This window comes from Cryptomeria japonica, chromosome 5, assembly GCF_030272615.1.
Source record: "Cryptomeria japonica chromosome 5, Sugi_1.0, whole genome shotgun sequence".
Taxonomy (NCBI): domain Eukaryota; kingdom Viridiplantae; phylum Streptophyta; class Pinopsida; order Cupressales; family Cupressaceae; genus Cryptomeria; species Cryptomeria japonica.
Window position 1 is genome coordinate 557,711,365 of NC_081409.1, and position 72,089 is coordinate 557,783,453.

Genomic DNA, 72,089 nt, shown 5'->3' on the forward strand with positions numbered 1-72,089 from the left:
AGCAAGAAGACATGGCAATTCCATCCCTGTTTTGGTTAATGATAGAGGTGAGCAGTGTTTATCCTTGCAGGAGATTTCTAGGGAGTCTATGCAATATTTCCTATGATACTAAAAATATGGTAAATAGGAAAGGCATACACATATAATGAGACAATAAAACATAATGGAAAGCTTAATTGAAAACTAAATTAAAGATGCAGACCATAAGCCTCCCCTGAAATGTCTCATTTTCCTCTATTCTTGAGGACCTTGAAGGTGTTGGATTGTTTGGCTCTCAATGGAGCAAGGACCTACAAAGTGGCAACTCAAGAGTTGAGGAGCTACTTGATAATGATTGATTATGCAAATGATATGAAATGCATGATCTGAGAAACTAGATTAACATGCTATGATTAATCCAAAATACTAATTACTAGATAATTGAAATGCAAATTGCCTATAGTAATGTTGCTAAAACTATGACTGCAAGGGATCCTTATTGCTCCAAAATGAGGGGTATTTATCAGAATTCCAAGGCCAAAGTTGAGATGGCAGGAATTGACGATCTAGATTTGATCTGAAGATATCAAGGGTAAAGATTGAGGAAGTTGGAGAAGAGGTTGGAAGAAGGGACATGTGTCATCTTTGTGGTGACAAGTGTCAAGGAGCCTTGCTCATGAGAGGGCAAGTATCCAGGGGAGGAGACATCTCAAAAAAGTGCCATGTGTCTCAACAGGGAATATCCAACCCATAAGAGGTTAGGATATAAGAGGTTAGGATGTGCAAAGGGATAGGGTTAGTTAGACCCTAGGATTAGATAGAATGGGTTAGGTTAGGTGGTTAAAAGTTAGGAGTCATGTGCTCATTTGAATTTAGAAATTCACATATTTGAAAAATGGTAATTAATCTCAACAAACTTGAGTTTGTTAATTTTAATTAGGGATTAAAAGAATTAATTTTAAATGGGGGAAGGATTAATTAATTTGGATTAATTAATCAAAAGGGGATATGAAATGAACTATGTAAATAAATCATGTGGATTTATTTACTAGTAGATAAATAGGGAAACTAATCAAATTGCTTATGAATTCAACTAATTGGGAAGGGGATTAATTAAATTACTGCATATTTAATTAATTATCTTTAGACCATTTTCAGGTGTATACATTTCCAATCCCTTTTTAGCAAGGATACTCAAGGGGAATCAGAAGAGGAAAATCAAGTTCTTACTTGTATTCCTTCTCTAGTTAGTAGGGAGATGAATGAGAAACTTATGGGACCTATTTTGTTGGACAAGCTTGAGAGAATTGTTTTTCACATGAAGAAGGGGAACGCTCCTAGACCGGATGGGTTATCGATCAATTTTTATCAAGAATTCTAGGATATTATCAAAATGGACTTATTGGAGGTGGTTCAAGAGTCCCAGAAGAGTAAGCACATGTTGGCATTCTACACTCTTATGAGAATAGTTGATGTTGTCATTGATGGAAACCAACTGGCAACTCACCGGCAATTGGTTTCTACATGCTCGACATCACAAACTTCATACACTTGCAGACACCGACACCGACAGGCACTTCGCCAACATTTAGATTACATCGACAACAAAGCATACCGACACTCCAGCCGACATGGGATAAAGTTTTTTTTATATGAATTGTTTTGTAATATAATTATCTTTTGTAAGTCGACATGGTATATTGTAAAAGACTAATATATGTATGAGATCCTATAAGACATTTTGGGAGGTGTGTGATGAGACAATTTTGTATAAGGTGATATAGTTGATAGCAAAGGTTTTTTTTATTGACTGAGCTTAAACCAGTACTAAACCTGGCATGAGAGATGTTGTTTTGAGCAATACATTGTATTGGATTTGATAATCCATTTTGTAGTCAATGTGACTCTTTATTGAGCAGTGAGCTCTAGGCTGTTGGCCTCCTTGCATGTGCAGGCCCCTCATTGTAAGTAGTATTTATTCATTGGCCAATGAGTAAATATTGTGGGTCACAAATCCAACTGAGGTTTTTCCCACACCGGGTTTTCTCATTAAATATCTTGTGTTATGGTGTGTTTCTATGCTATCTCTATTATTTTTGTTTATTGGAATAATTCTTATTTACCGGTACACTATTTTGGGATGCAAAGTGATTAATAGACACCAATTCACCCCCCCTCTTAGTGTCTTTGGGAATGTCATTGAATCTAACAATTGGTATCAGAGCCTAGTCCTCTATTTTCAAAATCTTAATAGCTTGAGGAAGATTCTGACACCGGTACAGATGGAGAACTTAAGAAAACAATTTGAAGGAGCTCTTGAAGATTTTGTTGCAAAAAAATTGAAGAATATCAAACTTGAAGATGATTTGATGATTGCACAAGAATTCATTAAAGGACTTCAGGCAAACTTTGTTATAGCACAAAATAAAAGAAAAGAACTTCGTGAGAAGATGCAGAATGATGATGATGATGATGAAAAAGAAACTCTTAGAGACATTGTAAACAAGTTGAGACAAGAGAATAGTAACATGAAGAATGAAATGCAAGATATGACTATGAGGTTATGTAAAAATATTGAAGACAGGAAGAAGAATGAAGAAGACTTGACTAGGAGACTTAATGATGCTGGAAATGAAAATCTAAGACTTGGTCATGAAAATGATATGCTAAAGACATATTTGATTCACATGCAACATGATAAAGATGAGCTTGTGAGACAAGTTGGAATTCTAGAAAAATGAGTTGGCTACTGCAAATAATCATAAAGAAAAATTCAAGAAAAGTTTAGAAGAACTTGATGACATGCTTAAAAGACAGAAACCTAATGGAGATACTAATGGAATTAGATTTGAACATGGGGAAAGTTTTGGTACTGCAAACAATCAAGATCATAACAAACCGATAAGACAACCTAGTTCTTATAAATCTAATGGCAAATGTTTTAATTGCAAGAAATATGGTCACAGAGAAAGTGTAGATTTAGAAATAATCAGAATATGAACTCACCCACCTGTCAATGTTCCAAATGCAACAAATTTGGTCATAATTCAAAAAATTGCAGAATGAATGTGAAATGCTATGTTTGTGGAAGATTTGGGAATTTATCTAATCAATGTAGATCACAAACCGATCAAGGATATGGAAAGGCTATTCAGAGAAATAATGTAACTTGTTATTCATGTAACAAGATTGGACATATTGCTAAATTTTGTAGAAGTAAGAATGCACCGACAAACAACAAAGGATCTAGTTTGAAGGGAAAAGAAAAGGTAGATGAAGTTAAGCAATAATTTTCAAAACAATGGATTAAGAAGAGTGATCAGAGAACTGATGAAACTATCTCTGCACCGGTAGAACAGAGTAATCCTCTACCGACAGGAGATTCTTCATCTAACTAAGGAATAATCCTTAGGGGGTATTGCAGCAAGTTGAAAATCATGCATTCTACCCTCGGTTGATGGTAAGAAGATACATTTCTTCTTTACCGATGGATGTGTTAAGTTTTCACTTAACCGGTGAGAATTTAATGTAGTTTAAAGAACCTTCTTTGGCTATAAAGCACTGGGAAACCCTCATTTCAAACTCACTGAGCATTCAAACGATCAAAGAGCATGAAATTGAGCAAAGACATTCTAAGGTGAAGCTACGAAGTGATTTTCAAGCATTCAAAATTTCGGTTTAGAGGTATTTTTCTTTGAAATGGCTTCCTCATCTTCTGTTCCAGAGTTTATTTTGAACCCTATCATTGTGGAAAATGTTAAACGCCCTAGACCCGTATTCAAGATTATCCTCGAGATTGCGAAACAAGATGAATTTGTAGGAGCTTTTTCAAAAAATACCAAAGGGTGTACCATTTGCAGAAGACCCTAGAATTTACATGCATTGCAGCATAGAAAACCTAGGGACTGAGGAGTTGAAGAAAATGTTTAACGAGGTCATTACTGATGAACATGGTGTGATCAAACCCGAACATAAGCTTGTGGAAAATTTAGGTTTTGTAGAGATTCTGAACATTGCCAAATTTCCAAAGGAAGTTGTCAGACTTGTATTAAGCAAAGTCCATGGAGAATTCATGTGGTTAGAGTCAGTTTGCAAGATAACTAGAGATGCAATGAAGGCAATTACTATTTTACATTCAACCAGTAGTAGGCCTGATAAAACCAAGAAGATACCTAATAGGGGAGTTATTGATTTAACCGGAGTAACATTTTATAACAAGTCACTTAGAGTGAATGATGTTAAGGATATCAATGTGAGATATGTGAGTATGGTACTAGGTTACAAAGCTAATAATGCAAATAGATTAAATTTTGTTTCTAGCCTATGTATTCACAGTGCATATGAGATGGTAAACAATAATGTTAAGATTGATGTGTGTGAATGGCTTAAGGATGAATTAATTGATAATTTGAAAAAGATTAAGGGAGACAAGAAAGGTACTTTCCCTTTTGGACACCTTCTAGTATGACTAATGTTGTACTTTATCAAGGAAATACCCGATATAGGTCACAAGGATTTTGGTTATGACATTCCAGTAGGAAGACAGATACAAGATGCTTTCACCGGTATGGGCACTGACAGCATTAAGAACATTACAGACTATTTCAAGACATTCCAATCTAAGATGAGAGCAAGGGAGAGACTACCGCATAGCATAGTTGATAAGTATGACAAGGAAATTTGTTTTGTGATTAAGAGAGATGAAACTTGGATGGAAGAAACAAGTCCTAGAACTATTTGGGTTATGGAGATGGGATATGAGGCAGACCTATCTATTTTGGAAACTCATGCTAAAGCTTTACTTGATGCACCAAGAGAGACCTTTGAGAAATTCTTTGGAAATGCAGAAACCATATAGAGAAATATATCTATGCAAAAAAGGACTAAGAGAAGAGAAAATTTCATTAGAGATGCCTCCAAGAAGGTAAAGGAAATAAAAGAAAATGTCATCAACATCAGTTGTATATCAGCCAGTGATCTTAAAGGACTAAAACCCGAAGCACATGTTTCACCAGTTGTAACATCCTCGGATATTGACAGTGGTAGGCTATTGAGTTTAAAAGAGTATTAAGGAAGAGAAAACCCTCACCGGTATCCTCTCCTTCACCTAAGAAAACTAGGATGCTAAGAAATAAACAATAGGCAGTTAGGGAACCAAAGAAGAAACTTACACCTAAGAAGAAACAGACATCGGTTACCCCCACATTGAATTATTTATTGAATGAGATAACAGAGGAAGGTAATCTATCTAATGTGAATAAATGGTATATTTCTTCTAATGATTCTGACAAAAGAACAATTGAATAAATTATTATTTTGCACTTAGACATTTACAAGAAAGTGTTGATAGAAGTGATTGATGAGATTCCAAATGATCTATACATGAGACTAGAAGCAAAAAGACTATCTGTAATGGAATTGGATAAGAAATTGAAAGTTGAAGCACTCCTAGTTGTTCACCTGGTAAACTCCAAAGAAAAAATAGATGAACTTATTTGTGAAGCTAACCGATCAGTATTTGGTAGTGGACATCGACAAGTGAGCCTGATGGTTGGAAGGGTAAAAGAGATTGCAGATGAAACTGCAGACAAATGGGATATTCTTTGTAGAGAAGGAAAAACAAGAGGAAAAGAGCAGACCTAAAAAGACATTCAAAGTATATCAGAAAGACAAGGACAAGGGTAAAGACAAAGTTGGTGGTATTCCAAACATAAAGGTTATAGATAATCTTCCACCGCCTCCTTTGGATACACCATCGGTACACATAGAAGATCCACCGTTTATTGATATTGAAGGTATAATACATGATGATACTAAACCTGAGTCGGAGATACTCTTTACAATGAATGTGGATACTCAAGAGGTAAAAATTGTTTTGGATAAATATACTTTAGATGTTAAGGTAGATAATGTTGATAATAGCAATATTTCAGAGAAACTGGCACAAATAGTTGACTCTCAGGAAACTGAGATACCAACCCAAACAAAGCAACCGATAGAGATTGAAAAACCTACATAAGACAAAGGTACTAGCACAGGGCCACCGGAGACCGAGAAACCGGCAGTAGAACTTTCAGAGAAACAAACAGAGGCAGAGGTTCATTTTGAGATTGAGAACCCAACAGTTACAGAGACACTGAAACAATCTGAGAAATCATTAAAGGTTGAGATGCAAACATAGATAGATCCACCGGAGGAAAATAAAAGCAAAATGGATACATCTGATGGAAGTAAAGAGGATATAGTTAAGGTGATTGGTCAAACACCTGTTGAGAAGAAACCTACAACAAAACCAAGTACATATATAGGTAAATTCAGACCTACCAATATCACAGAGGTACTTTTGGATTCTATTAAGAGGATAACTGAATGCAATGCATTGGCTTTTAAGGAAATTGACAACACTTTACCTATTCTAAAAATGATTGCACCTACATGTCAGATAGATCACATTAAGGATTCTTTAGGTAAATAGGACACATTGTCCAAATTCATTTCTGATAATGTTATAACTATAGACAAGGTGAATGAGGATATCATAAAGGAGAGAGTTGAAAAAGAGAAAAACACATTATTTGAAAACACCATAAAGAAATGTACCGATCATGTGGATACACTTTTACCGGTACTCAATTCTACAATTTTGGAGTATAAGGAGCTATATAGGGAAGCATGTAAACCTCATTGTTTGACTGAGGATATTGATGAGGAGATCAAGAAGATGCAGAAGGAAATTGTTGACATTGTGGATAATATTATAGGTTCATTCGGACTTATATCAGTTTTTGAGCAGGAAATGGCAGTTTTTGAGGAAAAGTTAGAAAAACTTGAGAAAGAGAAGGCAAGAATAAGGTCTAATGCCCGAGAACTAAAAGATAAACTTGGTCAGAGGCTGGATAATTTGATTACTCAGAGAGCTGAATTATCTAAGGCAATGGTACAAGGAGAACGATCACCGAAGCAGCAAATGCACTATCTCACAAATATGATCCAACAGTCTAAGGCAACTTTAGATGATAACAACAAATTTATGCAGAGTCTGAATATGATTTTGGCGGACATCTTTTAGATTGTAACCAACTGGTTACAAACCTTGAGGTAGCATTTTTGTACTCTTTTGATTATTTATAACATCCTTTGTCATTGATGTCAAAGGGGGAGAAGTAGAGAAAAAAATGCATGTACAAAGGAGATCACTTTCTCAGGGGAGCACATCTTTTTGGATTTCAGTTTTTAGATAACAGTTTTGGATTTTTCTCATGAGTGTTGCCATCAATGCCAAAGGGGGAGATTGTTGGCATTCTACACTCTTATGAGAATAGTTGATGTTGTCATTGATGGCAACCAACTGGCAACTCGCCGACAATTGGTTTCTACATGCCCGACATCACAAACTTCATACACTAGCAGACACTGACACCAACATGCACTTCACCAACATTCAGGTTACATCAGCAACAAAGCATACCGACACTCCAACCGACATGAGATAAAAAATTTATTTATATAAATTGTTTTGTAATATAATTATCTTTGTAAGCTGACATGGTATATTGTAAAAGACTCATATATGTATGAGATCTTATAAGACATTTTGGGAGGTGTGTGATGAGACAATTTTGTATAAGGTGATATAGTTGACAATGAAGGGTTTTGTTATTGACTGAGCTTAAACTAGTACTAAACTTGGCATGAGTGATGTTGTTTTGAGAAGTACATTGTATTGGATTTGATAATCCATTTTGTAGTCAGTGTGACTCTTTATTGAGCAGTGAGCTCTAGGCTGTTGGCCTCCCTACATGTGCATGCCCCTTATTGTAAGTAGTATTTATTCATTGGCCAATGAGTAAATATTGTGGGTCACAAATCCCATCGAGGTTTTTCCCACACCGGGTTTCCTCATTAAATATCTTGTGTTATGGTGTGTTTCTATGCTGTCTCTATTATTTTTGTTTATTGCAATAATTCTTATTTATCGATACACTATTCTGGGATGCAAAGTTATTAATAAGTTTAAATATTCTGCTAACCGGTTAGACACTGATTCACCCCTCCTCCCCTCTCAGTGTCTTTGGGACTATCATTGAATCTAACAGTACATGCTTCAGGATTTTAATGCGACTTTCATTGCGCTCATCCCCAAGTGTGTTAGGACTGACCGGTTAGGCCAGTTTCATCCTATTTCTCTTTGTAATGTGATTTATAAGATTATTTCTAAGCTGATAATAGAAAGGTTGAATAATTAGCTTGGGGGGGTCATATCTGAAGAGCAAAGTGGGTTTGTGGAGGACCGTCAAATCTTGGATGGAGTGGTCATCCCTGCTGAGACCATTCATTCTATGGCAGCTTTCGAGGAAAAAGCTATGTTTATCAAGCTGGACATGACAAAGGCTTATGATAGAGTCAGATGGTCCTTTCTCTAGAAGACTCTTAGGGCCTTTGGTTTTGTTGATGAATGGATCCAATGGGTTATGAGTTGTGTTTCGTCTACCTCATTCTCTATGCTAATTAATGGAGATCATACTGAGTTGTTTGGTGCATCTAGCGGTCTTCGTCAGGGGGACCCTCTTTCCCCATACTTATTCATTCTTTTGGCTGAGGGTTTGGGGAGATTGATTAAGTATAATGTGGGACTAGGTTTTATTCATGGTTGGAGTTGTGGTAATGACATACCTCCTCAGTCCCATTTGCAGTTTGTGGATGATACGGCCCTGATGGGATTGGCTAGGATTAGAGAAGCTATAAATCTATGTAAAATATTGGATGTCTATCTTGTTGCTTCTGGCCAATTGATCAATGAGGATAAATCTTCTATTCTCTTCTTCAACACACCTAGAACTATTCAGTTGAGGATTGCTCATATCTTGAGATTCCAGGTTGGTTCTCCCTTGACTTACCTGGGTATTCCTATCTTTGTTGGTGATCCTCCTAGGGACTTTTGGCAGGGTACTCTGGACAAATTCCGCATGAGGGTTGAACATTGGACTCATAGATGGTTATCCTTTGCTGGGCAGGTTCAACTAATCCAGTTGGTGGTTCAAGCTCTTTTGATTTATAGGTGTATGCTCCAAGTAGCCCCAAAGTGGTTTGTGAAGGAATTGGATTCTTTGGCAAGGCAATTCTTATGGGCAGGCAACCTGTCCTCCTATAAATGGAGTCTTGATAAATGGGACTTGGTGTGCAACCTAAAATAGTTGGGTGGGCTTGGCATAAGGCAGTCTTCTTTATTTGGGGAGGCTTTGGCAGCTAAATTGTACTGGAGGTGGTGTGTTGAACATGATTGAGGTTGGGCTAGGATTTTGTCTTTCAGGTATATGCAGAGGATCCCGAAGGAGGAAATCCTAAGATATCTGCTTGCAGGAAGAGGCTCTACGATTTGGATTACTCTCAAGAAAGGAATTGCACTGATAAAAGAACTTTTCTGGATCTATAAGAGGGGGGAAGAGGTTCTTTTTTGGTTTGATTCTTGGGATGGCTATCCCCCCATTATTGATCAGTTTCCTAATTTAGTGAATCTTTGCTAGAGGTTCCTAGAGGCAGGGTGTTCTAGAGTGAGTGACTTTAAGTCTGTTTATAGGTGTGGGCAACTGGAGATGGTGCGATGGAAGGTTCCTAATGAATGGTTGGTTGTTGATATGGAGGAAGACTGCGTTGAGCTTTATGGAATTTTAGCTAGTAGACATTGTAGTTCCCTTAAGGATAGGGATAGACTTGCTTGGTCCCCAAATCCTAAGGGTGTTTTTACTATTGCCAGTGGGTACCAAGAGTTGTTGTTTCGTCGCTTGGAGGGTAGGGAGGTGCACTAGTGGAAATATGTTTGGAACAATTTCTCTTGGCCAAAGTGTAACTATTTTGCTTAGACTTTGGATTTGAATAGATGTTTAACCTAGGACAATATTCGCAAGCGTGGGTTCCACGGGCCTTCCATTTGTGTTTTATGTGGTAATGGAGAGGAGGATTCCTCACATGTGTTCTTTAGATGCCATTTTCTCATTATTGCTCTGGCATTACTAGTGGGGGGTGTGGAAGAACCTCTGTGTTCACGCGGATTCTTTGGTGGAGTTTTGGAGCAGTTTGGGCAGACCTCCTATTTTGTCCTCTTTTCTCCATACTGTCTAGAACATTGGGCCCATTTTCATACTTTGGTAGATCTGGCTAGAGAGGAATATGAGGATCTTTAGGGAAATCAAACTGTTAGTAGGTTGGGTTTGTAGGAGATGTCTCCTGTCTCAGCTTGTGTTAGGAGAGGTAGACATGCTAAGAAGAAGGTTCAAAGGATGGGAAGATGGTTGCCCCCTCAGGATGATTCCATTAAGATTAACACCGATGGCTCCTCTCAGGGTAATCTAGGTCCTCCTAGGATTGGGGATGTTGGTAGGGATTGTATGGGGGATGTGATTTTATTCTTTTCAGTTTATAAAGGGCAACGATCTAATAACTTTATGGAGGGACTAGCAATTTTCTATGTCCTGGAGCGTGCATATGAGTTGGGGTAGCGTAAGGTTATCTGCAAATTAGATTCGCAGATTATTGTTAATCTATTGATTGAGTAGAAGGTGAGTGGGATTAATTGGTAGCTGGCAACGATTGTGCATTCGATTTTGCAAATTAGTGCTATGATGGATAGGGTGTCTTTCATCCACATTCCTCGTGAATGGAATAAAGTTTTGGATTGTTTGGCTATGTGGGCTTCAGAACATTGTGATGATTAGAAAGTTGAGGGTTGGGAGCATCTTTCCCCTGATTACTGTCAGGACTTGTATAAGTTCTTTGCTGAGGATATGGATAGTTATGAAGCTGAATGATTTCTAGTTGGGTTTGTTGTTCTCTTCTGGAGCCTTGTGGCTCTAGTTTTCTTGTGTAATGCTGGTTTCTAATTATTAATAAAGTTTTTACCCCTTTATTCAAAAAATATAAATAATTTAATTTAGGCAAAAGGGATGCAACTTGCATTTGTAGGATTTTGCAAGTGAGGGGACTATTCACAAATACATAATGATTTATTTGTTTGCGAAGGGGCTTTTTAATTAAATGTGAAATTAATCAAAAGGGGGAAAAGGGATTTTAATCAAATAAATAATATTTATTTAATCAAATGGCTAAGGGTACTTAATCAAACCTTAGTTTAATCAATAGGTTAGGCTTGAAGAAGGAGATTTAATCAAATCTTTAATTTGATTAAAAGGTCAATTAGAACAATAAAGATATTAATTAAATCATAATTTAATTAATTGGAAGAATTAGGGATAATTAAATGAATAAGATCCACTTAATTCATTGTGCAACTTTTAGGTGTCTACATTTTGCCCCTCTTTGAAGTGATGTGTGACCACATGTTGATTCAAAGAAAAACACTCAATTTGTCATCAAAATTTTTCGATATGATGTTGTTGCCAAAATTGTCGATATGATTCCTTGGATATGAAAAATTGATTTTGATATGATACGCTAATGTGATTTGATTGGTCGATATGAAGCTGGTATGAGACTGATATGGAGATTTGATATTGATATGCCCCCTCGAGCAATAAATTGAGAGGGTGTTTTTTGAGGGAACAACGCGAAACATGTTGATTTGCAAATTTTTAGATTTTTAAAATTTTCGATTCTTGTGAAATTTTAAAAAAATTGAATTTTTTTTGGATTTTTAAGATTTTGGATTTTTTGGATTTTTAAAATTTATTGCCTGATAGATTTTATTAAAAAATGATATGTAAAAATGGGGTTAGGACTATATGGGGATAGCGCATGCATGCCCCACACATCCACTGACGCATCGTAGCTACCCACGTCAGCATGGGCTATATAAGCCACCAAGGGTCCATTTCCACCTTATTTGTGCATTTGTTAGTTGAGAATTGGAGCTCTGGAGTGGAGAGGAGAAATGACACCCCCTTACCATCATCATTGATTTGAGAGGCCAACGAAGTATGGCCCACCGGTAAGTTCGATTTTCTAACCCTTCTTGTGAATTTTAGTCGATTTTGGTAGATTTCGCAAGATCTTTGAATTTTTCTAAGGCTTTTTCCACGTTTTTATTTTTATGAATTTTTTAGCGCATATGATTTTTCCTTTCGCTCATTCGAATTTTATTTTTGCGCATTTTATTTTTGTCATAGCGCATATGAATTTTTCCTTACCTCATTTGATGTATATTTTAGCGCATTTGATTAGGATATTAGTGCATATGAAGTTTATTGTAGCGCATATGCTAAAAAAATTAGCGCATATGATTGGAATTTTAGCACATTTGATAAATGTTTTAGCACATATGAAATTGTGCATATGATGATTGTTTTAGCGCATTTGACACAGTGCAATATTTTTATTATTTTTGGAAAAAAATTTGACATGTGCAATTTAATTTTTCCGCACCTAGTTTGTGTCATTTTTGTTGATTTGTCGATGTTTGTTGATTTGTTGTTGATATGGTTCATTTGTTGATATGGGTCAATTTTGGTCTAAGTCGATATGTTGCGAGGTCAATATGGGTTTTTTGTTGATATGGGTCAATTTTCGATATGTGTTTGTTTTTGATATGGGTCAAAGTTGTTATGGGTCTCATATTGTCGATATGGGTCTCGGTTTGATATGAGTCAAGTTGTCAATATGGGTCTCAAATTGTCGATATGGGTCTCTTGTTGATATGGGTCCTGATTTCGATATGGTTCTTGTTGATATGGGTCCTGATTTCAATATGGTTCTCTCATCGATATGGAACTTGGTCTTTCGATATGGGTCTTGATAGATTAATTGATCTTTGATATGATACTTGTTTGATTGATATGAAACTTGATTTTGATGTGGGTCTATTTGCGATATGATATTGGGTTTTGATATGAGACTTGTTTGCGTTATGAGTCTTATTGATTAGTTTTCGATATGATACTCAATTGGTGGTTATGATAGTCCTTGTGTGATATCGTGATTGTCGTCACTTCATAGATTCATGTGTTGTTGGTTTGTTGATTTCTTGATTACTTAGGATAGATCAAGTTGATATAATACCTCTTTGTTGATATAGATCCAGTGAGGAGTTATCATGCTTTTAGAGAAATACCCGAAGACTTTTCTGATGAGAGATTGATTGGTTGTCGATGATTTGGCAGTTATAGAGGCTTGTGGTCTCATTAATTTATTGCACATATCACCCCATCAGAAGAATAGGGCACTACTCACCGCACTGGTTGAGGTGGCACAATGAGCACAACACCTTCCATTTACTGATGTGTGAGATTACAGTGACACCTAAGGACATCTATCAGATTCTTTGGATTTTGATAATAGGAGAGTTGGTTGCGTATGACATGGAGGAGGTTGGTGGGACCGATGCACTATGGAAGGTGTTTGGCGATCCACAGATTGCAGGTTACTCAGTGGCTTGGTGGATTATGGTGGATAGCTATTCCCTACTCCCTTCATTATTGGCTGGCTTGATTGGTAGCTTCCTGATTCCTGATAGGAGGTCTCATGGGTTATCAGTTGGAAGGGGTTGATTTCTATGATAGATGGTGCAACTATGCACATAATATGCATGGGGGATATGTTTGATTGCGCACCTATATCATGAGCTCCATCAGGTTGTTTATGATGATGCGGCCAGTTTAGCTTCCAAGTGCACCCTTCGATAGATTTGGGCATGGGAGCATATAGCAGTGGCTCGTCTTCTTGGAGAGAGATTCGGGCTAGTAGGGGCACCATATGCGATGATGTATAGTCAGGTCTCTTCCTATTCAATGCTTGAGAAGTTGGAGTATTGGAGGCGAGCATTAGATGATATGGATACAGTGGTGTGGAGGTTGTATCGACTGTGTGAGCCTTGGCCTGAGGATGGATTTAAGAAGCCATAATTGTTTTTAGCAGATTTCTTTTGGGTCGCACCCCCTATGTGGTAGACCGGTTTATTCTTCCTCGAGTATATCGACAGTTTGGCCATGTGCAACCTAATCCATGGGAGATGATTATGTATGTTAGGGTACACAAGGAGAGGCAGATTAGGGGCCGACACTAGATTTTTTGACAAATTAGGTTGAGTTCTATTCCTTGCCCTTTTGTGTATGGAACTTGCTGGTGGACGTGGTTGATATGGGTATGATAGATGAGTATACCCAGTATTTTATGACATGGGTTCCCATGACTGACAGGATTAGGAGAGCCTATTTCTGCACTAGAGGAGGCCGATGATGATGATGATGATCAGGGTCGAGGGGGAGGTCACCGAGGTGGCAAGAAAGGATGAGGGAGAGGTAGGATGGGTGGGAGAGATGGGAGAGGTGGTGTGATTGGTCATGGTCAGGGAGTATGTGGTGGTGGGGGTGGAGGATTAGATGAGGGAGGAGATGAGAGGGGTGTTGGGCGAGGTGGGCATAAATCTTCTCGTATAGGGGTGAATCAGAACCGTTAAGGGTATTGTAGACACATAAATCTGTCCACTTAATTAAATGAATATTTAGTATTTATTTGATTATTTAACCATCAGTCAAAAGTTAATTAAATTGATATTTAATTAATTCATCTTAAACCTCTTCTTCTATTAATTAAATAAATTATTCAATTTATTTAAATTAATTCATTAAACCATACTCTAACAATTAATTAAATAAATAAAGCATATTTGTTTAAATTAACCCCTTTCCTCATTCAAATATTTATTTAAATCTCTAAAAACCCTCCCACTTGCATTCTCCTACAAATGCAATTTGCACCAATAAATAGATTTTATTTCTAAATAAAATCCTATTTTCTCTCACCCACCAAACCCACTTACCTCCTAAACCCCTTCTAGATTCCTTTAATCCATTCCAAATTAGCCTAATACCCCTCCCTAATTATTTTTACATTCCTAAGAAAAGAGTGTTGGCATTTGCATGAAGATTGCATTAATGATATGTTTTGTTGTCATTGATGTCAATTGAACCGGTAATAATATTGTTGATATTGTTGTAATATTGTTACTGTAACCGGTAGGAAGAATTTGTGCGGAGAACTGGTAATCGGTGTAAAGGTGTAAACCTTATCTATTGTTGTAACTGATAAACCCTACCAGTTGTTTTTGATAAACCCTAACTGATTAAGTTTGTTGTATTGGTTATATTGGTTTATGATCTGATGATGACACACATGATTATTGTATGAAGACAATTCCAAGAGATTTTGGCAAATTGTTGTAACATTTTTATTTGTCTAGGGAATGAGCAAATGTATTGCATCTAATGCAAAGCGTGTGATGAGTTACTAAGTTCAATGAAGCAGTGATCAAGGAGTGATCGAGGTTTTCTTGATTGATGTGCATAGATTGCTATGTAATCCAACGATCATACTAGAACCAAATTTGTTTGTAATCTCGAAGAGAGTTTTTTGTTGTGTTACCGACCTGATTGATTTGTATTTAAGGTCGATGAAGTTGTTTAGTTTTCAAGAGAGTTGGCAAAGAAATAGACACAGTGCAATTGAGTGTGTGGTTAGCTAACCCGATGATGTATCTACATTTTTAGTAAAGGTAGATAGGAGCATGAAATGGATCTGATCAAGCAAGTGTAGTGCTATTCAGATAGATTGACAAACTCTTGTTGTTTTCTAACAATTATAGCAAAATTGAAATCCCCTAACCAGGTAATCTCTAACAAGCTTGGTTCTATTAAAATGTTGTAACAAGGTAGTCCATTAGATTGGATTTTCAAATCCTCTATCGAGGTTACTCCTTACAGGGTATTGCTTCTAACAAGGCATTTGTAGTCAATCCCTTAACCGGGTGATTCCTAACAGGATAAGTTCTTAACATGAATTTTTGTAAAGCTTTAATAGGCTAGGCTCCTAACAGGGTGAACTTCAGAAGAGTTCAAATATTATCTTGTGAGTCTCATCTCACCATGGTTGTTACCTATTTGGGTTTCCACGTCAAAAATATTTGTGTCAAGTGGTGAATGTTTATATGGTTATATTTTCATGGTTTATTTACTTAACTACTTAACTATTTCTGATAAGTCATAATAACGGGTAGTATTGAAGCTATGAATAAGTTGTTTACTATTAATTTGTTGTATCATACAACCGGTTTTATCTTATCAGTTTTTATCTTGACAGGGTTATTATTCTAAGTTTACTTTGACAGATTGATTAGTGAAGTTTATTATCAGTTTTTCTATCTACTGATTCACCCCCCTCTCAGTAGTTGACTGGATACTTATTCTTTCATCATACCATCAAAGATAATTCACTTCTCAAAGCCTCAAAGTCTTTAAAATGCATAAAAGGGTTTTTATTCTTCAACAAGTTAACCCCCAAAGTCTTGCATAACCATTTATGGCTCTTACATAACCATTTATGGTTAATTCAACTTACCCGCATGGTTAGGGGCTTTCCCTCTAACTCAACCCTCATTTAACTCATGGGTCTCTTCAAGCATTCATTGCTTTGACCATGGTTATCCCCATTAACTCTTTCACAAGAGTTTATCCATTGGATAAAAGCTTTATCTTCTAACTCAAGCCTAACCATACCCTCCCAAGGTAACCTTCATGTCATCTCAAGCATTTAATGCCTTTTCCCTCTCCTCTCAAGCCATCTCATGTTGACATTTTTCATCATGGGATTGGGTTGAAAGCCATCACATGGATCACAAACCCATCAATCCTAGCCCTTCACAAGCCCACTCAATATTGACCATCCATTGCCCTATTTCCCCTATAAATAGAGCTCTTATTCTTCATTTTCAGGATCAGAAGTCTTTTCTGCATCAAACTTATAGTCATTTTAGAGAGCATTAAGAAGCATATGCATTGTTATTATACTAAGATTCACATAGACTAATTAGGAGCTTTCTCATAGTAAATCATTCACACTTGCATAAGCATTTGTTTTCATTTTTATAACCATCTTGAATCTTCATATGACATCCATGGATAGTGCTAAAAGCTGAGAGCTACACTCATGTGGGACTTGGAGAGGAGAGTAACAAGGGAGGAACATCTATGAGCATTTTGGAGAGCATCTTGTGGGGTCTTCTTTCCCTTTTTCGTTTATGTATGCTTCTTATTGTGTGCCTTATATCTCTCTTGATATGCATCTTAAGGTTTTTAAGTTCATTTGTATTTCATTTTGGTTGTAACTAATCTACTAACATTTGAACTTATGTGTTTGTGCCTTGTGCCCCTTTTTCCTTACATCATTTGGTGAACCCGACGTGAATTGAACACACAACCTTCTGATTCTGCCTTTGTTTTTTGTGATTTTCTTGAATTTTCAGGCACATGTTGTGCTTTAGCACCTTTGTTCTACGTTTTGGCACTTTTTTAGAGAGTTTTAGTGCTTTAGGTAGTGTTTTAGCGGTTTTGCACATTAATCAGCACTTTTGTAATGATATAGCACTTTTTTTAATAGTAGTAGAGCATTGTTGTTAATAGTGTTGTGCTTTTGTTAGTACTTCGGCGCTGTTGTCCAAATTAGCGCTTAGGTTTTCTCACATAGTAGCGCTTTTGTTCTAGAGAGTTCAAAATTGTAACTGAAAAATTGAATTTAGGCTTGTGGAAGCCCACATAAGATTTTGGATTTTACTAACTTCTTTATTTGCAAGTTTTTAACAATTTCTTGCAAGTGGGAGGAGTTTAATTTAGGATTTTGACTTCGTTTTAGCTTCTTTTCAAAAATTGGTTAAAAATAATACATATTTCCTCTTTTTTTTGGTAAAAAGAACCTCACATTTTAGTTTTTGGTGCTTTAAAACAAATCAAAACTTGTCTTTTGGACTTAAAAGGAACATCATTTGCAAAGCTAAAATTTACAACAACCTTAATATTTCTTTTTGCAAATTCACACTTCAAATTTGGGCTATAAAAAGAACAATCAACTTTTCCATTTACTTACAAAAGCAATTTACTTTCAAGCAAAAGTGCTTTCATTTTGTTGACCAGGATTTCACTTTCCTAGTAAGAAAACAAATTGTTTTGTGAGATAAAAAGAACACCATGTATGTTGGAGCAACATCTCCAAGTAGCAAATAGATCACATTGCAATAAAAGGTTAAAATGAACAAGTGTCTTTTGTGTTTAGCACGCTTGTGCAAATTTGTAGAGTGGTCCCAATTCTAACATACACTATCCTCTCCCTTGGCTCTCGTGGTCCTAGGTGTAGGAGAAAATTGTTAGTAACACTCTAAATTTTCTTTTTTGAAGAGAGGCCTACCAAGAGACACATCACTCTTGCGACGACCTTCTGCAGTAAATCCTTTGTGCCTCTATAGAAATTAGGAGAGAGCAAAAGTTGTAGCCTTGGGTGTAGTTGTTCCTACAGTGTAACTTGCCAAAAGGACATATGGGCCCCACCGTGAGTTACAAGGCTCTTAAGTGAGTTACTGCAGAATGAACTTACATCCAAAGACATCAAATACTACTAGACACCTCTTATTTTAGAAGCCCACCCATTCTATTGATTGAGGATATTTGTTAAAAGTTCAGTGCAAGAGCATAGATGGTTTTTCTCCCAAGATACTCACCATACATATTTCCTTGAGTTGAAACAAGGCTTTTTGAAAGGCTACTTGTAGCTTGATGAAAGTGGTGACTCCCCCATCATAGGGATCATCTATCTATTATGCTGGCACAAGACTTAGTATATCACATCCTTACCTGCCATGATGGGATACATAAGGTATGTAGTACCAAAGTAAAAGAAATATCAAGATGTGGGATGAAAATATCACAACTAGCCAATGAACTTAGGGATAAAAAGTGTTTGAGTTGTCTTAGTTTTGTTTCAGACCAGTAAACATTTGGGCCAATGTTAGGCCTTGGGAACATACATAGATTTATAAGGGTCAAAAAGTTCATGATTGGGTTGATTTAGACCCACACCTATTGTGCCTTTTTTGAAGAGGGGCAAGATTATGTGCTCGTGTGCTTGCTATGTTTTCTTGTCAAAGCATTTAAAACAATTGAAACAAAGTATCCATCTAACAAATCTACATCAAAAATTGAAACAAAGTATCATTTTGTATGACCATCACTCATATCTTGAGAAAAAGAATTCTTCATCAAAATACCAAGTTAAAGAAGACAACTTGGTTCAAAGGCTCTTATCAAGAAAAGGAAATTTCTCGATATCAATAGACAACTCTTTCTCTCACATAGAGTATTCTTGCATCATATGTGCTTATACCTTCAAGTCAAATCCAATGAATTTGACAAAGAGCCTTTGAGCAATAGAGCTTTCACTCAGTATAGAGCTTTTTATTATCAAAAAAACAAAGGGGGCAAGACCAATTCCACTTTATTTTCTAAAATTTATATCACATACAACGAAGCTTGAGAGGAATCACCAACCCCTATAACAGAGGAAGTAGAAACCCCCTTCATAACGGAAGAATTTTCTTGAGACACATATCCTATCCACTTTCACATCCAAATTCACTCAACTCTCAACACAAAGAGGTCTTGTCCTTAGTCCTTTCAGATATTGCTTAAACAAACCAAGAAATCAATTTTTAGGGTGTCTCTACATCTAGGATCAATCATCCTAAGACGCATTTCTACACATCTAGATAGGTTAAAACTAGTTTATGAGTGCATCCTCTTATTACTAGGTAGCTTGGATTGTAACACATCTCAAACCTTGCTATACCTCATCACATCAAAATTGTTCAAAAACACAAAAGCAAATCACAAAGAACTCTATTGACATCCAACCTTCAGTATTATAGATCTATCTTCCACCAAACATTTCAAAAAAAACTTGTCTTCCATCAACCATTTCATCACCAGCACACTCATTTTTTACAACATCATATTTTAAAACATGGCTCAAACAATATTGTATGCAGGAAAAGTGGGTCGATAGAACTGAAAATGTGAAAAATGAAGCCTAAGGAGCATTGTCCACACACCCATAGGACTTCTTGGTGCAAGCTATGGAGTCATGAAGGATGACTCAGCTTCCTAAGATTGGCTCCATGGTTCTCTATCTCACAAGGTTCCTCAAACCAATGTCTTTTCTCTCATATCACTGAGCAAAGTGGTTTAGGGATGACAAATGCAAGAACGAGGAATGCTTTGGTTGATTTTATTATGAAATACATCCTAAGCTATACATGATCTTACAAACGCAATAAACTAGATTATAAGATGACAAGATTAGTAGCAGGACTATCCTAGCATGATATACTGGTCTATGATTAAGCTAAATGATAAGGAAAATACTCTAAACATGCATATTTAGATTAATTCCTATTTAAAAGAGAGGCTAAATGATGAGAACAAATGAGATATTAAAGCTTGCATGGATTTGAGTATAAGTATGATGCTAAAGACTTGGAGATCTGAAAAATGGAGGAATCAGAGCTCTATTTATAGCAAAAATAGGGCAATGGATGGCCAGGATTGAAAGATTTAATCAAGGGTCAAGTTTGAAAGTTGGGAATCCATGTTTACAATTTTCACCAATGAAATGGTGACAATTGTCAACATAAGGTTGGGTTGAGAAGAGAGCTCGGAAGCATTAAATGCTTGAGAAGACCTCATGGTTACCTTAGGGGGTAAGGGTTAAGGTTAGGTTAAGATTATCCATTGGATAAATATTTTACCCAAAGGATAAACTCTTGTGCAAGGTTTAAGGGATAACCATTGTCAAAGCAATGAATGCTTGATGAGACCCTTGGGTTAGATTGAGGGTTGAGTTTAGAAAAAGTCTCTAATCATGCAAGAGGGTTGAGTTAACCATTAATGGTTTGGAAGAGAAAGTTGTTGGAGACTTGAAGCCTTTAATGGTTATCAAAGACTTTGAGGATTTGAGAAGTGACTTCCTCTTGCTTAGGGATGTGACAATATTTAGGAGATGGGTTAGGCTAATTTAGAGGTGATTAGAAGAGTCTAGAAGGGGGTTAGGAATAGGGTTTAGGAGGCAAGTGGGAGATGTAGGATTTTGCAAGTGGGTGAGGGATAATAGGTTTAATTAAAATAAATTGTTTTATTTTAATTTGGTTGCAAGTGGAGGTTTTTAAATAAATTAGATTTATTTAATTGGGATTCCCTATTTAATTAAATGTAAATTTAATTAAAAGGTTTAGAAGAATAGATTTAATTAAATAAAATGATTTATTCAATTAAATGACCTAAAAGGGGTTAATTGAATTTAATTAAATAAATTGAGTAATTTACTTAATTAAATAGAGGAATGTGGATAATTTAATTAATTTAGATTTAATTAAATAGAGAAATGAACATAAAATATTCATTTAGGAATATAGTCATTTTTATACGTCTACAAATATCAATGAGGAATTGACAACCAAAAATTGAAGAGGAGGAAGAAAAACTCAACGATTTTCATGAGGCCTTTGGAGGAGGTACTAATGAGGAAGATCCCAGCACTCCGACTCCAGAAGATATAGAGCACTCTGACTCTAGAAGATATAGAAAGAGCACAACATAATCCAAAATTCAACAAACTCTTTGATAAAATTCTTAGAAACACTTCCAATGCTCATTTCTTGAGACTCGCTCAAGAGGGTGCAAAACTTCCCTCCAATTTTGATACAACACAATTAAGAAAAACATCCAAGCAACATAGCCATCACAATGGTGGTTGAGGTAGAGACTAGTTCTTCTATGACCCTAATCATCAAGGGAATCCTCCACATCCTCCTCCTCCTTCAGAAATAGACATGTTGAGGCAACAAGTAGAAATCTCGCCCAACAATTGAACAATGGTGTGAAGACCAATCGATTCTCACAATGAAATTTTCCCCTATCCATTTGATAGGAACATGCTTATGCCACCTTTTCCATGAGGGTTCAAAACACCCAAATTTAAAAAATATAGAGGCAAAGGAGATCCTAGGGACCATGTGCGAGAATTTCACTTCGATTGCTTAGAGGTGGCCTATGAGGACACATATTTAATATGCCTCTTTCCTCAAAGTTTGGGAGGCACAACCACACAATGGTTTTCATGACTCCCAGGTGGTATTAGAACATTTGAAGAACTAGTCCAAAAATTTATTGCTCATTATGCACACAACATAGAATGTGATGTCACCATGACAGATTTGTGCAACACAAAACAAAAACCAGGGGAGTTGTTCTCAACTTTCCTACAACAGTGGAGACAACTATCTAGTAGACGCTCCCTTCACCTACCTAAGCAAGAATTAGTGGAAATTTTCATTTTCAACTTAAATGGTGAAATAAAATTTCATTTGGACATGAAAGGCACAAAATCCTTTGAAGAAATGATAACTCAAGGGCTCAAATGTGAAAGAGCTCTCATAAAAAAGGGACATCAAAATTTATAATGAAAACAAGGATGGTCCTCGTCCACACAATAATAACGACAAACCAAAATTTTGGAATAAAAACAAGAACGTTGTCAATGAAGGGATAGTGGACGCGAGAACAGTGAAAATTGTACAACATGTGGTTAGGTTTGCAGGAAAAATCACCCTCCTAACAACAACATCATCAATAATACACAAAATCAAGGTCACAATACACAACAAGAGGAACCAAAACAAAAGCAACAAAATGCAAATATACGCCCTTAGGGGAACCTATCAAAACAATCTTACGACAATTTAGATCCTCCAATCTTGTGACCTTACTAAAAACATCCAATTATGAGCCTCAAGTCAAGCCACCATGTTGGCAAGATCATGAACATTGTGAATTTCACCAAGGAAGAGGGCATAAAACAAGCAATTTCCATCAGCTAAAAGATCTTGTTCAGGATCTTATCGATAGAGGAGAAATTAAAATTGAGAGACATGACCCAAAAACATCTAATGATTATCACTTAATGTTCAAGAATCCACTTCCATCACATGATCAAAGGGGTCCTTCCACCTCAGGGAGAAACATAGATACCACAACCAATTACACACAAGCCATGTACAATTATATTGTGAATCACCTTTATGATGTGGATGAACAAGTTGCAACTCTTACCATAAAAGATCAAAATCCTACATGCAATGTTGTTATGCATCGTAGCAATATTACTATTCAAGCAGCACCATAAGAAATGACACCCCTCCCCAATCAATATAATCTTGTAGAGCAATTGGATAAGATGCCAGCCCTCATCTCCATATTAGAGCTCTTACGCTTATCCTCCTCGCATAAAATAATCTTGGACCAAGCTCTCCAAGAAGTGTCTATCCCCGCCAACCTCAACATAGATCAGTTTCAAGCCATGGTTGGTAGTGTAAAGTCATCACCATGTCTCACTTTTACCAAAAGTGACAACACATCCTTCCAACAACCCCAAAATGCCTCCCTCCATATTTAAGGGTTTATAAACCAACATAGAATCAAGCGAGTCTTGATTGACAATGGAGTCGGCTTAAACATATGCACCTTGTAATTAGTCACAACATTGGGTTATGCAACAAAATCAGTAGATGTCAACAAGAAGATAACTATCAAAGCATATGATGATGTAGAACATTCTTCCAGAGGAGTTGTTATATTACCTATCAGGGTTGGGCCAGTGGTGAAGCATATAGTTTTCCAAGTTCTAGACCTTCCTTTGCCTTACAATCTCTTGTTAGGAAGACCTTGGATACATGCAATGCAAGCCATTCCATCTACCTATCACCAATGTATCAAGTTTCCACATAATGGGGTAGAAATTACAATCCTCGGTGATGCTAATCCATTTGCATATTGTAATAATATTCACCATCAACTAGAGATGACTGTACCTAACAACAAGGAAGCTATCCCTTCCTCATCATATGTTAATCCAACCTCTCTTTCTAGCTTAAAAACCCCTACACCAAACCAAGAGAAATTAAAAATGAAAATGGCTGAGGAAGGTCCCAATGAATATAATCCTAGCCAACTCTTTTGTGTTGGGCAATTACTCACATCTCCTATGACTCACAGAAAACCCCAACATTTACTTCCATCACCATTGGCCAAAATAACTTGCACTTTGGCACAATTCACCCCTGGTAAAAGTCAAGAGGAGGAAACCATGGATGAAGACCTGGCAGAATGGATCTACACAAACCCTCTCAACAAAGAAAGCTCGAAGGCTAAGCTCTCCACTAACAAATATGGAAAAGGTTTCACTATAATGCAAAGAATGGGCTATGATGGCCATAGTGCTTTCAGACCTTGCAAGAAAGGACAACAAGAGCCCTTAAACCTAAGTTAAAACCAAGAGATAAAACTCGAGTAGGTTTTCAAAGAGAATCTGTTCCTAAACTTCGATTCAAAGGAAAACCCAGCAAACATGTGTATCAGCCAATTACTCCAAGGATGCAAATCTTGACTATACCTACAACACCAACAACCCCACTAGTAGCACCAGCAACCCAATCTTGAATAGTACATAAGCCATTAACTTATACACTATTCAATTCAAATGATATCCCAGCTTGGTATAGTAATCGGATGTTAGAGAGTGATTCGGAGACAGACTCACATGAGTGGGAATGGGATTCAGTGCATTTAAATACTTCAGACGAGGAAGAAACATCACCTCCTCCATCTCGTAAGGATATACCAGTTTATGGAGAAGAATGGATTAAAAAAATTTGGGCTCCTGAGCTAGAAGAAACTTCCACAAGCCCTACGTCAAATCTTGTGCCCAAATCTGACAAGGAGAGTACCATCGATGAACTTCATGCCTCCATATTAACCCTCACTAATGCCTCCTACAAGCTCAACTTAATCGATGAAGTAATGCCTATCATTCATCTTATACTCATAGAATGGAACTAGCCAAATCCCCCATGCCTTGACCATTTCCAAAACGATGAGGCACTCATAGACTTTCTAGAATTATGGGATAACATACCAAGTGGGGATCATAAAGCTAGGTTTTCCATTGAGCTTAATAGTGCAACATACTTTGGGATACATGCCAAACCTTTCAATTGCGAAAATATTACAATAAATAATGGATCTTCTAGTGAAAACCACATGGTGGCACTTTTTGATCCCAAAAGAGTAAAAACAAAGAGTGTATCCAAAGGTGAAAACCTCTTTGAGGCGCCTGAGGATGAAAGGTTTGACATCCTCCCCTTTAGTATGAATCAAGAGAGATAAACCATCCTAATATAAGAAAGAAAAGAATTTAATGTGGGGACCCCTGAGACTCCTCACAAAATACATTTGGCATCTCTATTAACTCCTGAAGAGGAGCCAAAATTTGTGAAATTCTTCCAAAAACACCAAATCAACTTTGCATGCTATTATGCAGACATGCCCGACTTAGATCTAGATTTGGTCATGCATCACCTAACTGTAGCAGAAGGAGATAAACCTGTTAAACAAAAGCTCAGAAAGATGCACTCATAGATTGTCGTTCTTGTCAAGGTTGAACTTAAAAATCTCTTGGATGTTGGTTTCATCGGACCAATTGATTATGTAGAGTGGATCTCCAATATTGTACCTGTCAGTAAACCAAATGGAGGAATTTGTATCTGTACGAATTTCATAGATTTATACAAAGCATGTCCAAAATATGACTTCCCCTTACCAAATATCTACATGATTGTCGATCGAAGAGCAAGTCATGCGATGCTTTCTCTTATGGATGGCTTTTCAAGGTACAACCATATTAAAATTTCTCTAGAGGATCAACACAAAATTGCTTTCATGTGTCCATGGGGAACATACTGTTGGAATGTGATGCCATTTGGTCTAAAGAATGCAGGGGCAACATATCAAAGAGCCATGACTACCATCTTAAATGACATGATGCACATAATAATGAAAGATTATGTGGATGATTTACTAGCTAAATCATTAACAAGAGAGGGTCATCTTGCAGGACTGGATAAAATCTTCAACAGATTAGAACAATACCATGTTCGTCTCAATCCAAAGAAATGTGTCTTTGGAGTAACTTTTGGGAAGCTCTTAGGATACATTGTCTCAAGTAAAGGCATTGAGGTAGATCCTGCGAAAGTCAAGGCGATCATGGAAATGCCACCTCCAAAGAATATCAGTCAGTTAAGGACATTACAAGGGTGGCTACAATCCATTCGGTGGTTCATTGCATAATTGGTTGATAAATGTCATCCCTTCACCCATCTGTTACACAAAAATATCCGCTTTCAATGGGATGCAAAATGCCAGCAAGCATTCCAAATTCTTAAAGACTAGCTAATGAATACACCATTGTTGATTCCACCATATCCAAGCAGATCAGTATTGTTGTACATTTCAGCCACAACCACGATATTAGGAGTATTGCTTGTACATAATAATACAAAAGGAAAATAATGTGTTGTCGACTACACCTCTCGAACATTGGTAGGCTATGAACTCAATTACACACCTATTGAGTGAGATAACCTAGCAGTTATCTTGGCAGCCACCAAATTAAGGCACTACATGTTAACTCACAAAGTACAACTTATTGCCAAGATAGATCCACTGAAGTACCTACTTAGCAAGGCAACATTGACAGGCTCCTTGGCCAAATGGGTTATGATCCTGAGTGAATTTGATATTGAGTATGTGGACTACAAAGCTATCAAGGGACAAGTTATTGCATATTAGTTAGCTGATGCACCACTCAAAGGTGACCATCCTCTTATTTTGAACTTTTCAGATTAGGAAATTTTCATGATCATAGCTACACAACCCTGGAAGCTATATTTTGATGGCTCATACACCAGACATGGCTCAGCGGTAGGTATTATTTTTATCACACCTCAAGGTGACAGTATCCCAAAATCATACAGACTCACTTTCCCATGCACAAATAATATAGCAGAATATGAAGCCTTGATCACAGGACTCAGATTGGCCATACAATGGAATTTAAAAGAGCTACAAGTATATGGAAATTCCCAGCTGGTCATCTGACAAGTCACTGATGAATACCAAACAAAGGATGATAAGCTCATGTCATAAAAAAGGATGGTGGATAGTTTCAAAGAATCATTTACAACTATCACATTTGACCAAGTACTAAGAGATCAAAATCGAGCTACTGACGCAATGGCTACAATCACATCTCTCTTGGATCTTCCACAAAATTTGAAACACTATGAGTTCTTGGTAGAACAACATTGGATCCCCGCTTATGATATCCCTGAATCTGAAATGATATGTCACCTTATCAATTCTGACTCCCCATGGTACGGTGAGTTTTTCACTTACCTACGTGACCACACGCTTCCCCCTAACCAATCAAATAACCAACAAAAAATATTTATTTGCCAAACCACTAGATACACCATCATTGCCGAAACCCTCTACAGATGAAGTCTTGATGGTACTCTCCTTTGATGTTTAGAGCAAGATGACATAATAAAAGCCTTGGAAGAGTTACATGAAGGAATTTGTGGGGCTCACTCAAGCGGTCCTTCACTAGCAAAGAAAATCATGCGAGTCGGATACTATTGGCCCTCCATGGAGAAGGACTCCTACTACTTTGTCAAAAAATGCAAGAAGTGCCAAGTTCATAGAGATATGATACATGCCCCAACACCATGGCCCTTTTGTTGGACTTGAACTTGTGGGTAAAATCCATCCATCTTCATCCAACGGTCATAAATTTATCATTACCTCCACAAAAAACTTCACAAAGTGGATCGAAGCCGTTCCACTCACCCCAAGTCACTGGAAAGAAGATCACCTCATTCATCCTCAATTACATCATCTGCCAGTATGGCGTACCCATGTCTATCATCATAGATAACAAGCACTCTTTCAAAAATCAAGATGTCTGTGAACTCTGTAATGCCTGCCAAAATACCCCAGAGAAATATAGCTAAAAACACACTAATTTAATTTTTTTTTTTCTTTAACCATACAACACATAACATCTCTTAAGCAATGAAATGAGCACACAAACACCATTTAAGTGTTATGAACATAGAATAATTCATTCAAGCTAATCAAACAATTACGCGAGCAGAATACAATAATACATTACTACTAACTCCCTAAGGTATCTCAACGCCATTACCAAATCTACCTATATAAGCAATCAATATTTACTTTCTTCCAGACCAATACCTCATAATCTTAATCATTATACACACATAGGTGCAACATAGAAATACCTAGCACTCATGATATGCAACCTACTTAATCTTTCATTTAATATGGGATTCTATCCTTCAATGCACAACTTTCCCCTTTGCCATTAGGTTCATTTTATACACCAAGTACAAATGTTCCTATTACCATTAACCAACCTTCGACTATAAACATCACCATACACATACCAAGATTAACCCTTATAATACATTAACACAATTTCCATTTATGATTAGCTTCCATATAATCATTTATGATTCTATGCTCATAGCATACTTATTACTTCATCATGATTCCTAAAGTACATAAGGCAATAATCACAAAGTCTTCCTAAAACATTTAACCCATATCTCATTTAATACTCCTAAAATCTCTTAGACTATATCAATTAACCAACAATCCTCTTATTAAAAATTAAGTAACTAAATGAATTCATCTCAACACAAACTAAGATACAATATCCTAATTCCATAACAACTAATAACACCCACCAAATGGAGATATAGTCTTAAACAATAACATGTAGTATAATCAAATTCTTTCCTAAAAGACAAGCATTCATTTTACCGTCTACCCATACACTTATAGTAATTTCCATTCATAAGATAAGTAATTCATTCATTTAGAACATCCATACAATATTTTCATAAGGAACATTCAACTACATCCCAAGCATTATAAGATTTCAATCCAACCACTAGATCACTGTCTACGGAGTATGATACTATAATTTTGAATTCTTTAATCACAACTCATAAACATTTCCCTAAGATATCTTCCAACATTACAAATATTCAAACATCCTACCAAGGCATAGCATTTCTTCCACTTAATGCATTAGTTAAAGAAATTATTTAAGCCTAATACCATTATCATAACATTTATACCATTTCCTTTTAACATGGCTCATCAAGAATACAAAATGCACCATTCAATTTCGAACATTAATACTTATCCACAACTCATGCATCCATTTCATTTAATATAAATGTGTTACACTACAACTCAAGGTTCATCATTACAATCATCTATCATAACCAAAGTTGTCACTACCACTAGAACAACATAGTCATTTCTTATATGCATGATTTCTTTTACAACCATTACATAAGAATTTCATTACATAAATCACATCATCATTTACATTCTTGCTGCAATTATTATCCATGAACAATCTAAAGAAGCATCCTCATCCACACAAGAAGAATCCAAATACAAGAACATCCCAATGGTTTTAAAGCACCAACCACCCGACCATATGGAACCACCCCCCGTGCTAGGAGATGACAGAAGGTCCCATCACACAAATCTACATCTAAGTTGACACTTCAAACTAAAGAGACTAAACAAGACAAGGACACTCAAGCAAGAACCAATCACTAGATAGCACATATAGAAAACTCCCGAAGGTGCACAAATCAACATGACATCAATACATCTCAAGCAAAGGACACATGTAGGCGCAAAGTGTCATCAAATGCTATCCTCCCCCATAATATTGCTAATACACAACTCTTCACGTCATAACCCCGATAGACATGTGGAGCCATTTCTACCCATGAGAGAATCAAGGGAGATTTGATTTACCATCTTCACGGCCTTCTCATGCTTATCCTAAAACATCCTCCCTAGGAATTATCCATGAGGCTCAAACTATTAATTATCTTGTTTTAATGAGTTCTAATTACCCATTCTAATTAATTCATTATTAATGGTATCAATTGTTTACAAATCAGAGAAAACTCCAATGTGCCCTGGTGGTCTAGACTTCATGCATCCTTACTAGGAACCTCATGCAAGCCTATCTCTCATGACTCTGATCACCACAAGGAAGCCCAATCCTCCTAACATGACCCAATAATAAATCATAAGAGGCTCTAAATTCAATTTCCAAGAAAAGATCCATAAATTCATCATGGAACCCAATAACACATAAAACTTACAAGGAAAACCATAGCTAAAGAGCTCAAAGGGCTTAAATCCATTAAAAAGAAATATGAACCTTAATGTGGAAATCCATATCATATAATAAAATATTTCATCAAATAAATATATCAATTATGTTGTCTCCACAACAATATCATCTTGTTGTCTCCACAACAATACTATCTTGTTGTCTCCACAACAATAACATCTTGCTGTCTCCACAATAATACCCATTTTCCATTGCAACATCTCAATATAAGAAAGGACTCAAATCTTCAACAATAAATAAGTCAAGAATGTTGCAGCATAGAAAAAATAAAATCACATCAAACTGATAAATAACAATAGCTAGAAAACATCTGCAAAAATCCCAAAAAGCCTCTGAAATGAAACAAAACTCGAAAATCCAAATCTGACTCGGAAAAATAGTGAAAACACCAAAAACAGGTAGAACAATGCTTTTGCATTACAGGTTAGCGCTTATGCATTAGGGGTTAGCGCCTATGCATATAAGGACAACACTTTTGCACAGAGGACAACACATATACATCGAACGACAACACAAATGCAATAACAAACAGCGCAAATGCATGAAAGGACAACACAAATGAATGAAAAGACAACGCAAATGCAATAAAAGACAATGCATATGCAGAGTCAATTCTTTTGTACAAAAGGGACGAAAAATCACAGAACTTTCGACAGAGATTTAAAAATCAAACTTAAAACATAAGGCTTCAAAAAAACATATACATTGAGTCGCCCAAAACCAACAAGTAAGAAGAAATAAATAAAATAAAGTTTAATAAAATATAGAGGGAGAAATTCCAAAACATATCCACAGTTGGGAGACCCAGAACTCACCCATAGAGTTTTCTTTTGAGTTTGAAATACATAGGTAACTCTACTAACAACAGATACAACCAATACTACACCAAACAAAAACACCAATCACATGGTCCAGACAATGATACAGGATCTCACTTCAAGCAGCCATGAATTCAGACTTTTCAATGCCATGAATAGCAACATACAGGAGACCAGATATTTCTCCAATACAACTATACAAATACCCATATAATATAAAGTTTTCTCCACCAAATATTTCATCCCCAGCTCCCGGAAGACATTTTCAGACATAGAGCATACACAGAGAAATTTTAAAGCTAAAAATAAACAAAAGACAAGGAACCCAACCTGCACCCTGAGTGATGGATGAGAGTTGAGGTAGAGCTCCATCCAAATCCAAAGCCAAACCAAGAAACTCCAGCAACAATCCAAAGCCAAAACCCAAAAGAAAATCTTGCAGAGAAAATTTTTGCTAGAAGAAGCCAACCCCGGAAACTTCACAGGAAAGAAAATAAAAAGCCAAACAATAACCAAAACCCTAGCCTCATGCTTTTACAATAAGGTGGGAATATTTTATCATTTTATTATAAAGTTTATTTATACAACCCACTTAATTAAAAAAGTCAAACTAATAAATAAAACATGAGCCAGAATTAAATAAATCAAATGGGGAAATTAAATCAAATAAACCAAAGGCTCATAAATGAATTAAAGAACCAGATAAACATTAAATACCAAATAAACATTAAACCATAGGTGATTAAATCAATAGATAAATAAATAATTAATTAAATACCATTAAAAGGTCAAATCACAAATAAATATAAAACCACAACATAAGCTAAACAACAAATATTAAATCATCATTAAAATAAATAAATAAAAATAAATATCAAATAATTAAATAACCAAAAAGGAAAGAATCCAATAAATTAATTTAAACATAGGATAACCAAATAATCAAATCACTATTAATCAAAATAATTAAAATAAACATTATTAACTATTTAATCTCGCATCAATAACCAATCAGCCTCAACATAATAAAACTAACCAACCAATACTATCATACTCACAACACAAAAGAAAACAATCTTACTAACTGACATGGCGAATTGCACCAAGACACTGACGACTAACAGTGAACAACTTAGACCTAGAGTATGTGAGGGGAACCTGTGTCAACTCTGAACCACATACCATTGGGATTTAAAGACACGCTCAAACCTATGGAGCCAGGTGGAGTCGGTGTCTGGTACCTGCAAATTCTTCATCCACAAAGAAACGATACGACATATGCATATATATTATAACAGACAAGGGTTAGAGAATTGCAATGACACATCCCACTCACAATGAGTGATGCAGCAGTGTCTCTATCCCGAAGACAGTCAAAGAATAATCAAACACACCATAAGATCAACTCATCATAGATAATCATTAAATATGGTCACTACATAAAAACATCATCAAGTGCATGATTAGGATAATTCATGATAATAATACATGTAAAATCCATAAACAGTCATGCTCCTCAAATCACATGATCAATATAATCTTTCGATAGTCAATCACATAATAAGTATATAGTGTCTAATAAATCATACGATCAATAATGATAGTATCAACATCATATAAATCACTTGAAATAGCCTATGCCCAATAATGTCTATCACGCATGAACTAAAAGTAAACTCTAGTCAAAACAAGTCAAGTTAAGGGTGGACACTACATCCTCCCCCCCTTAGACTTGAATTACTCCTAGAAGTCATAGAGTTAGGGTGATAAATAGCACACATAAATCAAAAACTTCCTTTTAACACAAACATATTATAATTTTTTTTCCAACTCCAAGAAGATAATGGCAATTAAATTTCCTCCTTATGCTTCAATTATTCGAAATAAACATGTTACACAAGAGGTAAATGAAGCACCAATTGCTATTAATTACGATATGCACACTAAACTATTAAAATATTTACAAGGGAACTTCATTTTAACCACACTTGTAATACAAAACTATAATTTTAATCACTATATTTCACACCAATATTCATAGTAACACTCCTTCAACATCTAGTCACATGTATATATATATATATATATATTTACACAATATCTTACACCTATGCACCTATTATATTATTGAACAATCATGTCATAAGCCTAAATGAGGGAAAATTTCTCATAAATAAGCTTCCTCAAGTGAAATATATTTGAAAAATCACATGATAACCAAGCATATATAACCCATTTATTGAAAGAACAAATTTCATGGCATTCAAATGTCCTGATTACCACCATGCTTACATTGCGCTACACTTTATACAAACATTAGATGCAATCCTTATCCAATCAAATCATTCAAAAGACATCCTTAATCCATTATGTGTACACAAAGATTTTGAAGGCAAGAAATCAGCAATTTCTTTTATTCAACTATTCCATAAATTTTAGACTTCACAATTCCAAGGCACTTCTATCTACTATAAAATTCAGAAAGTTACCAATAAATTTCATCTTATCAACACTTTTCATTTACTCAACTAATAACAACATTATCTAATCGTTTTCTTAGTCTAGTGCACTTTTCCGTGATGTCCTCCCTCGCACATACTATCAGAGGTTCAAACTGAACATGATAGAGACAACACTTGGCTCAAGATTTGGGCCCACAATACATCAACACTCAAAATGACCACCATACACAACAAAAGAGGAGGTCAAAGGAAATATCCTCAAATTAATCTGTTAAATTAAAATAGAAGAAAAGTTGTCGGCAAAATCAATCAAGAAATTTAAGTGTGACAAGTGCCACCACAAGGGCAAAATAAAAGAAAGAAGAACTCAGTGGTCATCTGAAAGGTAAAGAAATCTCAAAAATATACATTAATCCTAATGACACTTCACACAAATCATAAATTAACTCAAGGCAAAATAAACAACTCATCCATCCCACATCACAAGGTGACCAACATTAGTCACACCAAAGGGAGTAATCACTACACAACATCCAAGGGTGAAATGCCCTGAATGTGTTAGAGAGTGCACGCCATATTTAAGACCTTTATATGTCCACATTCTTTTCATTATTTTTAATGCAATTCAATAGTTTTGAAAATCTAGGCAATTATCCTTTATGAAGGTTGACATAGTTAGGAAGAGATAAAGCAACTACGCACTCACATATGAACAAGGAATATACGCATATCATGACTAATGTTCAAGATATCTTATCTATACCATGATCATATTCACCAAGTTATAAAAGAAACATAGGTTAGAGCTTCAATTAATCACTTGATAGTAGACTATAACATGCATCATTTCCATTAATGCACAACTAACAATCTATAGAAGATTAGAAAATCCTTCATAAGTCCTTTAAGAAATTTAGCCAATCATATATTTAAACAAGAAAAATAGGTCTCATTACTAAAGCCAAAGTTTAATATCAATGTTCTACTCTTACCAATAATAATATTATGGCATACTTCTAGTTATCTAAATTAAAAAATATCTCAGTCCCACTTCCAGAACTTAGTTTTCTTTTTATCTAACACCACTTAAATTCCAAGAATAAATGCATCATTCTATTTAAACTCACCTCCTATTATTACTTGATTACTATCATTCATAGACTATGTATGTTTGACATTTCAAGACAAATTGACATTTAGAATCCCAACACAATTTCATATAAATAATTATCATTTTATCTCATTAGAATTTGCTAAGGAAGCACTTCTTAAAATTCAAATAAGGCAATGATATGGTAACCTTTCTTAATTTATCCATCTAGTTAAGAGAAATATTTATTCAATGCCACACAATTCCCACACAAAGCTAAAACTTTTATCTTGCCAAACCAAATAAAGACACAATGGTATCATTTCGATTTCTACATATGCAATGCATCAATCCTTGCTTCAATAAACATATTTATCTTCCTTTAGTTTAGCAATACATTTCCTATTTAAAATATGGGATTCTCTATTTAATCAATTCTTCCTTCTAAAGAACAAGGATCATGAATGCAATACCTAAATTTCAGTATTCAATGCAAATTAATTTCATCTAATCTTCCCTTTAATGTATACAAGTCATATTCATCATTTATTATCCAATCCTTCTGCTTAATATCAATAACCCCCAAGTATTTGAATCTTTTACCCCAAATAGAGAAGAGGAAGGAAGGGATATTGCCACACCAATCAATACACGCAAATATATGCAAATCAGTTTGAATTACCTAGTCATGCCAACTACAACTACCACTTTTAAAGATATGTAATTTCAACTTCCACAAGTGCGACTAGAAATCTCAAATCCTTTTATAGCTATGATTTCCTCCAACAATATTTTATTACATACAAAATCACACATATACCAAAACAACCAATATTTTTATGGAGTAATCACTATATTACCAGCTAACTTCCTTACATTTCACATAAGGGATTGAATAAGGAAAAAGACATTCCAACTACTTTTATTAGGCAGCACATACAATTCCTTCAATTTTCACATCATGATCTATACTAACTTATTCCTTAATGCATAATAAAAACACTTCATTCTTCTATTCATAAGAAGATCAACATAATAGACTAATTTTATGAACATAGCATTAGTTAAGAGGATACGCACATTCTTTTCTCAATCTACCACAAAATTAATTATGTATAAGCAAAGCAACCCTAATCATTCAAGTAAGCACTAGAAATTTATAGAGCAAGTAAGAACATATAGGCACTTCTCTTATTCTGGAGACATGCATATGGAATAAATGCACACTTTACTTAAATTTATGATTCCCAAAATGAATTAGAGAGAAACACAAGGCATAGATATCTAAGATTCCAAAAATTCCATAAACACTTCTTCTAACACAAATCTCAAAGAGTAGCTCGATTCAAAGGAACATTCACAAGACTAATAGCAACATCCTTAACTAGAGATCCCAGCGTTGCAACTTGGGCTCTGATACCAAATGTAATTCCTACCAAAATACCCCAGAGAAATATAGCTAAAAACACACTAATTTAATTTTTTTTTGTTTAACCATACAATACATAACATCTCTTAAGCAATGCAACGAGCACACAAACAACATTTGAGTGTTATGAACATAGAATAATTCATTCAAGCTAATCAAACAATTACGCAAGCGGAATACAATAAGACATTACTACTAACTCCCTAAGGTATCTCAACGCCATTACCAAATCTACCTACATAAGCAATCAATATTTACTTTCTTTCAAACCAATACCTCATAATCTTAATCATTATACACACATAGGTGCAACATAGCAATATCTAACACTCATGATATGCAACCTACTTAATCTTTCATTTAATATGAGATTCTATACTTCAATGCACAACTTTTCCCTTTCCCATTAGGTTCATTTTATACACCAAGTCCAAATGTTCCTATTACCATTAACCAACCTTCGACTATAAACATCACCATACACATACCAAGATTAACCCTTATAATACATTAACACAATTTCTATGCTCCTAGCATACTTCTAACTTCATCATGATTCCTAAAGTACATAAGGCAATAATCACAAAGTCTTCCTAAAACATTTAACTCATAGCTCATTTAATACTCCTAAAATCTCTTACACTATATCAATTAACAAACAATCCTCTTATTACAAATTAAGTAACTACATGAATTCATCTCAACACAAACTAAGATACAATATCCTAATTCCATAACAACCAATAACACCCACCAAATGGAGATATAGTCTTAAACCATAACATGTAGTATAATCTAATTCTTTCCCAAAAGACAAGAATTCATTTTACCGTCTACCCATACACTTCTAGTTATTTCCATTCATAAGATTAGTAATTCATTCATTTAGAACATCCATACGATATTTTCACAAGGAACATTCAACTACATCCCAAGCATTATAAGATTTCAATCCAACCACTAGATCACTGCCTACGGAGTATGATACTATTGTCATGCCCAAACTTTTGGGCATGAACGGGATAATTTTTTTTTTAAAATCACAACTTAATAACATTAAATTTGCTAAAATGAAATTGACTAGCATGTTTGTCTTAACTATGTGTGAGTTAACTCTAACCACTAACTCAAGTAAGTGATAATAGTTTAAATCAAATGCGGAACATTAAAAGAATTATTTATTATCTCATCGATTTTAACCAATAAATTAATTTAGCCAATTAATTGACGTAGATAAAATTAATCTCCAATAACTATTAATTGTCTTTAGGAACTAATTAAATTAGTCCTAGCACTTAGTTCATAATGTCTATATTTTATTTTAACAATAATGAAAATGTGTTTAAACTAAATTGACTAAAGGGTCAATTAAAATTAATAATGAATTTTGTCCTATAAAGTTTAATCTCAATAAAATACTATGTTTAGGTGGACAAAGAAAAATGTTCCCTTTAGTCAAATAACTACCAACAGAATAAATTTCCTAAATGATTAACCCCAATATAATTTAAAATTTAAGACTTCATATTTAATTGTTTATTTAACATATATAAATTATGAGTGTTAAATAAACCAATTAAATTAAAGACAAATTTATACGACCATCAATTAAAACTATATATATATATATATATATATATATATATATATATATATATATATATATATATATATATATATATATATATATATATATATATATATATATATATATACATTATAAATATATTTATAATGTACATATATATATATATATATTTATATGTATATATATATATATATGAACATTATAAATATATATTTATAATGTATATATATATACATATATATATACATATATATATACATATATATATGTATATATATATATATATATATATATATATATATATATATATATATATATATATATTAAACACCTATATCTTTATATGTGAGGTTAATCCCCTTTTTTTTTAAAACATACATTATTAACAAATACCCATTTAACCTAACTAAAATGTTATAAAAAAGATCCCTCTCAAACTCTATTTCTCCTCCAAATATTATCTTGCCCTAACCCTATTTTCGGGTTAGGGCTTAACTATGTTTTTATCCTTTTATTTTTTTTTGAAGTGTGTGTGTGTGTGTGTGTGTGTGTGTGTGTGTGTGTGTGTGTGTGTGTGTGTGTGTGTGTGTGTGTGTGTGTGTGTGTGTGTGATATTGTGCAGGTTCAAGAGGCGGCGGCCATGGCGGATACAGCAGAGGAGTGGAGGAGCAGAGGCGGTTTAGAAGGGCGTCGGGCGGGGGCCTTCCTGGGCGCCACTGGGTATCCCCACAATGGTGGCCGAGCGCCGCCCACTGTGGGAATAAACAGTGGCGGTCGAGCCCTTCCACTGCGGTTACCCGCAGTGGGAGGCCCTGACCTCCACTGTGTGGAGCCACAGTGGCGATCCGAGCTGCCACCGGCCCACTGTGCTAAACTTGAACATTTGTTTTAAAGTAACATGCATGCAATCATTAAAATTTCAAGAACAATACAAAACATAAACTCCACATAAATAATTCATTTTGCAACCAAATAATACTTAATAAAAATGATGTATTTCCTTAAAGTATATTTAAAATACATTATAGTCAACCTTACAAATGGATCTCTCATTTCTATTAAATGAGGACCTTAAAAATAATAGATACATTTCCTTTCGAAAATAGATACAACAAAGTTTCCCTTTACATTGCTGCAACTTAAAAACATAAATATTCCATTCCCAAATCTTTTTTTGTAAACAAATAAGTCCAGCAACTTCTACTTGTCCTTTTCTTTTCTTTCAACAACCTACAAATAAATCAAAAGGCTTTGACCATGGAGTGCTCACCTCCCAACCTAGGCTTACTAGAAGCCACCCCCGAGCTTGCAGAACCAAGCCCTAGACAAGTTACACACATGCAAACACAACAAGCAGGGGAAAACAATCACAACAACATATTCCCAACCAAGGCTACACAGCACCATAAAATGTGATGTCTATTCGAGGGTGGTAGTGGACCAAATACCTTGAGGAGACTGCAAGATTGGTACAACACAAAGCCACCTCATGGCAACCAAAGATATATCATAAGTATAATAACCCCACATCCTTATGCCCCCCCAAGGCATTCATGCCATATTTCCCTCCTTATGACCCCCAAATGCATAAACAGGCCATGCAACAAGGGTCACAAATATATCCCTTGAGATCACTCTCAGAACGAGAGCCTCTCACTCGAGGGCTATCAAACTTATACCACCCACAAGACCATCCTCTCTCCCAAGAGTAGGAGGCCTTGGTTACTCCCAAAGCACAGAAAAATGCATATAAGAAGTACAATATAGAACACAAAATAATTTTCACAAGGGAAAAATACAAGAAACTAGTCTTTTCATACAAGCAAATCTTTTCAACATAACATGCAACATGAAAACAATACAAAGAGAAGTTAAATCAACCTTCAACTACCCAAAGGAATGCTAGATCTAGTTGAGGATGAGAAGCCCAAATCCACAAATCTTCCTTCCACACTTAGCCAAAAATTTCGAATCCAAAAAACCCAAACTTTTTAAAATGCCTAGTCTCCAAAAATGGAGAGTGGGTGATTACCCACAAAATCTCTCATTCTTGCCTAAGAAGACCTCAATGAGAGTTCTCACAGGTTTCTAAAATTGAAAAAGGAAAAAGTAAGAAAAAGATCAAAAATGATCTCTCATCAAAAGGGAAGGTTATCTAACCTAGATGGCACCTTCTAATTTTGAATTTTCGCACATCTTAGAAAATCCACTTTTTGGGATGATTAAACAATCACATGGGAGTAGACACATGCCTAAAAACACTCCTAACTCATAGGTATACCTTATGGGCTTTAGGAAACACCTTTAACTACCCCTAGGAGTCCATTTAACCCCTTTTAAACCCATCTGAAGTTAACTTTCGGGTCAAACCTAAATTGACCACCCCAAAGATTCTCTACCCAAGGAAAATATAGAACCACATTAAATGTTTGAAAAAGCTACAGTTAAACAACTCCCTTCAAGAGACAAGTCAAAATTCAAGACATAAATCAACACGTGTCAAGTGACACAATAAAATACATTTCAAAATTACACATGAAAATTGTCTCTTGTTGGATTTAAATAAATCAATAATAAAATTTAACACACATGCATCATTCACTATTACAAATAAAATACGACACATATGGGGTGTTGTCTCTCCAAATAGACAACCCCTGGCTTTACGAACGTACATAGGTCTAGGTTTGGTTCTCCATAATATTTCCATGGTCACATGGATAATTTTTCCTGCGCATCTCAATTACACCTTAGTACTTCCAAATAACCTCATATAACATTTAAACACATGAATAAGAATACATGTCAAACACTCTGCATACAATTGATCTTAAACAAAATCATTATATCTTGTATCAAAATAAATCCACATAAGCAATTATCATAATCCTCATAATTTTGATCCATACATAAACATGCATCCTATTTCTATCATCATAGTAAAGTCCTGCAATTCCAATAATGACATACATCATCACAAAGTAATCCTATTCTAGAATCATGCATAGAAATGAAGCATCAATATATATCAATGTTATCCAAATCATGAAATCATATAAGTTCCAAATCCATAATGTATAAAAATAAAGCAACCATAATAGTCTCAACATGAAAAATACTGAAATGCTAGGATGAGTCAGGGTAGGGCCTCACAACTACAATTTAGAATTCTTTAATCACAACTCATAAACATGTCCTAAGATATCTTCCAACATTACTAATATTCATACATCCTACCAAGGCATAACATTTCTTCCACTTAATGCATTAGTTAAAGAAATCATTTAAGTCTAATACTATTATCATAACATTTATACTATTTCCTTTTAACATGGCTCATCAAGAATACAAAATGCACCATTTAATTTTGAACAACAATACTTATCCACAACTCATGCATCCATTTCATTTAATATAAATGTGCTACATTAAAACTCAAGGTTCATCATTACAATCATCTATCATAACCAAAGTTGTCATTACCACTAGAACAACATAGTCATTTCTTATATACATAATTTCTTTTACAACCATTACATAAGAATTTCATTACATGAATCACATCATCATTTACATTCTTGCTACAATTATTATCCATGAACAATCTAAAGAAGCATCCTCATCCATGCAAGAAGAATCCAAAGACAGGAACATCCCATTGGTTTAAAAGCACCAACCACCCGACCATGTGGAACCAAAGGAACCACCCCTCGTGCTAGGAGATGACACAAGGTCCCAACACACACTCTACATCTAAGATGACACTTAAAACCAAAGAGACTAAAAAAGACAAGGCCACTCTAGCAAGAACCAATCACAAGATAGCACATATAGAAACTCCCAGAGGTGCACAAATCAACATGACATCAATACATCTCAAGCAAAGGACACATGTAGGAGCAGAGTGTCATCACATGCTATCCTCCCCCATAATATTGCTAATACACAACTCTTCACGGCATAACCCCGATAGACGTCTGGAGCCATTTCTACCCATGAGAATCAAGGGAGATTTGACTTATTGTCTTCACGGCCTTCTCATGCTTATCCTAAAACATCCTCCCTAGGAATCAGCCATGAGCCTCGAACTATTAATTATCTTGTTTTAATGAGATCTAATTACCCATTCCAATTAATTCATTATTAATGTTATCACTTGTTTACAAATCACAGAAAACTCCAATGTGCCCTGGTGGTCTAGACTTCATGCATCCTTACAAGGAACCTCATGCAAGCCTATCTCTCATGACCCCGATCATCACAAGGAAGCCCACTCCTCCTAACATGGCCCAACAATAAATCATAAGAGGCTCTAAATTCAAATTCCAAGAAAAGATCTATAACTTCATCATGCAACCCAATAACACATAAAACATACAAGGAAAACTATAGCTAAAGAGCGCAAAGGGCTTAAATCCATTAAAAAGCAATATGAGCCTCAATGTGGAAATCCATATCATATAAGGAAATATTTCATCAATAAAATATATCAATTCTGATGTCTCCACAACGATATCATTTTGTTGTCTCCACAACAATACTATCTTGTTGTCTCCACAACAATAACATATTGTTGTCTCCATAGCAATACCATTTTTCCATTGCAACATCTCAATATAAGAAAGGACTCAAATATTCAACAATAAATAAATCAAGAATGTTGGAGCATAGAAAACATAAAATGACATCAAACTGATAAATAACAGTAGCTAGAAAACGTCTGCAAAAATCCCAAAAAGCCTCTGGAATGAAATGAAACTTGAAAATCCAAATCTGACTAGGAAAAACAGTGAAAACACCAAAGACAGATAGAACAATGCTTTTGCATTGAAGTTTAGCACTTTTGCATTACAGGTTAGCTCTTATGGATTATGGGTTAGTGCCTGTGCAAATAAGGACAACACTTTTGCACAAAGGACAATGCATATACACCGAAGGACAACGCAAATGCGATAACAGACAACTCATATGAATGAAAGGATAGTGCAAATGAATGAAAGGATAGCGCAAATGCAATAAAAGACAGTGCATATGCAGAGTCGGTGCTTTTGCATAAAAGGGACGGAAAATCACAGAATTTTTGACTAAGATTTAAAAATCAAACTTAAAACATAAGGCTTCAAAAAATTATATCCATTGAGTCGCCCAGAACCAACAAGTAAGAAGAAATAAATAGAATAAAGTTTAATAAAATATAGAGGGAGAAATTCCAAAACATATCCACAGTTGGGAGACCCAGAACTCACCCACAGAGACTTCTTTTGAGTCTAAAATACACAGGTAACTCTACCAACAACAGATACAACCAATATTACACCAAACAAAAACACCAATCACATGGTCCAGGTAATGATACAAGATCTCACTTCAAGCAGCCATGAATTCAGACTTTTCAATATCATGAACAACAACATACAGGAGACCGTATATTTCTCCAATACAACTATACAAACACCCATATAATATAAATTTTTCTCCACCAAATATAAATCTAAAAACTATAATAAACCAAATATTTCATCCCCAGCTCCTGGAAGACATTTTAAGACATGGAGCATACACAGAGAAATTTTAAAGCTAAAAATAAATGAAAGACAAGGAACCCAACCTACACCCTGAGTGATGGATGAGAGTTGAGGTAGAACTCCATCCAAATCCAAAGCCAAACCAAATAACTCCAGCAACAATCCAAAGCCAAAACCCAAAAGAAAATATTGCCGAGAAAATTTTTGCCAGAAGAAGCCGACCCCGAAAACTTCACGGGAAAGAAAATAAAAAGCCAAACAATAACCAAAACCCTAGCCTCAATCTCGGCCAATCAAAATATTCCAATCTATAATATATTTTACCAACCCCACCATATAATATAATTTTACCTCCCTTTTCAAATTCAACCAATAAGAGAAGAGGGTAGGTAAGGTAAATATAAATCATGCTTTTACAATAAGGTGGGAATATTTTATCATTTTATTATAAAGTGTATTTATACAACCCACTTAATTAAAAAAGTCAAACTAATAAATAAAACATGAGCCACAATTAAATAAATCAAATGGGGAAATCAAATCAAATAAACCAAAGACTCATAAATGAATTAAAGAACCAGATAATCATTAAATACCAAATAAATATTAAACCATAGGCGATTAAATAAATAGATAAATAAATAAACAATTAAATACCATTAAAAGGTCAAATCACAAATAAATATAAAACCACAACAGAAGCTAAACAATAAATATTAAATAAATATTAAATCATCATTAAAATAAATAAATAAAAATAAATATCAAATAATTAAATAACCAAAAATGCAAGAATCCAATAAATTAAATTAAACATTAGATAACCAAATAATCAAATCGCTATTAATCAAAATAATTAAAATAAACATTATTAACTATTTAATCTAGCATCAATAACCAATCAGCCTCAACATAATAAAACTAACCAACCAATACTATCATACTCACAACACAAAAGAAATCAATCTTACTAACTGACATGGTGAATTGCACCAAGACGCTGACGATTGACAGTGAACAACTTAGACCTAGAGTATGTGAGGGGAACCTGTGTCAACTTCAAACCACATACCATTGAGATTTAAAGACACACTCAAACCTGTGAAGCCAGGTGAAGTCAGTGTCTGGTACCTACAAATCCTGCATCCACAAAGCAATGATACGACATATGCATATATATATTATAACAGACAAGGGTTAGAGAATCACAATGACACATCCCGCTCGCAATGAGTGATGTGGCATTGTCTCTATCCCAAAGATAGACATACAACAATCAAACACACCATAAGATCAACTCATCATAGATAATCTTTAAATATGGTCAGTACATAAAAACATCAAGTGCATGATTAGTATAATTCATGATTATAATACAACATGTAAAGTCCATCAACACTCATGCTCCTCAAATCATGTGATCAATATAATCTTTCGATAGTCAATCACATAATAAGTATATAGTGTCTAATAAATCACACGATCAATAATGATAATATCAACATCATATAAATCATCTGAAATAGCCTATGCCCAATAATGTCTATCACAAATGAATTAAAAGTCAACTCTAGTCAAAACAAGTCAAGTCAAGGGTGGACACTACAAACTCTGTAAGAAGTTTCATATCCAACACCATTTTTCCACCCCATATTACCCACACGGCAATGGTCAAGCAGAAGCATCCAATAAGAATATATTGAGGATCCTCAAAAAGATAGTCAATGATGTTGGTCATGATTGGCACATTTGTTTGAATCCATCACTATATATTGAGGATCCTCAAAAAGATAGTCAATGATGTTGGTCATGATTGGCACATTTGTTTGAATCCATCACTATGGGCATATCGAACTAGCATTCAAAACCCTATAGGAGAAACCCCCTACTCACTAGTTTATGGAGTAGAAGCCATCTTGCCTATTAAGGTTGAATTACCATCTCTACGGGTCTCCTTGCACAATCTAATAGATGATGAACAATACTGAGTCTCACGTCTTCAGGACTTGGAACTGCTTGATGAAAAGCGACAAGTTGTCTACAATCACCCAAAATCCTATCAGCAACGCATGAGTAGAAGCTAAAATCATAGGGTCAAACCTCACACATTTGAAGTAGGAGTTCTTGTTCTTAGGGAGAATCCTTGCAATCAACCAAACAAAGAACACAAGGGCAAATTTGAATCCAATTGGTTGGGTCCATATGTCATTAATGTCATCTTCAGGTCTGGGGCATATCACTTAGTAACTTCTGAAGGAGAACCATTGGCAGATCCAATCAACAACATGCATCTAAAAAGGTTTCATACATAAGTTGTGCAAAGCATCAGGCTCATCCAATATCAAAAAATACCAAAAAAATTTAGAAAATAGTCCTAAACAAAATACAAAAATACAAAAAAAAAAATCAAGAAAATAGTAAAGAAAAATCATTCATCCAAATGGTGAAACCACTCCAGTGGCACCTTGGGTAAGTACGGTGGTGAAAACCTAGTAAATAGGTGTCATTCGTAAAGGCTATGGCTCCATTATCTTTCAGACTTGTTGTGATCAAATCTATTGCATCCATTCATCCATCATTTATATCATGGCTTGTTATTGATCCGCAATCAGGGTTATTACTTCATGTGTCCCACGTCATGCTTTCATAGTGACATCTAATTGGGGGCAATGTTCTTAAACCTACTAATGGGAGTGGATTCTCCATTTCTTGTCATTCATTCAGTTGCTCATTCAAAAACATCTTGAAATAATACCAAAAACATTCATAAAATCTTCAAAAATCCCCAAAACATTTGCAAGAATGTCTTGAGATAATACCAAAAATATTTACAACATTCAAAAAATCCAAAAACATTACAAAAACATCAACATGAATAAAAAACATTGCAAAGTATATTATTCCTTGTACATACACATCGCAAAAGACACAAAACAATATTTTGAGCTACTGAAACGATGACCACCTATCAAATCAACCAACCAATCAAAACATCTGCACACAATTGTATTCATAAGGATGCATCCTTCCCCACAAACAAGACATGGTAACATTTTCTTTGACAAGAAAATTATGTTTGGGTGATAAGCATTTGGTCGATTTTTTATTTATATCAGGTTCCTATGCTACTCCAAGATATCCACAAGTGATTAGAGTAGTTGGGATGGTCCCTGATATATTTTTTTGTTTGTTGTCTGTGGATTGTTCCAATGAATTTCTAGGGCATATACTAATGGTGTTTACGTGGGAAGTTCACTAAGCTATGCAATCCTATGCAAAAATATAGTCATGGATCACTATAGCTTAATGACTACAGCATATACCTCGACCATTTGTACATGAACCAGAATGTAGGGGGAACTTTCCTTGTTTGCGATGTTTGCTTATAGGTGAAACACTTAACCTTGATTTTTGATACCTCAACCAAGATCGATACTACCATGCTCGATGATGAAAATTAAGCACTATGAATAAGCCATGGATCACCATTTCATCTCATCTATTTATATTGCTTTTTGTTGCATTTCACCCATCCATTTTCTCATTCATTGTTCATATCTATCATTCGCATGTAATTAATTCAGGTTTCTATGAGAAAGCTAAGCCTAAAAACTTTGTCTTGGGTACAATCATGACGGAGTTCTCTGATACATCATCTCACATCTTCATTCCATATCTACATTTTCCCACCAACTTGACATTCATATATCATGTAGTAATAGCATTATCATTTAGTTGCTTTCATTTAATCGTGAAATTGCATTCCTTATCATTAAGTTGCATTCATTATCATTAAGTGCATTTATTATCATTTCAATCATTAAGTTGCATTCATTATCATTAAGTGCATTTATTATCATTTCAATCATTAAGTTCATTTATTATCATTTCAATCATTAAGTTGTATTCATTATCATTAAGTGCATTTATTATCATTTCAATCATTAAGTTGCATTCATTATCGTTAAGTGCTTTATTATCATTTCAATCATTAAGTTGCATTCATTATCATTAAGTGCATTTATTATTGTTTCAATCATTAAGTTGCATTCATTATCATTTAAGTGCATTTATTATCATTTCAATCATTAAGTTGCATTCATTACCATTTAGTTGCATTTTAATCATTAAGTACATTCATTCATTCATTACCATTTAGTTGCATTTTAATCATTAAGTGCATTCAATCCTTCATTTTAGTTGCATTGATTTAAATTATTAAAGTTCAGTCATGCATTAAGTGCATTTATTCATTAAGTACATTCATTCCTTCATTTAAGTACATTCATTCATTCATTCATTCCTTTAGTTGCATTTTAAGAGCATTCAAATCAATAAGTGCTTTCATTTAAAAACATACATGACATTTTTTATAAACATTTCATTCATTTAGATTTATCTTAAAAAATGCATAGTTTACTCATATCATTATCTCATCATTTCAACATGTACAGTATTATCTATCAAAATATCATTATTCATTATCTAATCTCATCATTTAGCACAAATCATTATCATTTCATCACATTAATATCATTACAAAAGCATCATCCATCTATTAACCCACATCCACATGTTAGCAAATCATTCATATCATACATATAGAAATCATATCATCAACCTATACATCTCGAAAGTAAACATCTCCATATCATATATCTAAGCATAACTCATATCATCATCTTGTATAAAGAAAACATATCATCACATGGATACATATCATATCATTACCAAGACTGAGATCTCATCATATATCACATAAAAAAGAACACATATATCAGAGTACAATGATGTCTAAAAATATTGGCTACCAAGAGCCATCCAAGTATTAGTCTAGTAACAATGTAACAATGCACAGAAAAACCTCAAATGACACTCTGGCCAGATGCTGCTCCCCCACCATCCTCCCCATCTTGCCGAGGAAGACTTATCACACCACCACTACTCTAACCCCTATGTGACCACTCTGATCTCACCCACTGCATTTGGGAGTATCTCACCACTCGCTAACTACTCAGCACAACCTACTCATATAATCCCCGCTAGTAGTCAATCTCTGCCCCTGCTCACAGTATCTCCCTTGTCATCTCCCAAGTAGAGCCTTGTCCCTACACTCCCTCCAAAACTTGAACTCTATCTTGTAGCTCCCCCACTCTATCCAGTGCATCATATCTCTCTCACACACAACTACAGTCAACTTGGCCTCCGGTGCAAAAAGTTGGACATCCCTGGATGCATTCTCTGCATCCTTATCCTCCAGCTATGCCTCAGTTGTTGTCAGGTGAGTCTGCAACTGTAAAATCATAAAATCTCACAGGTCTCCCTCTCCCCCACCTATGGCTCCCTGTCCCATCTCCATCGGCTCCTCTCCACCACCTATGGCTCCCTCTCCCATCTCCATCGCCTCATCACCACCCTCTCCACCACCAAAATCTCTCCCTCCTGCTCTCATCGCTCCCTATATCAGCGGACCTTGTGACAGTCATAAAGGTTGCCCACCTGTGGATCTCCTCTGTAACCATCCTCCAAAACCTCCACCTCCAAATCCACCTCCACCTCCAAATCCACCTCCACCTCCAAAACCTCCCCCACTTGCTCCACCTCCACCTCCTCCTCCTTCTCTGAAACCTCCCCCACCTGCTCCACCTCCACCTCCAAAACCTCTGCCACCCCTACCTAATCTCCTCCTCCTCCCCTGTCTCAGTGCTCTTTCATCCTCAAACGGTGGTAAAGGCTCTGTAGGATCTGTGATCCATGGAATCAAATGAGTGGCGTGATACTATGTATACTCCTTTGTCACCCCCGCATCTGCAATTTTGGCCTCATCTGCCATGGTCTCGCCTGTAATGTCTGCACCTCCACCAGGGCCTAATCATAGGGCAAAACTGGCCCCCACTAAAATCTCTCCCACACTACCCATGCATACTCCCCTGAACCCCTCGGCATACTTTTCTTAAGCCCTAATTGTCTCATCACTCTCCTTGGAAACTATCTCTCCACAATATGGGATGTGCGACCAATAAAAAATCAAGTCACATATACATACGGTAAGGCCTCTCCATCATCCTCCTAGGCCTCACAGTCAGTGTAAGGCATCCATATGACCCTATCTAAGTCATCTAATGCCCATCGCCAAAACTCTAACTTCCCCAAATGGGGTTGGGTCATCAAACCTCCATACATAAATACATAGGGTTGATCTATCGCCCTAAACCTCATACATACCGGCGGTGTGACTGGCAAGTTCTCCCAAGCCCATATGGGGAAAAGTGATCCCTACACCTAGTGATGTACTCTCTCAATACACTCCCTCGTGCAAATCCCTATAGAGGTACGCCAACACACATGGCCCCCATGCTTAGTGGGTCCCCTCCATCACCATCTGCTCTAATACCTGGCCCCATCCAATGGCCAATCCATGTGAACATTGATCAGGGCAAAGAAAACCCTTGATGATACCTACTAGTACTGATGGTAGTGGCTCATAGAGCGTCGCTATGTCCTCCCATGCCACAGAGTCGTCCTCAATGTATATATCCTTGACAAATATCCTTTGTATAGCTACCGTCCCCAGGTGTTAATCATATGTCACGAGCTCCCCTCTAATCGGGATATGCAGTATCCTCCAGATGTCCTCCAGTGTCACAGTCATCTCTCCCATCGCCATATGAAAGGAGCATGTCTCCTTGTGCCATTGCTTGGCCAACGTTGTCAGTAGTCTGTGATTCATCTAAATCATAGGTAGGTGCATCATATCATATAACCTAGCTGCACATATACATTCTATCTCCACCTCAGTCAACTACTCACACAATTGATGTGTCGCGGGATTCCGCTCCCGCATATGTAAGATGGGTAGATCCTCCTACACATATCAACAAATATCAGTTGTTTTGCTACAAAATTTCTTAAGTTTCAACCTAGACTATCAATAGATACTTTTTGATCAAGTATCTTTGGGTCTCAACAGGTAATCAATTATGGCAATCCTAGACTACAGTAGGCATTTATCATAATGACCTATTCTCAATGGTGCTGCTATAATTCACCAAAACAATCAATCAATAACTCAACATAGGCATCAAGTGATATTATATCTACCATTGGGGCATCTATCACAATCACGCCACTCTACTGACAATAACGCTACAATTGAAGCACAAACGCGGTGGAAAAATAATAGCGCTACAAAAGCTATACAATTGTGCTATTTCATAACACAAGCGCCACAACCACACAAAAGCGCTAGTACTACAAAGGCACTATAATTATGATACAAATGTGCTACACTAATGCAAGCGTTAAAACGTCTATGCAAAAGTGCCATTGCGGCACCATGGTGCTACTTTAGGCAACAAAAGTGCTAAAACAAAGGTGTAGCGCTATTGTCTTCCTTGGACTTTGACACTTAGAAAAACATGCTAAAAATACATCAAAAGAAAAATTAAACATTTGCGTACCGGCGGTCCGTAGTCCTCTGGCCGCTTGTATCGGCGGATCCGCTCTAGCTGATGATCTGCTATGGGCACAACCATGATGACTGCTGCTCACTCCTTCGCCTAAGGTCACTATAAGAGCTCCAAACTACTAGGGAGATAGGTGCAAATGAGATAGTTTTACCCCTTCCCATCCAAATATACACCCCCCAGCCCTAACCCTACTTCACCTCACTCACTATTGTGGTCGCTATGAACTTCAGAAGCCTCTCATTTCTCTGTATTTACTTTGTCTTCTCTCTTTCTTTCACCATTATTTTTTAATTTCTTCTATTCTACCTCCCCCAACTTCTTTCTCTTTTATGAGAGATCGCCCGATTTTTCAAAAAAAAATGACCCATCTCTTGAGGGGGCATACCACCCACTAAATTAACATTTATGAGGCACATTTCTCATACCTATCTTTCTTTCTTTGAAATGACACGATAAACCACACAGCCTCAAAGAGGGGCAAATGTAGAGACCTAAATTTGTCCACTAAATTAAATGAATATTTAGTATTTATTTGGTTATTTAACCATCACTCAACAGTTAATTAAATTGATATTTAATTAATTCATCTTAAACCTCTTCTTCTATTAATTAAATAAATTATTCAATTTATTTAAATTAATTCATTAAACCATACTCTAACAATTAATTAAATAAATAAAGCATATTTGTTTAAATTAACCCCTTTCCTCATTTAAATATTTATTTAAATCTCTAAAAACCCTCCCACTTGCATTCTCCTACAAATGCAAGTTACACCAATAAATAGATTTTATTTCTAAATAAAATCCTATTTTCTCTCACCCACCAAACCCACTTGCCTCCTAAACCACTTCTAGATTCCTCTAATCCATTCCAAATTAGTCTAATTTCCCTCCCTAATTATTGTCACATTCCTAAGCAAAGAGAAGTCACTTCTCAAAGCCTCAAAGTCTTTAAAATGCATTAAAGGCTTTTTATTCTTCAACAAGTTAACCCCCAAAGTCTTACAATACCATTTATGGCTCTTACATAACTATTTATTGCTCTTACATAACCATTAATGGTTAACTCAACTTACCCACATGGTTAGAGGCTTTCCCTCTAACTCAACCCTCATTTAACTCATGGGTCTCTTCAAGCATTCATTGCTTTGACCATGGTTATCCCCATTAACTCTTGCACAAGAGTTTATCCATTGGATAAAAGAAATTACCTTTGGATAAAAAATTTATCTTCTAACTCGAACCTAACCAAACCCTCCCAAGGTAACCTTCATGTCATCTTCGGCATTTAATGTTTCTTCCCTCTCCTCTCAAGCCATCTCATGTTGACATTTGTCATCATGGGATTGGATTGAAAGCCATCACATGGATCACAAACCCATCAATCCTAGCCGTTCACAAGCTCACTCAATCTTGACCATCCATTGCCCTATTTCCGTTATAAATAGAGCTCTTATTCTTCATTTTTCAGATTAGAAGTCTTTTGTGCATCAAACTTATAGTCATTTTAGAGAGCATTAAGAAGCATGTGCATTGATATTATACTAAGATTCACAAAGACTAATTAGGATCTTTCTCATAGTAAATCATTCACACTTGCATAAGCATTTATTTTAATTTTACAACCATCTTGAATCTTCATATGACATCCATGGATAGTGCTAAAAGCAGAGAGATACACTCATTTGGGACTTGGAGAGGAGAGGAACAAGGGATCAACATCTATGAGCATTTTGGGGAGCATCTTGGGGGGTCTTCTTTCCCTTTTTCATTTATGTATGCTTCTTATTGTGTGCCTTATATCTCTCTTGATATGCATCTTAAGGTTTTTAAGCTCATTTGTATTTCATTTTGGTTCTAACTAATCTACTAACATTTGAACCTATGTGTTTGTGCCTTGTGCCCCTTTTGCCTTGCATCAGGTACAAATGACTTGGGATATTGCATTGTCATGGGCGGGGGAAAACAATTGCTCCACCAAGAATTCATAGTGATTCTATTTATATGAAATTTATAGAAGTTAGGCGATAGTGGCCACTGCATCAGCAACTCTGTTGTTTAGCCTTAGAATCTGTTCAAATGTGATGTGTACAAAGTATTTCTTAAAATCCTCCACCATGTGTTTGTACGACATCAGCTTATCATCTTTAGTCTGATAGTCATCATTGATCAGATTGATAACTAATTGAGAGTCCCCAAAGACTTTCAATTATGTGATTTTCCATTCCACGACTACTTTGATACCTGTCACTAGAGTGTCATACTTAGTGATATTATTGGTGCATGTGAACATCAGTTTGTAGGATCATGGAATTGTGTGTCCTTCTAGAGTGACAAACAAGATGTCGATACCTGATCCATGTTGTGTATAAGATCCATCAAATTATAGGGTCCATTGCTTTGGCAGAACAATGAGCACATCTGTATCTGGAAATTCCACCTATAGTGGGTGTTTGTTTGGTAGAGGTGCTTCTACCAATTGATCTGCTATTGTTTGTCCTTTGATAGCCCATCATTTTGTGTGTTGAATGTCGAACTTGCTTAGGATCATGACCCATTTTGCTAACCTCCTTGTGAGAGTGGCTTTGCTGAGTAGATATTTTAGTGGGCCGATCTTTGCTACTAGCTTGATAGTATGAGCTAACATATAGTGTCGTAGCTTTTGGGAAGCGAACACTATAACTAAGCAGTCTTTTTTGATGAAAGTGTAATTGAGTTCATAGACATTCAGCATCCTGCTAATGTAATAGATGGCTCTTTCCTTTCCTGTTGAGTCCTCTTGTGCTAGTAATGCCCCTAGTGACACTTCCATTGCTAATATGTAGAGGATGAGTAGCTTTCCTGGTATTGGTGGTACTAAAATAGGTGGATTCATGAGATATTACTTCATCTAATGGAATGATTATGTACACTTGTCCTCCCATCTGAAAGGTACATTTTTATGAAGTAGATGGTTGAATGGGAGATATGTACACTTGTCCTCCCATCCGATAGATTGTAACCTTCCTTGAAGAGAACGTAGCTGACTAATGTTTCTTGGAGTTGGAATTTCCATGATAGCATGAAACTTTGTGGGGTCCACCTCGATGCCTTTTTCTGATTTAATGTAGTCCAAGAGTTTTCCATATATGACCCCGAAAAACACTTTTTAGGATTCAATCTAACATTGAATTTGTCTAGTCTTTGAAGATTTTATCCGAGATGTCCAAGTGTTCTGCTCTCTTGAATGATTTGGATAGAAATTCATCCACATAATCCTCCATAAAAGTATCCATCATGTCATGGAAGATTGTTGTCATTTCTCTCTGATAGGTGGCACTAGCATTTTTCAAGCCAAAAGGCATGACATTCTAGCAATATGTACCCCATGGACGTGTGAATGCAGTTTTATCCTAATCTTCTAGAGCTATCTTAATTTTGTTGTAGCTGGAAAAACCATCCATGAGGGATAGCATTGTGTGCCCTACCATTATATCAACAATGGTGTCAATGCTTGGTAAAGGAAAGTCATCCTTCAGACAAGCCTTGTTGAGATCCCTGAAGTCTATACAAATCCTGATGCTTTTATTTGGTTTAGAGACTGACACAATGTTAGAAATCCATTTTGCATAATCAATGGGTTGGATGAATCCTACATCAAGTAAACTCTTTAGCTCTGGTTTGACCAATATGGTGACATGTGGGTTCATCTTCCTTAATTTTTGTTTGACCGGTTTAGCTCCAAGAGTGATGAACAAGTGATACATGATGAGATTTGGATCTATTCCTACCATGTCTACATAAGACCAAAAAAAGTTGATTTGCTTCTCCTTGAAGAATTTGACAAAGTCAGGTTTTTCTTTTTCTGTTAGTGATTCCACCAGAAATAACAAAACTAAGAAATGAAGTTCCTCTCTTGGAACATAAGGGGACTCAACAGCCCCAAAAGCAATTTTCTATAAAGCAATATATCTTAGATATGAAGATTGATATCTGTTTACTACAAGAAGTCAAAATGTCCTACCACACTTTTGCAATGACTGTTAACAAACTTTGGCTGAGTGTTGCGTTCCTATATATGGAATCTTTGGGGGCATCTGGTGGAATTGCTACCCTTTGGAACCCCTTCAAGCTTCAAGGTACTTTACATGTGAGCTCACAAAACTATCTGGTGGTGACCTTCCAACTTGGTGAACTCTATTGGTACTTGTTCAATATATATGCCCCCAATTCTAAGATGGGAAGGCGTCTGGTTTAAGAGGAAATTGTTGATTGCATCATTCAGGATCAAAATACTCACTACATGTTGGCTGGCAACTTCAATACCCCTCTCTACCCCTTTGGCAGTCTTATGAATTATTTTGATAGTATGGGGGATTTGACCAATCTTAGAAATGTCACTAGTTTTTTTTATTTAGATCTTCAAGGTGTCCATTTTACCTCATCTAATAATAGGAAAGGGAACCACCTAATCCAAGTCAGACTGGACAAATATTTAGTCTCTACTAAATGGGATATTGGTCACAACTCATCTCTAATGACCCTCCCAAGGAGTGCCTCTGACCATATCCCTCTCCTCCTCCACTGGGCTGACAGACCCCCCTTGGGACCCCCTCCTTTTCGATACGAGATTATGTGGGCCTCCCACTCGGATTCTAGAGAACTAGTTAGGAGGTGGTGGGCCTCCGCTGTCCAAGAGACAACTATGTTCAGGATATCTGAGAAGATAAACCTCATCCAGCAGGAAGTGAATGACTGGAATAAAGTAACTTTTGGTGACATATTCAAGAAGAAGAAGGATCCATGCTCCAGACTAGAGAAAATTCAAAGCATTATGGTTTCTGGTGATCCTCCCTACTCCCTCCTTCAGGAAGAAGAGGACTACAGAAATAAATGGAAGGACATTCTCTCTAAGGAGGAGATCTATTGGAAGCAAAGATCTAGAATCCAATGGTTGAAGGAGGGAGACATGAACTCTGCCTTCTTCCACCGTTTAGCTAGTATTCACAAAAGGAGAAACATGATCAAAACTCTAAAGGATAACAATGGACAGGAGATCATGGCTGAAGCCCAAATTGGTCAAACTGCTACTGGCTTCTTCATTTGTATGTATATTGAGATTGGGGGAAGAAGTGATGCTCTCCAGGAAAGACTTTTGAGTAAACTACCTACTGCCATTAGTGAAGAGGATAATAGCCAACTTCTATCACCCATTTTTATAGAGGAGGTCTGTACTATTGTCTTTTCTATGGGTGCCTACAAGACCCCAGGTCCGGATGGCTTCCCCACTGCCTTTTTCCAGGAATTCTGGGACATTTTTTAGCTTTGATATCACTAGAGATATGAAGGATTTCTTTAGGACTGGTAAATTGTTGAAAAAGTTAAACAACACCTACATTGTTCTTGTTCCCAAGTATCGAGACCCTAAATGCATGATGGATCTTTGGCCTATAAGTCTCTACAATACTATTTATAAGATCATTTCTAAGGTCTTAGTGAATACAGTCAAACTGCTTCTTCCCAAGTTTATCAACCCTTATCAAAAAGGCTTTGTCCCAGGTGGTCAAATCTTGGATGTGGCCATTACCACTCATGAAATTATTCATTCCATGGACAAGAGGAGATCCCCAGGTGTGGATTTTAAACTAGACATCTCAAAAGCTTATGATAAATTCAATTGGTGTTTCCTATATAAAACTCTCTCAAAATTGTTGATATGATCCGGGAGTGTGTGTCTATGATTCAGTTCTTTGTCTTGGTCAATGGGGTTGCTTCAAATCTGAAAAAGGTATCAGGGAAGGGAACCCCCTATCCCCCTATCTTTTTATTATGATTGCAAAGTTTTTGGGAAGAAATTTTTTGAATCTGGTGGTCAATGGGAGTACAAGGAATCAAAGCTACTTCTACTATCCCCCCTTTTGTGATCCAACAATTTGTGGATGACACCTTCCTGTTTGGTAAATCCTCTGTGATAGAAGCTAAACACTAGAAGAACCTACTTACTGAATATGCCTCTGCTTCAGGTCAATGTATTAACTATAATAAACAAAATCTTTACTTTTTCAACACCCCTATTGACTTGCAGACTAAAATTCTTAATATTCTTGGGTTCCATTCTGCCAATTTACCTAGGACTTACCTAGGTCTTCCTCTTACTGTCAAAGAGGTGACTCCAACTTTCTGGAATACTATCATTGAAAGAATACAAAAGAAACTCATGGGTTGGAAGGGTAAATTCATCAGTAGTGTGGGGAAGCTCCAGCTTCTTGCTGCCTCCCTCCAGGGTATCCCTGTTTATTTCCTTTCCCTATTCAAAATCTCGAGCTCTATGGGGGAGAGGCTTGAGAAGATTCAAAGAACCTTCCTTTGGACTGGTATGGAAGAAAAGAAACACCTCTCACTAGTTAATTGGGACATTGTTTGCTTTCCTAAGACTATGGGTGGTCTAGGTATTAGAAAGATAAATACCTTGAACAAGGCCTTAATTGCCAAAGTGAGCTAGATCTTGGCTAAAGGGGAGGCACATTTGTTTAACATTATTAGGGATAAGTACATGGAAAGGGAACAGTTTTGTTTCAACTTGAATTCCATTGGCCTACCTCCTGGGTCTAAATTATGGAACAACATACTCAAGCTTAGACCTATTATCAGAGAGGGACTGAAGTGGCAACTTGGAAATGGAAGAAAGATCATATTTTGGAAGGATACATGGCTGGAAGATAAACCTTTGGCTGAAACACACTTATGCCAATTAATGTACATCCTAAAGGACCAATCTGGTGGTTATATTGTTGACTACATTGTGCCAAGAAGAGGAAAGTGGAAAAACATATCTCTGATCTTCATTGATTGGCCTGACCTCTTGCCTAAAGCTCTAGACCTTCAGGCCCTCATGCACATGATGTGGATACCTCTGTCTTTCCATGAGGATAAATCATCTAGAAGGGGACTCAGTCTAGGGATTTCTCGGTCAGGTCGACTTACAGACAACTTTTGAGATTCAATGGGGATATGGAATGCTGGAAAAAGATTTGGAACCCATAACTTATACCAAAGATTTTTTTTTTTTGGTGGACTCTCATGCATGGAAAAGAATTTACTTAGGATAACTTAAAGAGAAGGGACTTCCAATTACCTAATAGGTGTATCCTCTATAAATCTGAGGAGGAATCGATCAAACATCTTTTTATCCACTGCCCTTTCGTTAGACACTTGTGGACCATTATCCTTAAAATTGTGACCTCCAATGGGTTTTCCATGGTGACATACACCAGTTTGTCAATGGATGGTCATCGCCTTCTCACCACCCCTTGACTATAAAGTTGTGGAAGAAGATCCCTCCTCATATATGCTGGAGTGTTTGGAAAGAAAGAAATAAAAAAGTCTACAATACAACTAAGCAATGGAAGATGGGTCCCAACTACAAAGCCATGTTAGGTACCCATGTAAAAATGCAAATGCATGCAAACCATTACATGAAATCTCTTATAAAGCAGGGAAAGAGAGAAAAACCCAATGGGAAAAAATCCAACCCCAAAAGAGAGATGAAAACAATAGAAGAGAACTCTCGTAGAAGTATATGAAGAAAAAAACCCCATGTGAGGAAAAAGTCCCCCCCATATGAGAGAAGAAGAGAAGCTAGGAAGCCCCCCTCAATGTAGAATATGCACCAATGATAGAAGCTTGATAATATATGAAGAAAATCCTCCACGGAAGTTGAACAACATTCCTCCCTTTAGGAAGAAACAAAACCAAAGGTGTATCCATGAAGTCTCCCAATCATGAAGGGAAGATGTATGAAAAAAACTCATGATGAAAGGAATCTCTAAAAACTACTCAAGTGTCCCCATGTCGATGCTAAAAGATACCCCCTCCAAAGGTGGTGAATTGCTCCACACTGCTGAAAAAGGAACTACAAGATCTAGTGGAGATGAATGTAGAACAAGTCCCAAAGACTCACATGTCTCCTCTAAGCATAAAGAGACCTCCTCCAACTGTTGTACATATGTATCCACAATCATATCAACCTCAAAAGAATGATTATGTAGAGAATGAACATGAGGGTCAGAATGTTCCCTCGCAACAATCGAAGAAGGACCATCTTCATCAAAGAGAAGATGAATATCATCAATGGTGTCTCCCAAATCTGCAATGTAGGATTCCACAAACAAACCTACAGAGTTTGTCAAGTACTCATCCCATGAAACTGAAGCTAGAAGACATGATATATCCTGCTGCATTGAATCACAAGAAGGAAAAACTACCGCACTATCCACATCATTAGGTGCAAGAGGTGATATGATATCAATAGGAGGAGATGAAACACAAGGCTCAAGAATGGGGTCACATGTGAGAATCCACAAGTTCAAGTACCCAAAGCTCTCCTCAAAATATGAATCATCACAAGAAGGGTGATCATCATGTGTAGAATCATCATATGTGAAATCATCATCATCAACAAAATCTGAAAAGGAGTATAACCGAGATACATGATCAACCACCCCAATCGTAATGATAGTTGTAGTCTCCAAGTCTCAAATTAAAACTGACTCAGGTGTGAATTCCACAATTCTCTTAGTTATGCCATGTGTGATTTGATAGATGGAAAGGAGATTGTTTGTCAAATGGGGTACACACAACACATAATTGAAGGAGTTATCCCCAATGGAAATATTTTCTTTCCCAATCACATCCATGTATGTATGATTGTCCATCAAAATTTGCAGCATGGTGCAAGGCTCAAATGTAGAAAACATAGACTGCGAATATGCCATATGATGAGAAGCCCCTGAATCTAGAAGCCATCTCCCTAAATCATGACTTGTAGTAGCACAAAGAGATTTTCCCTTTCTTGTCCCAGAAGAGTGAGTCTTCCCACTTGTAGAACCCATGAATGCTTTCCCTTTCCCCTATGAGTGTGAGGAAGTGGAAGATGATGAATCCTCCTTGTAGGAATTATGAAAATCAATGTTTTTGCTTTTTGAGGATGTGTGTGAGCTCATCAATCTTCTTAGAATGGAAACGACGCTCCTCATGACCAACCTTTTTACAATAGGCACAAGTAGGTATCTCCCTCTTTTGTGAATTGTCCTTCTTGGAAGAGGATGAATCTCCTTGTTGTGGAGAAGGTGATGCTTTGTCCTTGGGCTTCGATTACCATTTCTTCTTGTTTGAGTTGTCATTTTCTTGATTTCCTTTGTTCCCTTGATTTGCCACTAATTCTTGAGACTTAGAAGTCTTAGGAATGCCCATGCTTATTAACTTAGTTTGTTCCATCATCAACATCTCAACGAAAGCATCAAATGTAGGCACTGTGTAGCTTGAACCCATTGTCATCCTATGGGTACTAGAAACAAATGTTGCATATTCTTGTGGAAGCTTGCCCATCAAATTGAAGATGAATTGAGTATCCTTCTTATCAATGCCACAATCCTTGAGTTGTGCCCTCAACTCTTTTGCCTTAGTGACATAATCTTGTATAGTATCAAATTTATTGGGATCTAACATGGTGACATCACTATCAATCTGATATCCCCTAATCTCATCAACTTGACCATACAGGTCTTGAAACTTTTGCCAAGCATCCTTGATTAGAGTACATTTCTCAGTATGAAAGATGAGATCCTTTGATACATACTTTCTTAAGGTACCAATTGCCATGATATTTTTAGTGAGCCAATCCAAGTGACCAACATGATCAGCGAGAGAAATTAATAGTTCCATCAATATAATGAGTTAGTCATTTTTCCATAAGTTTACTCCATGCACAATTTTTCAAGTAGTATAATTATGAGGAGTTAAGAGAGAAAAGTTAGGAGAAACCATAGTAGAAAAATGGAAAGAACACAAGAGAACAAAAGTACAAGAGACACCCCCTCAAATTCAATCAATCAAAGTACCCACCCCCAAAATGATGATTTGGCACTTTATATGTAGCGTGTGTACAATATGCCACTTACAAATAATGGAAAGGTGTACTTCTGATTTTGTTTTACACCTTCTCCAATAGGCTGACAACTACAATGCAAAAGACCAGCAAGATAGATCTATGTAATACAAGTGCCAAATTGGCTAAAAAAGATCATATGTTGAAAGTACAATTTCTACCCAAAATATCTGCAAACTAATAGCATATTATGAGAGTAGACAAAAAATTATGCACTTTAAAAAAAAAACAGCATCTGAAAAGGAGTTTGTATGAGCCCGAACGGAGTCCCAAAAGTTGCAAAAAAGGGGATTGGACAGGTACAGTCACCAAAAACTGAGTTTTCTAAAAACTATGTACATCGAAATCATAAAATAATGCCACCACAAGAAATTACATGAACTTCTAGCCCATTTCAAAAAATATTGCACCAAAAAAGGAGCAAAAATGAGCAAGATATGGCCATTTGAAGTTGAACTGCAAAATCAAAAAGCTCAACAAAGGGGGCCTGAATTTTTTTTTTAAATGATGATGTAAGAGATTCATGATATTAAATTTGATAGTTGTATGACCATCATGAAAACTTCACCTCCTTGCTGATTGGGCATCTGTACGGTACAGACTGACATGTGGCAGAACGAGATGATGTCGAGTGTCATACGAACTGTACGAAAATTTGAAGAGGTGGCGCTGACATGGCAGGTACATATGATGACATGGTCGTATGGGTGCATGGTGACATGGAGGAAGTGGTTGTTGATGTGTCAGCCTACATATGTGGCAAGGCCGCATGGAAGGGGCTCCTGTCTGGCAGGTAGAAGGTCGGTCAGCAGCTAGTGGATTCCCGACGAGAGATGAGTAGCTAGAAAGACAGAGGCAGCGTTGGGGTCTTCATTCACGGTGGCAAAGTAGCGATGGCTCTGTCGGAAAGTGAAATTCATTGGGTGGAACACAGCGGTCCCAATGGTGGAGGCATGGGTGGTGGTCGATCAATGACTATTGGGTGGTCCTCAGATTCTGGAGTGCGGGCCAATGTCGGCAGGGTCAATAAAAGCTCTGCAAAAAAAGTGCAGTATAGGTACAGTGGGCGAGGGTGCAGTACAGGTATAGTGGGTGAGGGTGCAGTACAGGTATAGTGGGTGAGGTTACACTAGGCGGATTGATGGTTCACATGAGTGGAATAGATCTTGGGCTTGGGATATTTGTTTAGACACAACTTGCAATAATCACGACGATTATTGCACTGCCTTATTTTGGAATTTGTTGGGTCTATTTCTTGACTCTTCTTTGGCTCTTGAGTGGCTCTACATTTCCATTTCCCTACTTCTCACTACTATCGTTAAGATAGAGGAAGTGAATATTGGAGATGACAAACTGAGACTTGAACTAGATAAGACAGATGATTTCAAAACCAAGCCAATGGTTTTCTTTGTGTGCACAGAAGGAGGGATAGATAAATTCATGGAGAATATGAAAGGTAATGATGAGAGACTATCTAAATAGTTTTTGGCTTCCTGGGCGGATAGAAGGGTCACTATGGGTGGAATTTTGTTTGAAGTGATTGAGGAGGTTATAGCTCAGGGGACGGGACTTTCCATGGAGGGCCAAAAATAGAAAAAGAAGAGTCATATCTCGGACACCACTAGTCTGAATCAATTCTTCTGTGATGGTGAGAACCCTGTGAAGCGAGCTGGTGGGTTCAATCGTGAGGTGCTTCCACTATCGTGGGATGAGGCGTGCTACATCATTATGAAATATTTTACCCTTGAAGGGCGGTATGGGGCTTTCTACTACTACAATCTCCCTTTTCTCAATCATCTTAGGAATAGGGATCTTATTTCTATTCCATTTTTTCTACTACATTCTATGGTTGCTAATGTGAAAGATGTTGCTGAAGCAAAGAAGAAAAAGAAGGATTATAATATTCTCCATCAAGGACTTATCCTTCGCCTGTATAATTTTCACCTAGATGTGTGCCCTCCTTGCATGATTTTTGTTCAAAATGTGCCTGAAAGTCAGTCCCCGCCCATGGCCACTACTAAACTTGAAAAAAACCCTACTCTTTTGCTTGAACTCAACTCCTCTAGCAAGAAAAACAAAAAACATGTCAGCCACTTAGAGGACTCTAAACCCTTTGAACTCAAGAAGGTGAAGATTCAGCAAATTGACTCTGATGTGGAGATCACTGATGAAGCTAACACTCCCCATTGCTCTATGAGACTGGCATCCAAATCCCCTGAAAAAGATAAACCCTTAAAGGACCCCTCCTCCTCCAATGACATGAGTGATTGTGAGAATGTGGGAGATGATACCAACCCCTTTGGCAAACTGGTAGTTCATCCCACTCCACCTCAACCCCTCATCCTGAAATTTCTACCCATGTCTCTAAAAGCCCTCACAACTTTCTGAACCCGACTGTTGACCCCAATTCTTGAGCCAACTCTTCATCCCCTACCCTTAGGATCAATAAAATGGTTATTGTGAAGGAAGCTAGCACTATCAAGGAGGAAGCAAATGGTAAGCTGATGGAGTTGGAAAAGAAAGTGGATGCCCTGAATGAGAAAATGCGGGAAATTGTCAGTAGAGCAGAATTCACTAAAAAAAGGCTCCATGAGGTCACCATGTTCACATTGAAAGTCATGCACAACTTTGCGACCACCCTTTGTCTTTTGCAGGAGAACACCCAGAAAGGGAAACAGAAGGAGGAAGAGGACTACAAAGACCTCTTTAAATTTCTCACCAAAGATTGGGCTAGGATGCCCCTGCCCAAGCTCATTCATGGAAAAAAGAAATAAGGATGATTGCTACTTGGTGGTTTTTTTATTTTTTGGATGGCCACTGTGTCCTTAGTGTTTTTAGTTATGAACATAATTATAGTCTTTACTGGTTAATCTTGGACTTGGTTATCTTTAGCCCCACATGGCATATCTTATTGTTTAGTATGACTCTATTAAAATCTGTTAATATGGTTAGTATGTTTAAGGTTTTTGATAGAGGAAAGTTGTAGGAGGATGTGACTTTGTTGTTTTTTTGCTAATAGTTATTTTTCTGTTGTTAATGTGACTGTAACTGGGTCAGCCCCCTAGTTTTGGTTGTTTTTAATATCAAAAACATTCTTTAATGGAGAACATGAATAAGAGGTTTACATTGAACAACCAGATGCATTTCAGTTTTCAAAAGATCCAAATACGGTTGACAAACTCAATAAGGTACTTTATGGAGTCAATCAAGCTTCTAGAGCTTGGTATGCAAGGTTGGACATATATTTTTTGCTAGAGAACTTAAAGAAAGCTAATGCAAACTGTTGGTGTAAATAATTATTCATCTTGGATATTATTACACCTTACTTAAGTTTACTTAGGAAATGCATTTCATAGTAGTTTGGGTATGAGACACTTGGGTGTTTGTGCCACATTGGGATAGTGTGTGTAGGAGAATTTCCACCTTTTATGGTGTTGATCTTGTTGTTACACTCCACATTCAGTGGCTGATCCACCTCATGTGGACTATTATATTGTTTCTCCTACCTACCCACACCTATTTCCTACCTACCCTTGTTTCTTATTGAACCACATGTCATCTTTGTGTGCTGACATATCCATATAGCATTGCCTATATAAATAGTCTCATATTCATTGTATGTAACGATTGATGATCCAGTTGATTAGTATTTTCATCTTGATAGGATAAAGTTTATCTCTATCATATATTTTGTCCCTCTTATTTGTGTTTTTCATTGCCTCTAGATCTGGTCCAAAACTCTCATGGTATCAGAGCCATTAGAGTGTCATTGGTTTGCTAATTGAGAGAAATTTGATGCTATTTGGGGTTTGCATTTTGGAGTTTTCTATTGCAGGTTATTATTGAAGCTTGATGGGTCAAATATGAGGTTGCCATTGGATTGAGGAGGACCAAGAAAGTTAGTTTTTCCTTTTGTTTCATCCAAATCGGACTTCGGAGGCCAAATCTAGAGGCATTTCAAGTTTCACGCTGCGGCGGAAAATTTTCAAATAGCGATATCTCACTCATCCGGACTCATTTTTTCGAGCAATTTTTTTTGTTTTGGGGTAGAATTTCATGATCGGTACAGTGGTATAGGAGTTTTCTGATTGTTGGATACAGGTTTTTCGAAAATCTTGAAATCCCAAATTTTACAACTTTGGAGGCTTCGTTTGGGCTCATATGGACTCCTTTTCAGGTGGCATTTTTTTTGAAAGTGCATACTTTTTCATCTACTTTCATAATCTGCCATCTGTTTGCATTAATTTTAAGTAGAAATTGTGCTTTCATTATTTGGCCATTTTTGGCATATTTGGTACTTGCATTTTGCTTGGATCTTAGTTTAGATCACTAGCAGTATTTGTTGAAGTCTCTTAGATCTCATTTTGAGAAGTTGTAAATTGAAATCAGAAGTCCACTTTGTCGTGTTTTGCAAGTGGCCCATTGTATATGCACTAAGTATAAAGTGTCAAAATCACCATTTTGGGGGGATTTCTTGATTGAGTATTTTGGGGGGGTGTCTTGTTTGATTGTGCCTCTCTCTATCTTGTGTTTTTTTCATTTTGGTGCTATGGGTTCTCCTAAATTTCCACTTTTAACTCCTCATAATTATGCATCATGGAAAATTAAGGCATGGAGTAAACTAATGGAAAAAGGACTCATTCATTATGTAAATGAAACTATTACAACACCACCTGATCCTAAGGCTGATCCTAATGCTCAAATTGAATGTCTTACTAAGAATGCTATGGCACTTGGAACTCTTAGAAAGTATGTATCAGATGACCTCATTTTTCACATTGATAAGTGTACAACAATTAAAGAGGCTTGGGATAATTTTAAGAAATTGTATGGTCAAGTTGATGAGATTAAGGGCTACAAGCTTGATAGTGAACTCACAAATTTGGATCCCAAGGATTTTGACACAATCCAAGATTATGTCACAAAAGCAACTGAGCTAAGAGAAAAGCTAAAGGATTGTGGAATTGACAAAAAGGATGCTTGATTGGTTTATAACTTGTTGGACAAGCTTCCTTTAGAGTATGAAGCCTTTGTATCTAGCTTTCACACCCATAGGTTAGCTCAAGGTTCCTCATACACTTCTCCCTCATTTGATTCATTCACAGAGATGTTGATACTTGAGCAATCTAAGTTGACCATGATGGGGATTCTCAAATCTTCAAAGTCACAAGCTTTGGTGGCTAACAAAGGGAATCAAAGTAATCAAGGGAAAGGCAAGAATCAAAAGCAACCTAAGTCTAAACCACAACAAGATGGAGCACAATATTCCTCTCCACAACAAGGTGTTTCATCATTCTCACCTAAGAGGAAATCATATAAGGACAATCTTTTTTGTGGATATTGAAAAAAGTCGGGACATGATGAACATAATTGTTATAAGAAGGATATTGATGAGTTGAAGAATCTTTTTCAGAAGAATAGAATCAACCTACCTTCTAGAATGTCTACATCAGCTTCTTCTTCCAAGGATAAAGGAAAGGACCACTCGTTTAGGACAAATAAAGGAAAGGGACAAGCTCTTTGTGCTACTACAAGTCATGATTCAGAGAGATGGTTTCTAGATTCAAGGGCTTCTCATCATATGGCATATTCACAGTCTATGTTTTCTACATTTGAGCCTTGCCACATGCCGCAGATTTTGATGGGCAATCATACATACGTGGATGTGATTTGGAAAGGATCTATTGTCATTGGGGATAACTCCTTCAATGATGTGTTGTGTGAACCCCACTTGATAAATAATCTTCTTTCCATCTATCAAATCACAAATGGGGCAACTAGGAAAACTGTGGAGTTCACACCTGATTTAGTTATCATTAGAGACTTGGAGAGTGGAGCTATCATTACGATTGGGATGGTTGATCATGCATCACGGTTGTACTCTTTTTTAGATTTTGGTCCTATTGATGAGGTTGATTCTTCCTATGTTGATGATTCGTATTTTGAGGAGAATTTGGGCATTTGAACTTGGGGATTCTCACATGTGACCTTGTTCTTGAGCCTTGCATTTCATCTCCTTCTCTTAATATCACATCACCTATTGCACCTGATGATGCTACATCATTATGAAATATTTTACCCTTGAAGGGCGGTATGGGGCTTTCTACTACTACAATCTCCCTTTTCTCAATCATCTTAGGAATAGGGATCTTATTTCTATTCTATTTTTTCTACTACATTCTATGGTTGCTAATGTGAAAGATTTTGCTGAAGCAAAGAAGAAAAAGAAGGATTATACTATTCTCCATCAAGGTCTTATCCTTCGCCTGTGTAATTTTCACCTAGATTTGTGCCCTCCTTGCGTGATTTTTGTTCAAAATGTGCCTGAAAGTCAGTCCCTGCCCATGGCCACTACTAACCCTGAAAAAACCCTACTCTTTTGCTTGAACTCGACTCCTCTAGCAAGAAAAACAAAAAATGTGTCTGCCACTCAGAGGACTCTAAACCCTTTGAACTGAAGAAGGTGAAGATTCAACAAATTGACTCTAATGTGGATATCACTGATGAAGCTAACACTCACCATTGCTCTGTGAGACTGGCATCCAAACCCCCTGAAAAAGATAAACCCTTAAAGGACCCCTCCTCATCCCATGACATGAGTGATTGTGAGAATGTGGGAGACGATACCAACCCCTTTGGCAAAATGGTAGTTCATCCCACTCCACCTCAACCCCTCATCCTGAAAGTTCTACCCATGTCTCTGAAAGCCCTAACAACTTTCTGAACCCGACTATTGACCCCAATTCTCGGACCAACTCTTCATCCCCTACCCTTAGGATCGATAAAATGGTTATCGCGAAGGAAGCTAGCACTATCAAGGAGGAAGCAAATGGTAAGCTGCTGGAATTGGAAAAGAAAGTGGATGCCCTGAATGATAAAATATGGGAAATTGTCAGTAGAGCAGAATTCACTAAAAAAAGGCTCCATGAGGTCACCATGTTCACATTGAAAGTCATGCACAACTCTGCGACCACCCTTTGTCTTTTGTAGGAGAACACCCAGAAAGGGAAATAGTATGAGGAAGAGGACTACAAAGACCTCTTTAAATTTCTCACCAAAGATTGGGCTAGGATGATCCTGCCCAAGCTCATTCATGGAAAAAAGAAATAAGGATGATTGCTACTTGGTGGTTTTTTTATTTTTTGGATGGCCACTGTGTCCTTAGTGTTTTTAGTTATGAACATAATTATAGTCTTTGCTAGTTAATCTTGGACTTGGTTATCTTTAGCCCCACGTGGCATATCTTATTGTTTAGTATGACTCTATTAAAATTTATTAATATGGTTAGTATGTTTAAGGTTTTTGATAGAGGAAAGTTGTAGGAGGATGTGACTTTGTTGTTTTTCTGCTAATAGTTATTTTTCTATTGTTAATGTGACTGTAACTGGGTCAGCCCCCTAGTTTTGGTTGTTTTTAATATCAAAAACATTCTTTAATGGAGAACATGAATAAGAGGTTTACACTGAACAACCAGATGCATTTCAGTTTTCAAAAGAGCCAAATATGGTTGACAAACTCAATAAGGTACTTTATGGAGTCAATCAAGCTTCTAGAGCTTGGTATGCAAGGTTGGACATATATTTTTTGCTAGAGAACTTAAAGAAAGCTAATGCAAACTATTGGTGTAAATAATTATTCATCTTGGATATTATTACACCTTACTTAAGTTTACTTAGGAAATGCTTTTCATAGTAGTTTGGGTATGAGACACTTGGGTGTTTGTGCCACATTGGGATAGTGTGTGTAGGAGAATTTCCACCTTTTATGGTGTTGATCTTGTTGTTACATTCCACATTCAGTGGCTGATCCACCTCATGTGGACTATTATATTGTTTCTCCTACCTACCCACACCTATTTCCTACCTACCCTTGTTTCTTATTGAGCCACATGTCATCTTTGTGTGCTCACATATCCATATAGCCTTGCCTATATAAACAGACTCATATTCATTGTATGTAACGATTGATGATCCAGTTGATCAGTATTTTCATCTTGATAGAATACAGTTTATCTCTATCATATATTTTGTGTCTCTTATTTGTGCTTTCCATTGCCTCTAGATCTTGGCAAAATCTCACACAAACAAACTATTGCTAGTAGTCGTATGTGTTGATGATATAATTTTGGTGGAGATAATGATGTTTGTAAGAGGTTTGCAAAAGGAATGAAAAAAGAATTTGAGATGTCTATGATTGGTGAGTTGTCATTTTTTCTATCTTAAGCTAACATAGTTAGAAGATGGCATTTTTATTTCTTTGACCAAGTATATGAATGATGTGTTGAAGAATTTTGGTGTGGAGGATTGAACGGAAGTTGAAACACCAATGGTCATTGGTTGTCATTTAAGAAAAGGTGATGAATCCTAGAAGTAATAAAAAAACTTTTATAGATCCATGACTAGTGGACAATTATATTTTACTACTTCAAGATCATATATTATGCATGCAATTTATTTGGTTGTCAGATATCAAGCTAATTGTAAGCAGTCTCATTATAAAGCAGTGAAAAGGATATTCAAATATTTAAAAGGGACTCTAGATTTTGGTTTGTGGTATAATAAGGGTGATGATTTCTCTTTGAAAGCTTACATATATGTATATTGGGCTAGATTTGTTGATGATAAAAGAAGTAGAAGTAGTGGTGCATTTTTCTTGAGAGATAGATTGCTCCCTTTTTTGAGGAAGAAGCAATATTCAATGTCATTATCTACAACAAAAGAAAAATATATTGCAATAGATCTTGTTGCACTCAAGTAATCTGGATGAAGCAAACTCTTAATGATATCAAGGTCTTATTAAGCATGATAACACAAGTGCAATTAGTATTTCGAAGAATCTAGTGATGCATTAGAGGACTAAACACATAACTATATGATTTTATTTCTTAAGAGAGAGGGCTATAGAGAAGGAAGTCATATTAGAATATGTTCCTACAAAGGATCAAATTGTAGATATTTTCACTAAGACATTATCAAAGGATACCATTGAGTATCTACGACAGAAGTTAGGGGTTATTGTCCCTCATATTTCAAACTATGTGCATTTAAATGGTGCATCTATCTAGTTGATGTGGTGGTTCATCTCAGGGGGAGAAATGAAGGTTGTGGTTTCTTGGTTATAGGAAAATGTTGCAACAGAGAAATATCCTTGACAAGGGGAATTTTACAGATATCAAAGATATACTTGAAAGGGGAAGAATAGTTTGGAAGAGTGTTGGGATCTTTGTAATTGATATTAAAGAGGGAGAGAGCTACAATTGGAGAGTTAGTTTTTGATTGGTAGTACAAATGTTGCCATCAATGACAAAGGGGGAGATTGTTAGCAATGTTTGTTCAATGTTTCCATTGATGTCAACCTGATATGCATGGATTGATTTTGGTATGTAAAGGTTCAAAATGAGTGTTTAGATGTTGTTATGTTTTTTGGTGGTGAAACTGAGTGAGTTTTTAGTGTTTCCAAAAGGTGATAGTAGTAGATGTTGAAATATGCAGGAAAGTGTATTTAAATTCTTTATGGGAGAATGATTTGAATTTGTTTGATTTTGAAGATGATGGCTTATTGTTTTGGAATGTCTATGTTTTTTAGATGTTGCACTATTATGTTTTCAGGCCTTCAATAGTTCAATTGTTGAACTTACTTGTTATTTGCTAACAATGAGGTTGTCTATCAGGACCGGTTTGGAGAATGCTCTACATTGCTTAACTATGTTGATTCATGTTTTGCAGCTTGGGGGACATGTTCATATTGTTTGTGTAGTGTTCTAGTTCTAAATTCAAGTGTTGGTTTAGTTGGCAAGTGAAGTTATCTTGTTTTGTTGTTTGGTGTTATCATTTATGCCAGTCTCTGAATAACTTAATTAGTTCATCTTATTTGGATCATACTCTTTTGGTCTAGATATGCATTGGAGGTTAAGCTAAGAGGTATTGTTATGGTTCTTACCATGGCATGTGAAGATCCACATTAAGTAATTTGCATTAGATAATTTTGTTGGGCCCACTGGTTAACATGCTTTTACCAACAAGTTTTATTTGATGCCAACTTTGGAGAGTATGTTGTCTGTAGTTTATTGTAATAAACCTAGAAAGACATGTGATGTATTTGGGTCCTATTTATCTCCTCATTTGGACCCCATTTAGAGTAATTTCTCATTATGGCCAAGTTTGTGTAAATCCTATTTATTTTATTTATGGTTGACCTAGTTGAGTCTTTTGGTGAATAAGGTGATATGAATATATGTGCGGATCTGTGAATTGTAATTTGGGTTGATTGAGAATGTTGTGAAAGCATATGTGGAAATCAAAGGTGTGAATATTAGTTTGTGATGAGCTTTAATGATAATATCTTTTAGTGTGACAGAGTTTTGAAGCAACAAATGTGCGAGTTATGTTTGCCATGATATTGGATGCTTGAATTTGAGGTTCAAGGATAATTTCATGATCAAGAGATCTCATTCTTTTCAATTCATCATTCCTTTGTGCCTGTTGAAAGACAGTGAGTCCTTTTGGTAGGTTGTGTAGATCTATATCTTATCTTGGGATCATGTGTCTCAACTTATAACTCCATTTTATCTTGCCCTAACGTTATGCACCTTAGCCTGCAAATCTAAATCGGGAACAATGATATTCCTTGGACTTGTTCCTAAAACACTATATCCAGCTATTAATATAGTGAGTTTGATTCTCACATAGGTTTTTCCCATTTTGGGTTTTCCACATAAAAATTTGGTGTTCATGTGTTTGGTGTTTAGTTGGTTAAAGATAATTGATAAGTGTTTGTGATTGAAAAATTTTAAGGATTTTCTCGACTGTTCACCCCCACTCTTAGTCTTATGGCGTATTCAACATCAAGTACCTACATTGACACTAAGAAAGCAACTACTTATAATAATCTGAAAGTAGCCAATGTCTATGTCATTATGGGCCTATCACACTCCTTGTGTACTATTTACAATAATGCCTCTGTGTCCACATGGTCAATATTAGTGTCTCCAATCTCGGTCTAAGAAAATAAATCTTGTATGGAGGATGATATCCTTTAAAATTATACTTCATCTTTTCTTCTCCTTTAATATTCTCTACATGTTCCAAATTTTTTTATGAAAATTCAACCCCAAGGCTATACTTTAACCAAAATTTAAAATTCACTATTGAGCTTAAGTGATAGGGAGGGGTTCTCAAAGAGAGTTTCACCTTGCTCAATATGTAGTTGGGTGATATTTTAGTTGGCTCCTTTCACTCTTCACTTGTGCTTTAACAGACCAAAACATCTCTCTCTCTTGGAGTGCTCCTTGTCAAGTTGTGCTCAATAGTTGCTTCAAACATGGTTGAGATTCACAAGGGTAAATCCAACCTTTAAGATATGAAATCCTCTAACATGTACTTATAGGGGTTTTGAAAGGTGTTCTAAAAGTGTTTAGATTCCATTAATCTAGTTCTTCAATTGGCTTTCCTTCATTTCTTCATTGTTCCCTCTTTCTCCTATTTTCTAGGCCTAGTAGCCCTAAAGCCCCAATTAGCCCTACCTTGCCGGTTTTTGGGCAATTAGTCAAAAATAACTCAAATAACCTTCCAACATCTTTGGTGATCTGATTACCCTTTTGGATGACCTTTTGGATCCACTAGGTGAGATAGTCAGGTTTGTCCGTACTGGTACGGAACCCAAAAAATGACATTTAAAGAGGGTTTGGGACTTAGCAGTCTTCTCCAATGGGTTTGTTGTTTTATCTACTTTGTCACAACCTCCACATTTTCACATAGACTCTTCCACACATTAATTTCTCATGCCAAACACTTGGCACCTTCACAACTGGTCATCCCTGCAAGCATATGCAAC